At 45.1% G+C, this 72,089-nt stretch overlaps 2 protein-coding genes across 5 annotated transcripts; one reads left to right on the top strand and one right to left on the bottom strand.

Annotated features, from left to right (window-relative positions):
• The first annotated feature begins 17,709 nt into the window (after positions 1-17,709).
• Positions 17,710-47,480, top strand: LOC112223279 (serine/threonine-protein kinase SBK1-like). Of its 2 annotated transcripts, none has more exons than XM_042305591.1 (5): positions 17,710-17,950; positions 44,186-44,454; positions 44,618-44,820; positions 45,637-45,828; positions 46,024-47,480. In XM_042305591.1, exons 2-5 carry the CDS (start codon positions 44,283-44,285, stop codon positions 46,723-46,725), a joined length of 1,269 nt encoding a protein of 422 aa, XP_042161525.1. In that variant the 5' UTR covers positions 17,710-17,950; positions 44,186-44,282; the 3' UTR covers positions 46,726-47,480. The 2 variants fall into 2 exon arrangements, with proteins under 2 accessions (XP_042161525.1, XP_042161524.1); XM_042305590.1 differs by having other exon boundaries at positions 17,710-18,075.
• Positions 47,481-55,120: 7,640 nt separating this feature from the next.
• LOC112223356 (transcription factor 20) lies at positions 55,121-65,417 on the bottom strand. Of its 3 annotated transcripts, XR_006079838.1 has the most exons (8): positions 65,169-65,417; positions 63,216-63,314; positions 60,344-62,499; positions 59,933-60,026; positions 56,531-56,580; positions 56,098-56,176; positions 55,312-55,862; positions 55,121-55,260 (listed from the first exon to the last, which is right to left on the bottom strand). XR_006079838.1 is itself a non-coding variant. In XM_024386345.2 (7 exons), the coding sequence occupies exons 3-6, from the start codon at positions 62,459-62,461 to the stop codon at positions 56,129-56,131; spliced, it is 2,310 nt and encodes a 769-aa protein (XP_024242113.1). In that variant the 5' UTR covers positions 62,462-62,499; positions 63,049-63,314; positions 65,169-65,417; the 3' UTR covers positions 55,121-55,862; positions 56,098-56,128. The 3 variants fall into 3 exon arrangements, 2 of the variants coding, with proteins under 2 accessions (XP_024242113.1, XP_024242112.1); XM_024386345.2 differs by having other exon boundaries at positions 55,121-55,862; positions 63,049-63,314; XM_024386344.2 differs by having other exon boundaries at positions 55,121-55,862.
• Between the last annotated feature and the right edge of the window lie 6,672 nt (positions 65,418-72,089).

Genomic DNA, 72,089 nt, shown 5'->3' with positions numbered 1-72,089 from the left:
CAGAGGACCAGAGGAGGGGTGTGTTCTAGATGACTACCCCAGCAACGAGCCCCTCTCCCTGGTCACGGCTCAGCTGCCTACTCCTGTCCTTGTGGAGCATAGACAAACCCTGCTGGAGCTACTGGAAACCAACTTGGAACACTGGGTAACTCAGTCCTCTCCTCTGTCACACTGGAACACTGGGTAACTCAGTCCTCTCTGTCACAATGGAACACTGGGTAACTCAGTCATCGCCTCCTCTGTCACACTGGGTAACTCAGTCCTCTCTGTCACACTGGAACACTGGGTAACTCAGTCCTCTCCTCCTCTGTCACACTGGAACACTGGGTAACTCAGTCCTCTCTTCTGTCACACTGGAACACTGGGTAACTCAGTCCTCTCCTCTGTCACACTGGAACACTGGGTAACTCAGTCCTCTCCTCCTCTGTCACACTGGAACACTGGGAAACTCAGTCCTCTCCTCCTCTGTCACACTGGAACACTGGGTAACTCAGTCCTCTCTGTCACACTGGAACACTGGGTAACTCAGTCCTCTCTGTCACACTGGAACACTGGGTAACTCAGTCCTCTCCTCCTCTGTCACACTGGAACACTGGGTAACTCAGTCCTCTCCTCCTCTGTCACACTGGAACACTGGGTAACTCAGTCCTCTCTGTCACACTGGAACACTGGGTAACTCAGTCCTCTCTGTCACACTGGAACACTGTGTAACTCAGTCCTCTCCTCCTCTGTCACACTGGAACACTGGGTAACTCAGTCCTCTCTGTCACACTGGAACACTGGGTAACTCAGTCCTCTCCTCTGTCACACTGGAACACTAGGTAACTCAGTCCTCTCTCTGTCACAATGGAACACTGGGTAACTCAGTCCATTCCTCCTATGTCACACTGGAACACTGGGTAACTCAGTCCTCTCTCTTTCACACTGGAACACTGGGTAACTCAGTCCTCTCCTCCTCTGTCACACTGGGTAACTCAGTCCTCTCCTCCTCTGTCACACTGGAACACTGGGTAACTCAGTCCTCTCTGTCACACTGGAACACTGGGTAACTCAGTCCTCTCCTCCTCTGTCACACTGGAACACTGGGTAACTCAGTCCTCTCCTCTGTCACATTGGAACACTGGGTAACTCAGTCCTCTCCTCCTCTGTTACACTGGGTAACTCAGTCCTCTCCTCCTCTGTCACACTGGAACACTGGGTAACTCAGTCCTCTCCTCCTCTGTCACACTGGAACACTGGGTAACTCAGTCCTCTCCTCCTCTGTCACACTGGAACACTGGGTAACTCAGTCCTCTCTGTCACACTGGAACACTGGGTAACTCAGTCCTCTCCTCTGTCACACTGGAACACTGGGTAACTCAGTCCTCTCTCTGTCACAATAGAACACTGGGTAACTCAGTCCTCTCCTCCTCTGTCACACTGGAACACTGGGTAACTCAGTCCTCTCTGTCACACTGGAACACTGGGTAACTCAGTCCTCTCCTCTGTCACACTGGAACACTAGGTAACTCAGTCCTCTCTCTGTCACAATGGAACACTGGGTAACTCAGTCCCCTCCTCCTCTGTCACACTGGAACACTGGGTAACTCAGTCGTCTCTCTTTCACACTGGAACACTGGGTAACTCAGTCCTCTCCTCCTCTGTCACACTGGGTAACTCAGTCCTCTCCTCCTCTGTCACACTGGAACACTGGGTAACTCAGTCCTCTCTTTCACACTGGAACACTGGGTAACTCAGTCCTCTCCTCCTCTGTCACACTGGAACACCGGGTAACTCAGTCCTCTCCTCTGTCACATTGGAACACTGGGTAACTCAGTCCTCTCTCTGTCACACTGGAACACTGGGTAACTCAGTCCTCTCTCTGTCACAATGGAACACTGGGTAACTCAGTCCCCTCCTCCTCTGTCACACTGGAACACTGGGTAACTCAGTCCTCTCTCTGTCACAATAGAACACTGGGTAACTCAGTCCTCTCCTCTGTCACACTGGAACACTGGGTAACTCAGTCCTCTCCTCCTCTGTCAAACTGGAACACTGGGTAACTCAGTCCTCTCCTCTGTCACACTGGAACACTGGGTAACTCAGTCCTCTCTGTCACACTGGAACACTGGGTAACTCAGTCCTCTCCTCTGTCACACTGGAACACTGGGTAACTCAGTCCTCTCCTCCTCTGTCACACTGGAACACTGGGTAACTCAGTCCTCTCTGTCACACTGGAACACTGGGTAACTCAGTCCTCTCCTCTGTCACACTGGAACACTGGGTAACTCAGTCCTCTCCTCCTCTTTCACACTGGAACACTGGGTAACTCAGTCCTCTCCTCTGTCACAGTGGAACACTGGGTAACTCAGTCCTCTCCTCCTCTGTCACACTGGGTAACTCAGTCCTCTCTCTGTCACAATGGAACACTGGGTAACTCAGTCCTCTCCTCCTCTGTCACACTGGAACACTGGGTAACTCAGTCCTCCCTCTGTCACACTGGAACACTGGGTAACTCAGTCCTCTCCTCCTCTGTCAAACTGGAACACTGGGTAACTCAGTCCTCTCCTCCTCTGTCACACTGGGTAACTCAGTCCTCTCCTCTGTCACACTGGAACACTGGGTAACTCAGTCCTCTCCTCCTCTGTCACACTGGAACACTGGGTAACTCAGTCCTCTCCTCTGTCACACTGGAACACTGGGTAACTCAGTCCTCTCCTCCTCTGTCACACTGGGTAACTCAGTCCTCTCTCTGTCACACTGGAACACTGGGTAACTCAGTCCTCTCTCTGTCACACTGGAACACTGGGTAACTCAGTCCTCTCTCTGTCACAATAGAACACTGGGTAACTCAGTCCTCTCCTCTGTCACACTGGAACACTGGGTAACTCAGTCCTCTCCTCCTCTGTCAAACTGGAACACTGGGTAACTCAGTCCTCTCCTCTGTCACACTGGAACACTGGGTAACTCAGTCCTCTCCTCCTCTGTCACACTGGGTAACTCAGTCCTCTCCTCTGTCACACTGGAACACTGGGTAACTCAGTCCTCTCCTCCTCTGTCACACTGGAACACTGGGTAACTCAGTCCTCTCCTCCTCTGTCACACTGGAACACTGGGTAACTCAGTCCTCTCCTCCTCTGTCAAACTGGAACACTGGGTAACTCAGTCCTCTCTGTCACACTGGAACACTGGGTAACTCAGTCCTCTCTCTGTCACAATGGAACACTGGGTAACTCAGTCCCCTCCTCCTCTGTCACACTGGAACACTGGGTAACTCAGTCCTCTCTATGTCACACTGGAACACTGGGTAACTCAGTCCTCTCCTCCTCTGTCACACTGGAACACTGGGTAACTCAGTCCTCTCCTCCTCTGTCACACTGGGTAACTCAGTCCTCTCTCTGTCACAATGGAACACTGGGTAACTCAGTCCTCTCCTCTGTCACACTGGAACACTGGGTAACTCAGTCCTCTCCTCCTCTGTCACACTGGAACACTGGGTAACTCAGTCCTCTCTGTCACACTGGAACACTGGGTAACTCAGTCCTCTCTCTGTCACAATAGAACACTGGGTAACTCAGTCCTCTCCTCTGTCACACTGGAACACTGGGTAACGCAGTCCTCTCCTCCTCTGTCACTGAACCCTCTGCACTCACCCAAAGTATGACAAAACATTCACAAATGTACACACACGCACACACACACACACACACACACACACACACACACACACACACACTCCCCAGACAAATCAATGGAGACAACTCAATGGATTTACAGGCCCCCACACTCCAGGTTATAATCCCTGTGATTTTAAACTGTTTTTATGGAAGAGAATCCTATTCCCTTCAAAGTTAACTAAGTCATTGGCCCGCATGAGCACAGACATTAATCTGGCGTCATGGGACAGCCTTTTCTTCAGTTACGAATAAAACCCCCACCTTGAGAAATCATCTGCAGACCATGCGTACCTCGATTACCGAGAGGGCTAAGGTTTGAGAAGAGACCATGCATCCCTCTGTCATCTGAGGGAGCTAAGGTTGTATCGGTTGTTGAATTCCTAACCAAACCACGTGGAGCATTGGCTGGACTGGTGGAAATGGTTCAATTCTGAGACTATCGATATCGACAGAATAAGAGCAAATCTTCTATACTAATTACTAGTCTGCAGCTAGAATTGATGTCGACCTGGAATGCGAAGACCGACAATCCCCGAATACATCTCATCTATAAAAACATTTCTGAATGGCTCTCTGAAGTATCTATTCTAACCTCGAAAGACTCCAGGGACACAAAGAGATGTTCAGATGAACTTTCCAACAGAAAGACGGACGATTCCAACAGAGATCATGACGACACACTGAGCGTAAATATATATATTGATTGCAATATTTCCCGAATGAGTGAGAGTTAATGTGCAAAGGATTAGTATTTCAGTTATTATAATTATCAACTATGTAGTGACTTCTGTCTTTCACGCCCTTCTCACTTCCTTTAGTCCACCAAGCCGTCATACCGGTTTAGCCCACTAGGGCTATCCCCTATCATTTCCTTGTAATCGTTTCTACTGTTTCTTTGTTATGCATTTATGTGATTATTTAGTTAGTAAATAAATGATTAAGACAATTGATGTATGGATGAGTCATAGTGAAGGCTGGGTTTGTGCAGATAACCAACAACTTACGGCGTTTGGAATGAGACTAACGTGAGGTACAGAATGATTTATTAATTAGAAGACTAATTGGTCAGATATTAAAATATCTGAAAAGTTATATTAGGAAAATTATAACTTTGTAATCTGAAGATTTTTCTTGGTGCCCCGACTTCCTGGTTACTTGCATTTACATGATTAGTTTAATCAGTTATTATTATATATTATATATTATATATTATTTAATCAGCAATTAGTTTAATTAATTAATTAATGTAATAATAATTACAGAGAATTGATTTGAAAAAATAAGTCTTCACTTTAATGATGCCAAAGACACGACACTAAGAAGCTATGTAGGAAAGGAAACAAAACATGAAGCAGACTGAAGGAAAACCGTCTTAACGATGGAAAAAACAGGGATGAAGTCCGTGAGGCCTGTCGTAGAAATTCAGTACTGAGAGAGATTTAGTAATTTCTTCAAGCAATCATCTTTATTTAATATCAATTCATTATTGTAATAATGAGGCTGGTCGACCCACCCACCCTTGAGTGTTGGACCAAGTAACCTAACCTTTACACAAATGCAGAGTACTAAACTCAGCAAAAAAAGAAACATCCTCTCACTGTCAACTGCGTTTATTTTAAACTTAACATGTGTAAATATTTGTCTGAACATAACAAGATTCAACAACTGAAACATAAACTGAACAAATTCCACAAACATGTGACTAACAGAAATGGAATAATATGTCCCTGAACAAAGGGGGGGTCAAAATCAATAGTAACAGTCACTATCTGGTGGCCACCAGTTGCATTAAGTACTGCAGTGCATCTCCTCCTCATGGACTGCACCAGATTTAGCCCTCACCCTCCGATCCAACAGTTCCCAGACGTGCTCAATGGGATTGAGATCCGGGCTCTTCACTGGCCATGGCAGAACACTGACATTCCTGTCTTGCAGGAAATCACGTACAGAACGAGCAGTATGGCTGGTGGCATTGCCATGCTGGAGGGTCATGTGAGGGTAGGCAAAAACATCTCCACCCCGCTGATCCTCAACACTGGGGCCCCACAAGGGTGCGTTCTGAGCCCTCTCCTGTACTCCCTGTTCACCCACGACTGCGTGGCCACGCACGCCTCCAACTCAATCATCAAGTTTGCGGACGACACAACAGTGGTGGGCTTGATTACCAACAACGACGAGACGGCCTACAGGGAGGAGGTGAGGGCCCTCGGGGTGTGGTGTCAGGAAAATAACTTCACACTCAACGTCAACAAAACTAAGGAGATGATTGTGGACTTCAGGAAACAGCAGAGGGAACACCCCTATCCACATCGATGGAACAGTAGTGGAGAGGGTAGCAAGTTTTAAGTTCCTCGGCATACACATCACAGACAAACTGAATTGGTCCACTCACACAGACAGCATCGTGAAGAAGGCGCAGCAGCGCCTCTTCAACCTCAGGAGGCTGAAGAAATTCGGCTTGTCACCAAAAGCACTCACAAACTTCTACAGATGCACAATCGAGAGCATCCTGGTGGGCTGCACCACCGCCTGGTACGGCAACTGCTCCGCCCACAACCGTAAGGCTCTCCAGAGGGTAGTGAGGTCTGCACAACGTATCACCGGGGGCAAACTACCTGCCCTCCAGGACACCTACATCACCCGATGTTACAGGAAGGCCATAAAGATCATCAAGGACAACAACCACCGAGCCACTGCCTGTTCACCCCGCTATCATCCAGAAGGCGAGGTCAGTACAGGTGCATCAAAGCTGGGACCGAGAGACTGAAAAACAGCTTCTACCTCAAGGCCATCAGACTGTTAAACAGCCACCACTAACATTGAGTGGCTGCTGCCAACACACTGACTCAACTCCAGCCACTTTAATAATGGGAATTGATGGGAAATGATGTAAAATATATCACTAGCCACTTTACTAGCCACACAATGCTACCTAATATAATGTTTACATATCCTACATTATTCATCTCATATGTATACGTATATACTGTACTCTATATCATCGACTGCATCCTTATGTAATACATGTATCACTAGCCACTTTAACTATGTCACTTTATTTACATACTTATCTCATATGTATATACTGTACTCGATATCATCTACTGTATCTTGCCTATGCCGCTCTGTACCATCACTCATTCATATATCTTTATGTACATATTCTTTATCCCCTTACACTGTGTATAAGACAGTAGTTTTGGAATTGTTAGTTAGATTACTTGTTGGTTATTACTGCATTGTCGGAACTAGAAGCACAAGCATTTCGCTACACTCCATTAACATCTGCTAACCATGTGTATGTGACAAATACATTTGATTTGATTTGAGGATGAGCCTGCAGGAAGGGTACCACATGAGGGAGGAGGATGTCTTCCCTGTAACACACAGCGTTGAGATTGCCTGCAATGACAACAAGCTCAGTCCGATGATGCTGTAATACACTTCCCCAGACCATGACCATGACTGCCCCCCCCAGACCATGATGGACCCTCCACCTCCAAATCAATCCCACCGAGGCCTGTACTCGGAGCATTACACAGAGTACAGGCCTCGGTGTAACGCTCATTCCTTCGACGATGAATGTGAATCTGACCATCAGTCGTTAACCCATTTGTCAGCTCAAACCACAAGCATTTCGCTACACTCGCATTAACATCTGCTAACCATGTGTATGTGACAAATAAAATTTGATTTGATTTGATTTGACCATCTCCAGTGACCATACGCCCAGATCAGCTGCAGGGAACTAGAGTGGAGAAAACACAGACGCAGGACAGAAATGTCTTACTATTAGTTAAATATTCATTGTGAACCATTAATATCAAATAAACCAGGTAAATATGTAATTGTTCTATCACAGGCCCCGGTTCGTAAGGAGTGAGGGGGAATGTTTGGCCACAGGTGGCGAGGGTTCATCCACATCTGCGTCCACGTCTACAGTTTGCGTGTTTGACCGCCTCAGAAACCCAGAACGAGTTGAACACATTGGTTGGGCAGTTTGTGACTGAACTCGGAATAATACGCAGGGTTTTGGTTAATTTACATAATGCAATTGTTGAAAGTTTTACACAACATGAATAAAAAATCTATGCTTTGTATATTGTCTGGCATTCTGTTTCTTACCACCAAACTCTGTCTGAGCTGCCGCCACCTTCTCACTGCATCAGCCGGGGCAGGAGCTCCATTGGATGGTGGGTTAGGAGGCTCTTGGGGGTCCATTCTAATCTCTGCATCCATTTCAATACCAGGCCTCAGGGCTACGTTGTGGAGCACACCGCACGCCAGTATTATGCCTGTCAACTTTGATTGGTTGGAGGAAACCATTCATTCTTAAAACAGGCCAACATTTTATATTTAGGTTTGAAATTGCACAACCCAATGTTCTTGTCAAAGAAACTTGCACTACTAATGGGCACTATAGTTACAGAGATGTCCCCTTGAAATCTGTTCACATTTTGTTGCAATGCTAGTGGAAAAGATAGGATTCAGCTGATTCTATTCATTTACACTAGCATTGCTACAAAATGAACAAGCTTGTTCATCTCAGTGGACATCTCAGTAACTGTAGGTCCAAGTTAAAAACTGTTTTCAGCTATTTGGTCAGATCCTTTGGGTGTGCAATTTCAATATAATTGCTAAATATAAAATATTGGTATATGTTGCTTTAAGTTGATCCATTTTAAAATAAAATTCAAGTTTTGTATTTTTATTAAATGAAGTTACCTTCTCTGGCTTGTAGAGGAGTTTTCCACCTGATGCATCTTCAGCAGTCCGATGGTACGCTACACAAACTCGTGCCAAATTGTAGCGCATTTTGTCTGCTGTTCGGGGATCGGGATCGGCAAAGGGAGTGAGAAGCCACCTAATAGGGTAAAACCGTTGTGTTACATTATTTTTGCACCGGTAATAGGCTATTATGCACGGAAGAAAATAAAAACTCACAGAGAAGCCACCCGCCTCCACTCTCACCAGCTTCTAGACGCCTACTCTGCTGTGGCGCAGAATGAATGAGTCGTGCGTAGGCCCTGGCTACGTGGAGCGTACATTGAGCAGTTACATACGAGCATGATGATCTGCAGATGATCTGAACATTCAATGAATGGAAATTCTTCCTGTTAACATATACATGTTCATCTACAGACGATGCGCGCAAGGCAATTGCACCTATGACCCCTGTGAAATTAAATGAGTGGACAAACTCGGCATTGACGTGTGCCTGTTCGTCGGCTGTAAATGGGAAACTAATGTATCTCGTGGACAATAAGTGTAGAATCGCCTCGATCACTTGTAGCAAGGATGCGGCTGAATGATGGCTGTGATATACCCGACCTGTCACTCATTACCCGACCTGTCACTCATTTCCCTGTGGAATATCCCAGTAGCGAGGAATCCCAGAGTGGACAGTACTTGGACAGATACGGGTATGGCATGATAACAGAGTGTCTTCCTTTCCAGATTAGGGGCTAAATCCGAGCACAAATCTAACAGAACATTTCTTTGGAGACGATAGCGATTTATAAGCCATGGATCGTCATGAGCAAAAAAGTCATTCCAGTCCCCGAAAACTCTCTCTTTTCTAAAAGCACGGTTTTCAGTGTCTTCCAATAACACAAGACCAGCCATGGTTACTTTTACTAATTTGACACTATTTATAGAACATCGCATCCTGTTTTTAATTCAAAACACCTTGCGTCTGGCAATTAATTTCTCACACCTGTAATGATTTTTACAACGCCGATACCGATACCGATTATTGGAGGACCAAAAAAAGCCGATAACGAATCGGACGATTTTTTAAAATGTATTTGTAATAATGACAATTACAAAAATACTGAATGAACACTTATTTTAACTTAATATAATACATCAATAAAATCAATTTAGCCTCAAATAAATAATGAAACATGTTCAATTTGGTTTAAATAATGCAAACACAAAGTGTTGGAGAAGAAAGTAAAAGTGCAATATGTGCCATGTAAGAAAGCTAACATTTAAGTTCCTTGCTCAGAACATGAGAACATGTGAAAACTGGTGGTTCCTTTTAGGTTGTAGTTATTATAGGAATTATTGGACTATTTCTCTCAATACCATTTGTATTTCATTAACCTTTGACTATTGGATGTTCTTATAGGCACTTTAGTATTGACAGTGTAACAGTATAGCTTCTGTCGACAACAGCCACACATCGACAACAGCCACCCTCGAAGCAGCGTTACCCATGCAGAGCAAGGGGAACAACCACTCCAAGTCTCAGAGCGAGTGACGTTTCAATGTGACGTTTCAAACGCTATTAGCGCGCACCCCGCTAACTAGCTAGCCATTTCACATCGGTTACACCAGCCTAATCTCGGGAGTTGATAGGCTTGAAGTCATAAACAGCACAATGCTTGACGCACAACGAAGAGCCGCTGGCAAAACGCACACAGTGCTGTTTGAATGAATGTATACAAGCCTGCTGCTGCCTACCACCGCTCAGTCAGAATGCTCTAACAAATCATAGACTTAGTTATAACATAATAACACACAGAAATACGAGCCTTAGGTCATTAATATGGTAGAATCCGGAAACTATCATTTCGAAAACAAGACATTTATTCTTTCAGTGAAATACGGAACCGTTCCGTATTTTATCTAAGGGGTGGCATCCATTAGTCTAAATATTCCTGTTACATTGTACAACCTTCAATGTTATGTCATAATTACGTAAAATTCTGGCAAATTAGGTGGCCCAAACTGTTGCATATACACTGACTCTGCGTGCAATGAACGCAATGTGACACAATTTCACCTGGTTAATATTGCCTGCTAACCTGGATTTCTTTTAGCTAAATATGCAGGTTTAAAAATATATACTTCTGTGTATTGATTTTAAGAAAAACATTGATGTTCATGGTTAGGTACATATTGGAGCAACGATACGCACCGCATCAATTATATGCAACGCAGGACACGCTAAATAAATTAGTAATATCATCAACCATGTGTAGTTAACTAGTGATTATGATTGATTGATTGTTTTTTATAAGATAAGTTTAATGATAGCTAACAACTTACCTTGGCTTACTGCATTCGCGTAACAGGCAGTCTCCCCGTGGAGTGCAATGAGAGGCAGGTGGTTAGAGCGTTGGACTAGTTAACTGTAAGGTTGCAAGATTGAATCCCCCGAGCTGACAAGGTGAAAATCTGTCGTTCTGCCCCTGAACGAGGCAGTTAACCCACCGTTCCTAGGCCGTCATTGAAAATAAGAATGTGTTCTTTAACTGACTTGCCTAGTTAAATAAAGATTAAATAAAGATGTAAAACAATATTAAAAATCTGCCAAATCGGTGTCCAAAAATACCGATTTCCGATTGTTATGAAAACTTGAAACCGGCCATAATTAATTGGCCATTCCGATTAATCGGTCGACCTCTAGACACTACACATCCAAGTATGTCGGACCAAATTATGAAAGACAAGAATTGTACTTTTGAATTCCATAAAGTCATTGTGGAAGAGGTGAAACAATTATTGTTGTCTATTAACAATGACAAGCCACCGGGGTCTGACAATCTGGATGGAAAATTACTGAGGATAATAGCAGATGATATTGCCACTCCTATTTGCCACATCTTCAATTTAAGCCCACTAGAAAGTGTGTGCCCTCAGGCCTGGAGGGAAGCTAAAGTCATTCCGCTACCCAAGAATTGTAAAGCCCCCATTACTGGCTCAAATAGCTGACCAATCAGCCTGCTACCAACTCTTAGTAAACTTCTGGATTTTTTTTGACCAGATACAATGCTATTTCACAGTAAACAATGTGTCTACAGACTTTCAGCAGGCTTATAGGGAAGGACACTCAACAAGCACAGCACTTACACAAATGACTGATGATTGGCTGAGACAAATTGATGATAAAATTATTGTGGGGGCTGTCTTGTTAGACCTCAGTGTGGCTTTTTACATTATCGATCATAGACTGCTGCTGGAAAGACTTTTGTGTTATGGCTTTACACCGCCTGCTATAATGTGGAAAAAGAGTTACTTGTCTAACAGAACACAGAGGAAGCCTCTCAAACATAATCCAGGTAGAATCAGGAATTCCCCAGGGTAGCTGTTTAGGCCCCTTGCTTTTTCAATCTTTACTAGTGACATGCCATTGACTTTGAGTTAAGCCAGAGTGCCTATGTATGTGAATGACTCAACAGTATACACATCAGCTATCACAGCGACTGAAGTGACTGTAACTCTTAACAAAGAGTTGCAGTTAGTTTCAGAGTGGGTGGCAAGGAATAAATTATCCCTAAACATTTCTAAAACTAAAATCATTGTATTTGTTGCAAATCATTCACTAAACCCCTAAACCTCAACTAAATCTTGTAATAAATAATGGGGAAATTGAGCAAGTTGAGATGACTGAACTGCTTGGAGTAACCCTGGATTGTAATGGTCAAAACATACTGATACAACTGTAGCTAAGATGAGGAGAAGTCTGTCCATAATAAAGCACTGCTCTGCCTTCTTAACAACACTATCAACAAAGACGGTCCTACAGGCCCTAGTTTTGTAGCACCTTGACTGCTGATCAGTCGTGTGGTCAGGTGCCAAAAAAGGATGTAGGAAAATTGCAATTGGCTCAGAACAGGGCAGCACGGCTGGACCTTGGATGTACATAGAGGGCTAATATTAATAATATGCATGTCAATCTCTCCTGGCTCAAAGTGGAGGAGAGATTGACTTCATCACTACTTGTATTTATGAGAGGTATTGACATATTGAATGCACAGAGCTGTCTATTTGAACTACTGGCACACAGCTCAGACACCCATGCATACCCCACAATACATGCCACCAGAGGTGTCTTCACAGTCCCCAAGTCCAGAACAGACTATGGGAAGTGCACAGTACTACATAGAGCCATGACTACATGGAACTCTATTCCACAGTACTACATAGAGCCATGACTACATGGGACTCTATTCCACAGTACTACATAGAGCCCTGACTACATGGAACTCTATTCCACAGTACTACATAGAGCCATGACTACATGGAACTATATTCCACAGTACTACATAGAGCCATGACAACATGGAACTCTATTCCACAGTACTACATAGAGCCATGACTACATGGAACTCTATTCCACAGTACTACATAGAGACATGACTACATGGAACTCTATTCCACAGTACTACATAGAGCCATGACTACATGGAACTCTATTCCACAGTACTACATAGAGCCATGACTACATGGAACTCTATTCCACAGTACTACATAGAGCCATGACTACATGGAACTATATTCCACTTCAAGTAACTGCTGAAAGCAGTAAAATTTGATTTAAAAAACAGATTAAAAAAACACCTTATGGAACAGTGGTGACTGTGAAGCAACACAAACATAGACACAGACACACACACACACACACACACACACACACACACACACACACACACACACACAATAACATGTGCACTATACACACACATACACATGGATTTAGAACTGTACATGTGTGGTGGAGTAGGGGCCTGAGGGCACATAGTGTGTTGTAAAATCTGTGAATGTGGTGTAATGTTTTTTTTTAAATGGTACAAACTGCCTTAATTTTGCTGCTGATTTTTGTAACTGCTGATTTTGCTGGACTCCAGGAAGAGTAGCTGCTACCTGGGTTGCCTTGGTGTGTTTGACCAAATACAATGCTATTTCTCTGTAAACAAATTAACAACAGAATTCCAGCATGCTTATAGAGAAGGGCACTCAACATGTACTGCACTGACACAAATGACTGATGATTGGTTGAAATAAATTGATAATAAGAAGATTTTGGGAGCTGTACTGTTAGATTTCAGTGCAGCCTTGGATATGATTGACCATAACCTGTTGTTTAAAACACATATATGTTATGGCTTTTCAACCTTTGCCATGTTGTAGATTCAGAGCTATCTTATCTAATAGAACTTAAAGGATTTTCTTAAATGGAAGCGTCTCTAATGTCAAACATGTAAAGTGTGGTGTACTGCAGGGCAGCTCTAGAGGCTCTCTACTCTTTTCTATTTTTACCAATGACCTGCCACTGGCATTAAACAAAGCATGTACGTCCATGTATGCTGATGATTCAACCATATACACATCAGCAACCACAGCTAATGAAGTCACTGAAACCCTTAACAAAGAGTTGCAGTCTGTTTTGGAATGGGTGGCCAGTAATAAACTGGTCCTGAATATCTCTAAAACTAAGAGCATTGTATTTTGTACAAATCATTCCCTCAGTTCTAGACCTCAGCTGAATCTGGTAATGAATGGTGTGGCTGTTGAACAAGTTGAGGAGACTAAATTACTTGGCGTTACTTTAGATTGTAAACTGTCATGGTCAAAACATATAGATACAATGGTTGTAAAGATGGGGAGAGGTCTGGTTGTAATAAAGAGATGCTCTGCCTTTTTGACACCACACTAAAAAAAAGCAAGTTCTGCAGGCTCTAGTTTTGTCTAATCTTGATTATTGTCCAGTCGTGTGGTCCAGTGCTGCAAGGAAAGAGCTAGTTAAGCTGCAGCTGGCCCAGAACAGAGCGGCACATTTTGCTCTTAATTGTAATCAGAGGGCTGATATATGCATGCCAGTTTCTCTTGGCTAAGAGGAGAGACTGAGTGCATCACTTCTTCTTTTTATAAGAAACATTAATTTGTTGAAAATCCCAAATTGTTTGCATAGTCAACTTACACACAGCTCTGACACACTTATCCCACCAGACATGCCATCAGGGGTCTTTTCACAGTCTACAAATCCAGAACAAATTCAAGAAAGTGTACAGTATTATTTAGAGCCCTTAATTGCATGGAACTTCCTTCCATCTCATATTGCTCAAATAAACAGCAAACCTGGTTTCAAAAAACAGATAAAGCAACACCTCGTGACACAACGCCCCTCCCCTATTTTACCTAGATAGTTTGTGTGTATGTATTGATATGTAGGCTACGTGTAAAAAATAAAATAATGTATGTAGTTCTGTCCTTGAGCTGTTCTTGTCTATTGATGTTCTGTATTGTGTCATTCTGTATTATGGTTCATGTGTTGTGTTGAACCCCAGGAAGAGTAGCTGCTGCTTTTGCAACAGCTAATGGGGATCCTAATACAATTCCTAATGTATTGTGGATGTACCAATACTGTATAGATTATGTATTGTTCCTATAATATATAGATGCTGTAATGTACTAAATCAAATCTATTTTTATTTGTCACATGCCCCGAATACAACAGGTGTAGTTGACCTTACAGTGAAATGCTTGCTTACAAGCCCTTCACCAACAATGCAGTTTTAAGAAAATACCAACAAAAAAAGTAAGAGATAAGAATAACAAATTATTAGAAAAGACAGTGAATAACAAAAAATAGCAGAGCTATATACACGGGGGGTACCGGCAAATAGTCTGGGTTGTTATTTGCAAATAGTCTGGGTAGTTATTTGCAAATAGTCTGGGTAGTTATTTCAGTTCAGGAGTATTATGGCTTGGTGGTAGAAGCTGGTTAGAAGCCTCTTGGACCGAGACTTGGCGCTCCGGTACCGCTTGACGTGCTGTAGCAGAGAGAACAGTCTATGACTAGGGTGGCTGGAGTCTCTGACAATTTTCAGGGCCTTCCTCTGACACCGCCTGGTATAGATGTCCTGGATGGCAGGAATCTTGGCCCCGGTGATGTACTGGGCCGTATGCACTACCCTCTGTAGTGTCTTGCGGGTCGGTGGCCGAGCAGTTGCCATACCAGGTAATGCAGTAATGCAACCCATCAGGATGCTCTCTATGGTGCAGCTGTAAAACCTTTTGAGGATCTGAGGACCTCTGCCAAATATTTTCAGTCTCCTGAGGGGGAATAGGTTTTGTCGTGCCCTCTTCACAACTGGCTTGGTGTGCTTGGACCATGTTAGTTTGTTGGTAATGTGGACGCCAAGGAACGTGAAGCTCTCAACCTGCTGCACTACAGCCCCGTCGATAAGAACAGTGGGCGATTTAGGGGCTATTTATACATTTTTTTTTTTTATACAAGTTACACATCAAATAGTCTAACAATGAGGAAAAAATGTTGTATGCTAGAGGATAAATTCAGCCACTATTTATTGTTGAACTCAGGTCTTGTCTGGCTAATTGCCTACACAAATGGGCTGATCTATTAAGGGTACATTAAATTAGGTCTAAATCAAATTATATCAAACTTGAGACTCTGTTCTCCTGAAGTCCTCCTTTTTCGCGTGCAAATGTTTTCACCACGGCTTGTAGGTCCAGGTTGCGGGCCCAACTGTTTTCTATACTGAGTATTGCAAACACATACAGTCTTACCTGAAACATTGTGCATTATACTGTATGTCCATTGCGCTGCAAACAATTTAAACGTAGTATTGAATGATGCATGCCAAGATATACCAGAGATAAAGGACTGTTGATATTGCAACTACACAACTCAAACGCTTGTTCACCAGTTTGAACGAAAATCACAAACCGCTTTTTTTGTTCAAGCCCTCAAGAACTGTTGTCCTCTAAAAATAGGATCATCTGTTTGCATCTGCAAATGTTTGGCCTGTCCAGTATCCAGACGACCTGTCCTAGAGCTTCCTATACAGTTAATTTCTTTCCGTAACGTGTTGAAGCCGAACAATTAAGGAGAATGAGAGGCTCAAATTCGTTTTGAAGCACTCCGGCTGCCCAGTTTCCCTGACGTCGGTAATCAAGCTGTTTCTACCATCCCTGTAACTGTTGTTTCTGCGGATATCGTTTTCTAAACTAAAACTCATAAAGAACAACATTAGTCTCTCGGTCTGATAGGAGCTTTTAGACACCGGAGTAAGCTCCACTCATTGCACTGGCATGGTTGAAGCCTTGACCACAGCATTTGCTCGCTGATGTCCCCCTTATACTTTCATTACTCCTTTTCAAGGCCTGAGGCACTTTTTCGGTAACATTCTTGAAGCCCACGAAAGAAACACTTAGCTTCCTAGTACATATGGAAATTGAAAAGGTGAATGAATTAATAACTTTTTGGAAGGTTACTGTCAAAATGATTTATTACATTTAAAAAGAAATAGACATCAATCACAGGTGCTTGGGCCCCCAGAGCTATTGGGCTTGCAAAGGTGTCTGGTATGCCAGTTATGATCTCATACACAATTTTAGGCCCAGCCTTCGGGAACTTTTGGGACTTGACTGTTAGCGCTTGATGGCCTATAGCAACACCCCAAAATAATAGACTTTGGACGAGGCAGGTGAACCTGCAACCACAACACTTCAACAGCATTAGATCCTCTCTAAGCATTACAGGGATATGGCTCTGAACACCTCTCCCATAGGCAATCCGTCTCTTCCCCAGATGTTATATCCTTGTATTGCTACTGCTGTATCATCAAAGGAATTCTCTAAGTGAGTCTCAGAGATGGCCAATATACTGTATGAATGTTATGTGATTTTAGCAAGTTATTGATTTAATTAACCTTATTTACATATATTAATATGAGCATTTTATATTTATTTAGCTTTTTCATACCTCACAGCGACAGTTTAGTGCACCCGGTAGATAGTCTAAAATTGAATAGTCGCTCTCGTTTCCTTCGTCTGCAGTGTTCTGTAAGTACCGGCAAGGTGATAGCAAAGTTCTACTCTAGTGGATGACGTCCTGTTCCTGTATCAGCCTGAACTGAAATGATGGCAAAGGAGGAGAGGAAAACACCGTTTGTTACAAGACCATTGTTGTCATACATCCACTGTGCCCCCTTCCTGTAACAACGGGTGTAGTGGCAAAGCTGGCATTGCTCGAAACAGTACCAATGGTGATGCTGATCATAGCGTTAATAATAGTTTGTCGTAGTCCTAGGCTACTATAAAAATCCTATTACTAATTTTGAGATATAGCCCATCACTTTCCACGACTTGAATCCCTGTCATGCCAAAAGCCCTCCCAGTCCCTCCCAATACCTTCAACAGTCAACCAATAAATTCCCTTCTCATTCCTCCCTTTCTCTTTCCCGGTTGTCGCTAATCTGTACGGAGACAGCAAGGACAGTCGCTCCGGTCCTGGCGTGCAGGCAGGGTGCGCTTCTAGGCTTCTACCGATTCTCCACTGCTATTGGTTGAGGCGGAAAAGGGGCTGGAGCTTTGCGTTCCCCGTCTCTCCTCTCAGATCCTCTCATCCAGGAGCGATGCGGAGACAATAGGACTGGAACTGAAGAAGCCTGCGAAAGGGCTAGCGGTCGGCCGAACAAGGAGCATTTACCGCTAGACCAGGTGTCAATAGCACAAGAAGGAGAATTTGAATGCCGACGGTAAAGATACATTTTTACATCAAACCGTAAAGCTATGCGCCACTGTCATCCTCACGATTTGTTATTTTTTTATCTGTCTTGACTTGACTGACTTCAGAGCCCTTGCATGTTGGACGGATTGAATGGTGAGTAGCCTATTGCAGAATGAGCAGTGACTGATATTGAATTGTCTAAGTCTAAACAATGGAGAATTCTCCGCTGCTGTTGCCGACTGGGTTATGCGCATTTGCCTGGCAGGAGATGCGACTGCTGCTTTCAAGGCTACCGCTGCTAGGCTACTGCTGCAAGGTGTCTGTCATTTGAAACAATCCAGTAGCATTTGCATTTATGTTCTGATTATTGTGTGCATTGACGCCCTGTGACCCGGATGCAATGTCTACTGATTTATATTATGGGCCTGGGTAAATGTGTTCCGGGATCATGCCAGGGCTGTGTAGTGAATAGCTTAATTCAGTATAGCCGATTATTTCTATATATTTTGCCAATATTCACAATGGTTATCTTGATCTGTTGTAGGCTATAGACCTACACTAATGTATGGAAATTAATTCCTTCTCCCAAGTGTTTTTCTCTCTCTCTCTCTCTCTCTTTCTCTCTCTCTCTCACACACACACACACGCACGCACGCACGCACACACGCGCACTGCAAGCAATGATGTGATGCTATGTATTGGCCATTGAAGGGATTTGAAGCCACCGGACGTCCATATTGGCACTGCCCAGTGGGATAAATCCTCCATAGGAATTAATGGAATTCTCTAGTATTTCAATTAAATGTTTCAAGGACAAAATTACATGTATTTAATTATGTTTTTGTTGTGGTGGGGACAGTAACATTAGTAAAATTATACTTTAAGGAAAATGTTTTTATATATGCGTTCATTTTCAATGTTTATGTAATATAATATAATAAAATAATAAAAATTGAATAAAAATAGTGTTTGTAATAGAATAAATAATGAAAAAACAAACGTAGACATTAATACATTTATTTCTATAGCTTCTAAAATATGTTTTTTTTACACTGGTGAGGGAGTGCCAAGATGGAGGCACGGTGGCTTCAACACAGAGACCCTATTAGTCATCTAGTGTAAAATAAATCATTGACTAAAAGTCACTATCAAATCAAATTGTATTGGTCACATACACATGGTTAGCAGATGTTAATGTGAGTGTAGCGAAATGCTTGTGCTTCTAGTTCTGACAGTGCAGTAATATCTAACAAGTAATCTAAGAAATTCACAACAACTACCTTATACACATAATGTAAAGGGATGAATAAGAATATGTACATATAAATATATGGATGAGTGATGGCCGTGCGGCATAGGCAAGATGCAGTAGATGGAATAGAATACAATATATACATATGAGATGAGTAATGTAGGATATGTAAACATTATAAAAGTGGCGTTATTTAAAGTGACTAGTGATACCTTTATTAAATCCATCTATTAAATGTATTAAAGTGGCCAGAGATTTGAGTCTGCATGTTGGCAGCAGCCACTCTATGTTAGTGGTGGCTGTTTAACAGTCTGATGGCCTTGAGATAGAAGCTGTTTTTCAGTCTCTCGGTCCCAGCTTTGAAGCACCTGTACTGACCTCGCCTTCTGGATGATAGCGGGGTGAACAGGCAGTGGCTCGGGTGGTTGTTGTCCTTGATGATCTTTTTGACCTTCCTGTGACATTGGGTGGTGTAGGTGTCCTGGAGGGCAGGTAGTTTGACCCCGGTGATGCGTTGTGCAGACCTCACTACCCTCTGGAGAGCCTTACGGTTGTGGGCGGAGCAGTTGCCGTACCAGGCGGTGATAAAGCCCAACAGGGCTCTCAATTGTGCATCTTTAGAAGTTTGTGAGTGTTTTAGGTGTTAAGCCAAATTTCTACAGCCTCCTGAGGTTGAAGAGGCCTCATATGGACTGTTTTCCAGTCTCTATTTCCCCCTCTGACTCATAAGCTCTCTCTCTTTCTCTCTCTCTCTCTCTCTCTCTCTCTGCCTCATCAGCTCTCTCTCTATTTCCCCCTCTGCCTCGTAAGCTCTCTCTCTCTCTCTCTCTGCCTCATTAGCTCTCTCTCTCTCTCTCTCTCTCTCTCTCTCTGCCTCATCACCTTTCTCTCTATTTCCCCCTCTGCCTCATCAGCTCTCTCTCTATTTCCCCCTCTGCCTTGTCAGCTCTCTCTCTCTCTCTCTCTCTCTCTCTCTCTCTCTATTTCCCCCTCTGCCTCATCAGCTCTCTCTCTCTCTATTTGCCCCTCTGCCTCATCTCTCTCTCTCTGTCTCTCTCTCTCTCTCTCACATAATCTCTCTCGCTCGCTCTCTCTATTTTCCCCTCTGCCTCATCAGCTCTCTCTCTCTATTTGCCCCTCTGCCTCATCATCTCTCTCTCTCTCTCTCTCTCTCACACATCACCTCTCTCTCTCTCACATCATCTCTCTCTCTCGCTCTCTTTCTATTTACCCCTCTGTCTCATCATCTCTCTCTCTGTTGGTCACTTGCAGGTGTGGAGGACAGAGCATTCAGAACTATACAGTAGATATAGGCTCTATAACTAATAGGGACACCAGCATTGCCGCATCTGGCCAGGTTGAGGCAGTTGCTGCGGGCTGCCAAGGTGCTCAGGGTCGGTCCGTCAAGCTGTCATAAACAAACCAATCAGATCCAACCTCCGTGTCAGGGCCAGAGGGTAAGGGCAGCGTGAGGACCGAGTCGTAGGCCTGGGCTACAGCTGCACTGTGCAGAGCTCAATGTGATGCAAATGCTGCATCCATAGAAATGATAATGCCTGATATAATATGGGTGTCCTTTACACGGACCAATATGTTCTGTAGCTGGCGTCTAGCGGACACAGAGCTACACTGATTGATCCAACCGCCGGGGTGAAAGTGATAGGCTGCAGCTGTACTGTGTCAGGAGAAAGTGAAACAGTGGAAATTGAACATGTCACTCACCCACTGACTGGCTGACCGCTGGGAGGGAGTTGATTGAAGTCATCATGACATTGAAATTGAACTGTCTCTCTTGATATTTGAAGGACATAGCTCCAGAGACAGTCCAATGAATATGATATCCTCCAGAGATGGTGGACAGAAAATTATCCAATGTTCAATTTAACACCGAGTGCTACAGCTGCAATATGTAACTTTTTTGTTCAACCCGACCAAATTCACATAGAAAATATGTGTTTTAGATCTGTCATTCCCAATGAAAGCAAGTCTAAGAAGCGGTAGATCTGTTCTATGTGCACTATTTCTATGCTTCCCGTTTTACTTTTACTTTTCGTACACCAGCTTCAAACAGCTGAAAACACAATATGTTTGTTTATGGAACAGATATTTCACAACGGTTTAGACACAATGACTCTGTACACTATACTTGCTTCTTTTGTGTCACTCGCATATTTCCCAGCATGCTCTATTACAGATACAGTTTAAGAATTGTTTGTTTCATTATCTATGTTTTTGCATGTACATTGATGAATTGATCTTATGCTTCTCCAATATAAATTACATACATTTTCTAAACTAACCATTGCTGAAATGGTTGTTCCAGTTTAGATGGTCTAGATAGTCTCCTTTTTCAGTCTTTTTAACTCTGGCAGTCATTCTGATTGCAGGTTGCGGGTGAGTAAAAATTCCTGAAGTTGGATTTCCCCAGTTTGGCTGGATTTCAATCGGAATTATACATCACTTTGTAAATATGCATAATGTGAGAGGTTGCATAAATTACCCAATATGTTGAATTGTTTGGATTACCCGGAAATGGGTTAATTTGAAAATCAATTGGGATTGTATTCACTTTCATGCTGGGTTGACCAAGCAGCTGGTTGTTTTTTAACGCTATCCATAGGTTATTTTCAGGAGGTGTGGTTTGTTAGTGGCTTGGTTTTTATATTGTTATTTTTGGCCACCCGTGAGAATGTAAATCCTGTTGATCATGTCAAGTTTGTACACTGCAATGTTATATTGTCCTTGAATATTAATGCAAATTACATATTTTAATTTGATAATTTTAACATATTGCAACAAAGTGGTTACAATCCCATTTGTGGTATCACATTGGAATCTTCACACATTTTTATGGAACTAAAACATTTCTATAAGCTTCATTAAAGCTACAAAAGTGTCAGTGTTTGACCATAATATGTGACAATAATTCAAAAGAACAGATTAATGACATTTACTCTCACAGGTTGCCAGAAAGGACTGAAAGCCACACCCCTACTAAGCCAAGCCTCTACTGGTTCATATCTCAATAACCCAGCATCAACGAACCAACCTTGCTCTTTTTAAAAACAACCCAACTAAGTGACTCAATTCCTGCAACCCAGCAGTTGGGTCAGCTAAGCAACCCAGTATATTTTAGTGTAAGCCCTCAAAATAAGGACTATGAAATACATATTGTATTGTACTAAAGGTCCTAAACAGTCATTCTGAAAAGTACTTTTTCTCTCATGGCTAACTACCAGGAAGTTTGACAAGACAGACTGAGTGGGCGGGGAGCTAATATTCATGAGCTCACCTTGACTGACAGCTCTTTGAAACGCCTATGTTAAGCAACTCGGATGCAGTGAGCAGTGTTGTTGTAAAATCATCTCAAGCACATTTGGTGATAAACAAAGCAACTCAAACAGCATTGAAGTTGCATCAAATATATATACAAATAAATATAAGGTGTTCTTCTACCATATATCTTTCCTTTGGCATGTCTCTTGTGATCACAGCAGCACTGATGGATGTAATGATTTGACAACTGCGTCAGAGTTTTGAACGACTCTTTCCACCCTTTTGCTCCACGCTGGCTGAAGACACAGATGAAGACCTAGCTAGCCAGTAACTATCTAACACCAGACACAGCGGAAGACCTAGCTGGACAGTAACTAGCTAACACCAGACACAGATGAAGACCTAGCTAGCCAGTAACTAGCTAACACCAGACACATGAAGACCTAGCTAGCCAGTAACTAGCTAACACCAGACACAGATTAAGACCTAGCTAGCCAGAAACTAGCTAACAGCAGACAGAGATGAAGACCTAGCTAGCCAGACTCTATATGTTTTGACAATAATAGTTTACTATCTAAGGTAACGCCAAGTAATTTAGTCTCCTCAACTTGTTCAACAGACACACCATTCATCACCAGATTCAGCTGAGGTCTAGAATTTAGGGAATGATTTGGACCGAATACAATGCTCTTAGTTTTAGAGATGTTCAGGACCAGTTTATTACTGGCCACTGGCCACCCTGATGTGTGTATGGTTGTATCATCAGCATACATGGACACACATGCTTTTTTAATGCCAGTGGCAAGTCATTGGTATTTATTGAAAAGAGTAGAGGGCATAGGGAGCTGCCCTGTGGTACACCACACTTTACATGTTTGACATTAGAGAAGCTTCCATAAAAAAAACCTTTGGGGGGACAAAAGGGCGCCATAGAGAGGACACTGTTTCAGCGAGCTCCCGTGGCATTCGTAAATTTATATTTTTACATTAATCTCCTAGCTTGAAAAAGTGGTAGAATTGGCTAAATAAGTTATCCTACAATGAGTCTTGACGGCTATTTCTCAAAAATCTCTGAAAATCCCTGTAGATGTGCCGGAACAGCTAGCTAATGTTAGCGAAGCTAAAACCATTGCGGTACCAGGCACAATGGACCTGGTGATTCAAAAGATGACTGATAACATTACTAAAGTGATCAATGTTAAGATAAGAACGGACTTGGAAGCAATAGCAGGCCATTCAGCTGAACTACAGAGGGTTGTCAAACATGTTGATGAGGCGGAAGGAAGAATTGCTACAGTGGAAACTTCAACTACATCTATGGACACTAAGATAAAAGCACTTGAGAAACAGGTGCACGAAATGATGGAGCACATTGACGACTTGGATAATTGAGGACGCAGATGCAATATTCGTGTTGTGGGACACCCGGAAAATTCTGAAGGGACACGTTCAGTAAGTTTTTTGAGGAATGGTTCCCTGGCCACCTACAAATGGACACTAAGGCTGGTCGTGTGAAGCTGGACAGAGCCCATCGCTCTCAAGCACCGATACCCGGTCCCAATCAGCGCCCACGGCCAGTGGCTATAAAGTTCCACAACTTCACCGACAAGCAGCGCGTCATGGATGCGGCTAGAAACATCAGCTCTGATGGTAGTCAACGTAAAGGTCCAAAGGTCTCATTCTTCAATGATTATTCCACTGCGGTTGTACGAAGACGCAAAACGTTTGATGAGGCCAAGGCTCGACTCCGCACTGCTGTACCCGGCCACATTGAAGATTATGGTCAACGGATCGCCTAAAAAACTCTACACACCCGAAGAGGCTGCTGCGTTTATTGACTCTCTCGGGTAAATAACTTTAAGCTGCACCTCCGCAGCATTGGATAACTTTTTTATTTTTATTTGAATCTGATCATGAAACAGTGGTGTGAGTTCTCACGTGCTTTGGTTCAGTAATATTCGTATCTTTATATCTTTATTATTTTTCTTGCTAAAGTAACTGCCTCTATAACTCAGGCTGAGATATGTGTGAATCCATATTGGTGCCCAGGCTTGGTTTTAGGTGGAAGAGCCGCAATCTTCTTCTAATTGATTTTCATTTCCATATATATATATAAAGGATGAGGCTATTGAGTGGCAATGCGGACTTAAGAGTAACATTGGAAAGTTGAAATCCCCTGCATGTTAGCTAGTGGGAAAACCCCCTTTTGGATCTTTACATGTTTCATTTTTGCGTTTAGTATAGTTCGAGTTCAGGGTTCATATCGTTTGTTTTATGCTCGGTGAGATAGGAAAGAGTTCCACACATGGAAAAAGGTACCACCCCACTTTTACAGTTGGATTCAGTCTGGATAGTGAATGGTCAAAGTGCAATGGCAGGTAACAGACTGCGTGTATGTACATGGAACATTAGAGGGAGCCATAACCCCATTAAAAGGAAGAAGGTAGTGTATTTTTAAAAAAAGAAAGAAAATATTGATATTGCCCTGTTGCAAGAAACTCATTTGGATGATAAGGAGCATCTGAAATTACAACAAGGGGGGTTTGGTCAAGTGTTTTTCTCATCATTTACATCCAGAAGTAGAGGTGTAGCAAGGTCTTGAATTGTGTGAAAGATACATTTGGAGAACAAGAGCACCTCCTCCCAGATGCCCACTGCACTGAGGCTAGGTAACACGGTCACCACCGATAAATCCATGATTATCTAAAACTTCAACAAGCATTTCTCAACGGCTAGCCATGCCTTCCGCCTGGCTACTCCAACCTCGGCCAACAGCTCCGCCCCCCCCCGCAGCTACTCGCCCAAGCCGCTCCAGGTTCTCCTTTACCCAAATCCAGATTGCAGATGTTCTGAAAGAGCTTCAAAACCTGGACCCGTACAAATCAGCTGGGCTTGACAATCTGGACCCTCTATTTCTGAAACTATCCGCCACCATTGTCGCAACCCCTATTACCAGCCTGTTCAACCTCTCTTTCATATCGTCTGAGATCCCCAAGGATTGAAAGCTGCCGCAGTCATCCCCCTCTTCAAAGGGGGAGACACCCTGGACCCAAACTGTTACAGACCTATATCCATCCTGCCCTGCCTATCTAAGGTCTTCGAAAGCCAAGTCAACAAACAGGTTACTGACCATCTCGAATCCCACCGTACCTTCTCCGCTGTGCAATCTGGTTTCCGAGCCGGTCACGGGTGCACCTCAGCCACGCTCAAGGTACTAAACGATATCATAACCGCCATCGATAAAAGACAGTACTGTGCAGCCGTGTTCATCGACCTTGCCAAGGCTTTCGACTCTGTCATTCACCATATTCTTATCGGCAGACTCAGTAGCCTCGGTTTTTCGGATGACTGCCTTGCCTGGTTCACCAATTACTTTGCAGACAGAGTTCAGTGTGTCAAATTGGAGGGCATGCTGTCCGGTCCTCTGGCAGTCTCTATGGGGGTGCCACAGGGTTCAATCCTCGGGCCGACTCTTTTCTCTGTATATATCAATGATGTTGCTCTTGCTGCGGGCGATTCCCTGATCCATCTCTACGCAGACGACACCATTCTATATACTTCCGGCCCGTCCTTGGACACTGTGCTATCTAACCTCCAAACGAACTTCAATGCCATACAACACTCCTTCCGTGGCCTCCAACTGCTCTTAAACGCTAGTAAAACCAAATGCATGCTTTTCAACCGTTCGCTGCCTGCACCCGCATGCCTGACCAGCATCACCACCCTGGATGGTTCCGACCTTGAATATGTGGACATCTATAAGTACCTAGGTGTCTGGCTAGACTGTAAACTCTCCTTCCAGACTCATATCAAACATCTCCAATCAAAAATCAAATCAAGAGTCGGCTCTCTATTCCGCAACAAAGCCTCCTTCACTCACGCCGCCAAACTTACCCTAGTAAAACTGACTATCCTACCGATCCTCGACTTCGGCGATGTCATATACAAAATTGCTTCCAACACTCTACTCAGCAAACTGGATGCAGTTTATCACAGTGCCATCCGTTTTGTCACTAAAGCACCTTATACCACTCACCACTGCGACTTGTATGCTCTAGTCGGCTGGCCCTCGCTACATATTCGTCGCCAGACCCACTGGCTCCAGGTCATCTACAAGTCCATGCTAGGTAAAGCTCCGCCTTATCTCAGTTCACTGGTCACGATGGCAACACCCATCCGTAGCACGCGCTCCAGCAGGTGTATCTCACTGATCATCCCTAAAGCCAACACCTCATTTGGCCGCCTTTCGTTCCAGTTCTCTGCTGCCTGTGACTGAAACAAATTGCAAAAATCGCTGAAGTTGGAGACTTTTATCTCCCTCACCAACTTCAAACATCTGCTATCTGAGCAGCTAACCGATCGCTGCAGCTGTACATAGTCTATCGGTAAATAGTCCACCCATTTTTACCTACCTCATCCCCATACTGTTTTTATTTATTTACTTTTCTGCTCTTTTGCACACCAATATCTCTACCTGTACATGACCATCTGATCATTTATCACTCCAGTGTTAATCTGCAAAATTGTAATTATTCGCCTACCTCCTCATGCCTTTTGCACACAATGTATATAGACTCCCCTTTTTTTTCTACTGTGTTATTGACTTGTTAATTGTTTACTCCATGTGTAACTCTGTGTTGTCTGTTCACACTGCTATGCTTTATCTTGGCCAGGTCGCAGTTGCAAATGAGAACCTGTTCTCAACTAGCCTACCTGGTTAAATAAAGGTGAAATTAACAGAGGCAATGACAGAGGGCAAACGTTTTCTGTAAGTCTTCACAAGTTTTTCACACACTGTTGCTGGTATTTTGGCCCATTCCTCCATACAGATCTCCTCTAGAGCAGTGATGTTTTGGGGCTGTTGCTGGGCAACACAGACTTTCAACTCCCTCCAAAGATTTTCTATGGGGTTGAGATCTGGAGACTGGCTAGGCCACTCCAGGACCTTGAAATACTTCTTACGAAGCCACTCCTTCTTTGCCCGGGCGGTGTGTTTGGGATCATTGTCATGCTGAAAGACCCAGCCACGTTTCATCTTTAATGCCCTTGCTGATGGAAGGAGGTTTTCACGCAAAATCTCACGATACATGGCCCCGTTCATTCTTTCCTTTACAAGGATCAGTCGTCCTGTTCCCTTTGCAGAAAAACAGCCCCAAAGCATGATGTTTCCACCCCCATGCTTCACAGTAGGTATGGTGTTCTTTGGATGCATCTCAGCATTCTTTGTCCTCCAAACACGACGAGTTGAGTTTTTACCAAAAAGTTATATTTTGTTTTCGTCTGACCATATGACAGTCTCCCAATTCTTCTTCTGGATCATCCAAATGCTCTCTAGCAAACATCAGAGAAAGCTACGATATGGCTCTGCTCTACAATATGGCTCTGAACAATATGGCTCTGAATCTACGATATGGCTCTGAATCTACGATATGGCTCTGAATCTTCGATATTGCTCTGAATCTACGATATGGCTCTGAATCTACGATATGGCTCTGGTCTACAATATGGCTGAATCTACGATATGGCTCCTAATCTACGATATGGCTCTGAATCTACGATATGGCTCTGAATCTCGATATGGCTCTGAATCTACGATATGGCTCTGAATTTACGATATGGCTCTAATCTACGATATGGCTCTGAATCTACGATATGGCTCCTAATCTACGATATGGTTCTGAATCTACGACATGGCTCTGAATCCACGATATGGCTCTGAATCTACGATATGGCTCTGAATCCATGATATGGCTCTGAATCTACGATATGGATCTGAATCTACGATATGGCTCTGAATCTACGATATGGCTCTGAATCTACGATATGGCTCTGAATCTACGATATGGCTCTGCTACGACATGGATCTGAATCTACGATATGGCTCTGAATCTACGAAATGGATCTGAATCTACGATATGGCTCTGAATCTACGACATGGCTCTGAATCTACGATATGGCTCTGAATCTACGATATGGCTCTGAATCTACGACATGGCTCTGAATCTACGATATGGCTCTGAATCTACGACATGGCTCTGAATCTACGATATGGCTCTGAATCTACGATATGGCTCTGAATCTACGATATGGCTCTGAATCTACGACATGGATCTGAATCTACGATATGGCTCTGAATCTACGACATGGCTCCTAATCTACGATATGGATCTGAATCTACGATATGGCTCTGAATCTACGATATGGCTCTGAATCTACGACATGGCTCTGAATCTACGACATGGCTCTGAATCTACGACATGGCTCCTAATCTACGATATGGATCTGAATCTACGATATGGCTCTGAATCTACGATATGGCTCTGAATCTACGACATGGCTCTGAATCTACGATATGGCTCTGAATCTACGACATGGCTCTGAATCTACGATATGGATCTGAATCTACGACATGGCAGAGGTTGAAAAGCCATAACACATCCGTTCTTTTCAACAACAGGTTATGGTCAATAATACCAAAGGTTGCACTGAAGTCTAATAGTACCACTCCCACAATCTTATTATCAATTTCTTTCAGCCAATCATCAGTCATTTGTGTCAGTGCAGTACATGTTGAGTGCCCTTCTCTATAAGCATACTGAAAGTCTGTTATTAATTTGTTTACAGAGTAATAGCATTGTATTTGGTCAACCCCAATTTTTTCCAACAGTTTGCTAAGAGATGGCAGTAAACTTATAGGCCTGCTGTTAGAACCAGTAAAGTTTGCGTTACCACTCTTGGCTAGCAGAATGACTTTGGCTTCCCTCCAGGCCTGAGGACAAAGACTTTCCTCTAGGCTCAGATTAAAGATATGACAGATAGGAGTGGTTATAGAGTCAGCTACCATCCTCAGTAGCTTTCCATCTAAGTTGTCAATACAGTTTTTCAATTCCTCATCAATCTATGGAGCCTTAACAGTTGTAACAGTATGTTTTTTAACTGGTGCATGTTTATCAATAATCGGAAGAAGCAATTTCATCAATTTCTGCATCTGGATGCTTGACAGCTCTGGGTGGCACTTGACAGCTTTGGCTGGTTATTGGCTGAGCACCCAGGAAGTGTTGTATGAGGCAGGAAGTCTGGCATTAGCCCATCTGTCTGTCTGCGGCATCATTAAAATGATTACTGGCAGTTTTGGTTTCTACGGCAATGCCATGATAGCAACAACAGTCTATTTTGTATGTCCACTGCACCAAAGGGGCTTTACCCCCCACCTCCCTCTTCAATCTCTCTCTTTCCTACTCTCGGGAACTGGACGGCACACTGCCAATTTCCAGATTGCTGTTATGCAACAGCCAAGCCAAACCTGACATGTCTCAGTTAGCTGAGGCAAGCACACAGAAACACAATGTTATTCGTCCAACGTTATAACAACCTCATCAAGAGTACTGCTCTGCTCTGTTGCTGCTGATCTAGTTAAGCCAATAGCTCTCTAGAGTGTTACGTAAGCAGCTGTTAGAAACTAAATTAAATGTCTTTTATTGGATTGATAAGAGGTAATATTTTTCCAGTCCACCGTAATAAATTAAATCCATCAGAATTGAAGATGAAATATGTATTCAAAAGACTGGAGCGAGACAGACAGTTTGTCGTGGACAACCCTTCTGGAGAGACAGACAGTTTGTCGTGGACAACCCTTCTGGAGAGACAGACAGTTTGTCGTGGACAACCCTTCTGGAGAGACAGACAGTTTGTTGTGGACAACCCTTCTGGAGAGACAGACAGTTTGTATTGGACAAACCTTCTGGAGAGACAGGCAGTCTGTAGTGGACAACCCTTCTGGAGAGAGACAGACACTCTGTAGTGGACAACCCCTTCTGGAGAGACAGACAGTTTGTATTGGACAACCCTTCTGGAGAGACAGGCAGTTTGTATTGGACAACCCTTCTGGAGAGACAGGCAGTCTGTAGTGGACAACCCTTCTGGAGAGACAGGCAGTCTGTAGTGGACAACCCTTCTGGAGAGAGACAGGCAGTTTGTATTGGACAACCCTTCTGGAGAGACAGACAGTTTGTATTGGACAACTCTTCTGGAGAGATAGACAGTTTGTATTGGACAACCCTTCTGGAGAGACAGACAGTTTGTCATGGACAACCCTTCTGGAGAGACAGACAGTTTGTATTGGACAACCCTTCTGGAGAGACATACAGTCTGCATTGGACAACCTTTCTGGAGAGCCAGACAGTTTGTAGTGGACAACCCTTCTGGAGAGAGACAGGCAATCTGTAGTGGACAACCTTTCTGGAGAGAGACAGGCAGTCTGTATTGGACAACCCTTCTGGAGAGAGACAGACAATCTGTAGTGGATAACCCTTCTGGAGAGAGACAGGCAGTCTGTACTGGACAACCCTTCTGGAGAGACAGACAGTTTGTAGTGGACAACCCTTCTGGAGAGACAGACAGTTTGTAGTGGACAACCCTTCTGGAGAGAGACAGACCGTTTGTAGTGGACAACCCTTCTGGAGAGACAGACAGTTTGTCGTGGACAACACTTCTGGAGAGACAGACAGTTTGTCGTGGACAACCCTTCTGGAGAGACAGACAGTTTGTATTGGACAACCCTTCTGGAGAGACAGACAGTTTGTCGTGGACAACCCTTCTGGGGAGACAGACAGTCTGTAGTGGACAACCCTTCTGGAGAGACAGACAGTCTGTATTGACAACCCTTCTGGAGAGCGACAGACAGTCTGTATTGGACAACCCTTCTGGAGACACAGACAGTTTGTCATGGACAACCCTTCTGGAGAGACAGGCAGTTTGTATTGGACAACCCTTCTGGAGAGACAGACAGTCTGTTGTGGAGAACCCTTCTGTAGAGACAGACAGTCTGTAGTGGACAACCCTTCTGGAGAGACAGACAGTCTGTAGTGGACAACCCTTCTGGAGAGACAGACAGTCTGTTGTGGACAACCCTTCTGGAGAGACAGACAGTCTGTAGTGGACAACCCTTCTGGAGAGAGACAGACAGTCTGTATTGGACAACCCTTCTGGAGAGACAGACAGTTTGTCATGGACAACCCTTCTGGAGAGACAGGCAGTTTGTATTGGACAACCCTTCTGGAGAGACAGACAGTCTGTTGTGGACAACCCTTCTGTAGATACAGACAGTCTGTAGTGGACAACCCTTCTGGAGAGACAGACCGTTAGTAGTGGACAACCCTTCTGGAGAGAGACAGGCAATCTGGAGTGGACAACCTTTCTGGAGAGAGACAGGCAGTCTGTATTGGACAACCCTTCTGGAGAGAGACAGGCAGTCTGTAGTGGATAACCCTTCTGGAGAGAGATGCAGTCTGTTGTGGGCAACCCTTCTGGAGAGACAGACAGTCTGTAGTGGACAACCCTTCTGGAGAGACAGACAGTCTGTTGTGGACAACCCTTCTGGAGAGACAGACAGTCTGTAGTGGACAACCCTTCTGGAGAGACAGACAGTTTGTAGTGGACAACCCTTGTAGAAAGACAGACAGTCTGTATTGGTCAACCCTTCTGGAGAGACAGACAGTCTGTATTGGACAACCCTTCTGGAGAGACAGACAGTCTGTAGTGGACAACCCTTCTGGAGAGACAGACAGTCTGTATTGGACAACCCTTCTGGAGAGACAGGCAGTTTGTATTGGACAACCCTTCTGGAGAGACAGACAGTCTGTTGTGGACAACCCTTCTGTAGAGACAGACAGTCTGTAGTGGACAACCCTTCTGGAGAGACAGACAGTCTGTAGTGGACAACCCTTCTGGAGAGACAGACAGTCTGTAGTGGACAACCCTTCTGGAGAGACAGACAGTCTGTATTGGACAACCCTTCTGGAGAGCCAGACAGTTTGTAGTGGACAACCCTTCTGGAGAGAGACCGGCAATCTGTAGTGGACAACCTTTCTGGAGAGAGACAGGCAGTCTGTATTGGACAACCCTTCTGGAGAGAGACAGACAATCTGTAGTGGATAACCCTTCTGGAGAGACAGACAGTCTGTTGTGGACAACCCTTCTGGAGAGACAGACAGTTTGTAGTGGACAACCCTTCTGGAGAGACAGACAGTTTGTAGTGGACAACCCTTCTGGAGAGAGACAGACCGTTTGTAGTGGACAACCCTTCTGGAGAGACAGACAGTTTGTCGTGGACAACCCTTCTGGAGAGACAGACAGTTTGTCGTGGACAACCCTTCTGGAGAGACAGACAGTTTGTATTGGACAACCCTTCTGGAGAGACAGACAGTTTGTCGTGGACAACCCTTCTGGGGAGACAGACAGTCTGTAGTGGACAACCCTTCTGGAGAGACAGACAGTCTGTATTGACAACCCTTCTGGAGAGCGACAGACAGTCTGTAATGGACAACCCTTCTGGAGAGACAGACAGTTTGTCGTGGACAACCCTTCTGGAGAGACAGACAGTTTGTATTGGACAACCCTTCTGGAGAGACAGACAGTTTGTCGTGGACAACCCTTCTGGGGAGACAGACAGTCTGTTGTGGACAACCCTTCTGGAGAGACAGACAGTCTGTAGTGGACAACCCTTCTGGAGAGACAGACAGTTTGTAGTGGACAACCCTTCTAGAAAGACAGACAGTCTGTATTGGTCAACCCTTCTAGAGAGACAGACAGTCTGTATTGGACAACCCTTCTGGAGAGACAGACAGTCTGTATTGGACAACCCTTCTGGAGAGACAGACAGTCTGTTGTGGACAACCCTTCTGTAGAGACAGACAGTCTGTAGTGGACAACCCTTCTGGAGAGACAGACAGTTTGTAGTGGACAACCCTTCTAGAAAGACAGACAGTCTGTATTGGTCAACCCTTCTGGAGAGACAGACAGTCTGTATTGGACAACCCTTCTGGAGAGACAGGCAGTTTGTATTGGACAACCCTTCTGGAGAGACAGACAGTCTGTTGTGGACAACCCTTCTGTAGAGACAGACAGTCTGTAGTGGACAACCCTTCTGGAGAGACAGACAGTCTGTAGTGGACAACCCTTCTGGAGAGACAGACAGTCTGTATTGGACAACCCTTCTGGAGAGCCAGACAGTTTGTAGTGGACAACCCTTCTGGAGAGAGACAGGCAATCTGTAGTGGACAACCTTTCTGGAGAGAGACAGGCAGTCTGTATTGGACAACCCTTCTGGAGAGAGACAGACAATCTGTAGTGGATAACCCTTCTGGAGAGAGACAGGCAGTCTGTACTGGACAACCCTTCTGGAGAGACAGACAGTTTGTAGTGGACAACCCTTCTGGAGAGACAGACAGTTTGTAGTGGACAACCCTTCTGGAGAGAGACAGACCGTTTGTAGTGGACAACCCTTCTGGAGAGACAGACAGTTTGTCGTGGACAACCCTTCTGGAGAGACAGACAGTTTGTCGTGGACAACCCTTCTGGAGAGACAGACAGTTTGTATTGGACAACCCTTCTGGAGAGACAGACAGTTTGTCGTGGACAACCCTTCTGGGGAGACAGACAGTCTGTAGTGGACAACCCTTCTGGAGAGACAGACAGTCTGTATTGACAACCCTTCTGGAGAGCGACAGACAGTCTGTATTGGACAACCCTTCTGGAGACACAGAGAGTTTGTCATGGACAACCCTTCTGTAGAGACAGACAGTCTGTAGTGGACAACCCTTCTGGAGAGACAGACAGTCTGTAGTGGACAACCCTTCTGGAGAGACAGACAGTCTGTATTGGACAACCCTTCTGGAGAGACAGACAGTCTGTATTGGACAACCCTTCTGGAGAGCGACAGACAGTCTGTATTGGACAACCCTTCTGGAGAGACAGACAGTTTGTCATGGACAACCATTCTGGAGAGACAGGCAGTTTGTATTGGACAACCCTTCTGGAGAGACAGACAGTCTGTTGTGGACAACCCTTCTGTAGAGACAGACAGTCTGTAGTGGACAACCCTTCTGGAGAGACAGACCGTTAGTAGTGGACAACCCTTCTGGAGAGAGACAGGCAATCTGTAGTGGACAACCTTTCTGGAGAGAGACAGGCAGTCTGTATTGGACAACCCTTCTGGAGAGAGACAGACAGTCTGTAGTGGATAACCCTTCTGGAGAGAGAGGCAGTCTGTAGTGGACAACCCTTCTGGAGAGACAGACAGTCTGTTGTGGTCAACCCTTCTGGAGAGACAGACAGTCTGTAGTGGACAACCCTTCTGGAGAGACAGACAGTCTGTTGTGGACAACCCTTCTGGAGAGACAGACAGTCTGTAGTGGACAACCCTTCTGGAGAGACAGACAGTTTGTAGTGGACAACCCTTCTAGAAAGACAGACAGTCTGTATTGGTCAACCCTTCTGGAGAGACAGACAGTCTGTATTGGACAACCCTTCTGGAGAGACAGGCAGTTTGTATTGGACAACCCTTCTGGAGAGACAGACAGTCTGTTGTGGACAACCCTTCTAGAAAGACAGACAGTCTGTATTGGTCAACCCTTCTAGAGAGACAGACAGTCTGTATTGGACAACCCTTCTGGAGAGACAGACAGTCTGTATTGGACAACCCTTCTGGAGAGCCAGACAGTTTGTAGTGGACAACCCTTCTGGAGAGAGACAGGCAATCTGTAGTGGACAACCTTTCTGGAGAGAGACAGGCAGTCTGTATTGGACAAGCCTTCTGGAGAGAGACAGACAATCTGTAGTGGATAACCCTTCTGGAGAGAGACAGGCAGTCTGTACTGGACAACCCTTCTGGAGAGACAGACAGTTTGTAGTGGACAACCCTTCTGGAGAGAGACAGGCAGTCTGTACTGGACAACCCTTCTGGAGAGACAGACAGTTTGTAGTGGACAACCCTTCTGGAGAGACAGACAGTTTGTAGTGGACAACCCTTCTGGAGAGAGACAGACAGTTTGTAGTGGACAACCCTTCTGGAGAGACAGACAGTTTGTCGTGGACAACCCTTCTGGAGAGACAGACAGTCTGTAGTGGACAACCCTTCTGGAGAGACAGGCAGTTTGTATTGGACAACCCTTCTGGAGAGACAGACAGTCTGTAGTGGACAACCCTTCTGGAGAGACAGACAGTCTGTAGTGGACAACCCTTCTGGAGAGACAGACAGTCTGTAGTGGACAACCCTTCTGGAGAGAGAGGCAGTCTGTAGTGGACAACCCTTCTGGAGAGACAGACAGTCTGTTGTGGGCAACCCTTCTGGAGAGGCAGACAGTCTGTAGTGGACAACCCTTCTGGAGAGACAGACAGTCTGTTGTGGACAACCCTTCTGGAGAGACAGACAGTCTGTTGTGGACAACCCTTCTGGAGAGACAGACAGTCTGTAGTGGACAACCCTTCTGGAGAGACAGACAGTCTGTATTGGTCAACCCTTCTGGAGAGACAGACAGTCTGTATTGGACAACCCTTCTGGAGAGACAGGCAGTTTGTATTGGACAACCCTTCTGGAGAGACAGACAGTCTGTTGTGGACAACCCTTCTGTAGAGACAGACAGTCTGTATTGGACAACCCTTCTGGAGAGCCAGACAGTTTGTAGTGGACAACCCTTCTGGAGAGAGACAGGCAATCTGTAGTGGACAACCTTTCTGGAGAGAGACAGACAGTCTGTACTGGACAAGCCTTCTGGAGAGAGACAGACAATCTGTAGTGGATAACCCTTCTGAGAGAGACAGGCAGTCTGTACTGGACAACCCTTCTGGAGAGACAGACAGTTTGTAGTGGACAACCCTTCTGGAGAGACAGACAGTTTGTAGTGGACAACCCTTCTGGAGAGAGACAGACAGTTTGTAGTGGACAACCCTTCTGGAGAGACAGACAGTTTGTCGTGGACAACCCTTCTGGAGAGACAGACAGTTTGTCGTGGACAACCCTTCTGGAGAGACAGACAGTTTGTATTGGACAACCCTTCTGTAGAGACAGACAGTTTGTCGTGGACAACCCTTCTGGAGAGACAGACAGTCTGTATTGACAACCCTTCAGGAGAGCGACAGACAGTCTGTATTGGACAACCCTTCTGGAGAGACAGACAGTTTGTCATGGACAACCCTTCTGGAGAGACAGGCAGTTTGTATTGAACAACCCTTCTGGAGAGACAGACAGTCTGTAGTGGACAACCCTTCTGGAGAGACAGACAGTCTGTAGTGGACAACCCTTCTGGAGAGACAGGCAGTTTGTATTGGACAACCCTTCTGGAGAGACAGACAGTCTGTAGTGGACAACCCTTCTGGAGAGACAGACAGTTAGTAGTGGACAACCCTTCTGAGAGAGACAGGCAATCTGTAGTGGACAACCTTTCTGGAGAGAGACAGGCAGTCTGTATTGGACAACCCTTCTGGAGAGAGACAGACAGTCTGTAGTGGACAACCCTTCTGGAGAGACAGACAGTCTGTAGTGGACAACCCTTCTGGAGAGAGAGGCAGTCTGTAGTGGACAACCCTTCTGGAGAGACAGACAGTCTGTTGTGGGCAACCCTTCTGGAGAGACAGACAGTCTGTAGTGGACAACCCTTCTGGAGAGACAGACAGTCTGTTGTGGCCAACCCTTCTGGAGAGACAGACAGTCTGTAGTGGACAACCCTTCTGGAGAGACAGACAGTTTGTAGTGGACAACCCTTCTAGAAAGACAGACAGTCTGTATTGGTCAACCCTTCTGGAGAGACAGACAGTCTGTATTGGACAACCCTTCTGGAGAGACAGGCAGTTTGTATTGGACAACCCTTCTGGAGAGACAGACAGTCTGTTGTGGACAACCTTTCTGTAGAGACAGACAGTCTGTATTGGACAACCCTTCTGGAGAGCCAGACAGTTTGTAGTGGACAACCCTTCTGGAGAGAGACAGGCAATCTGTAGTGGACAACCTTTCTGGAGAGAGACAGGCAGTCTGTATTGGACAAGCCTTCTGGAGAGAGACAGACAATCTGTAGTGGATAACCCTTCTGGAGAGAGACAGGCAGTCTGTACTGGACAACCCTTCTGGAGAGACAGACAGTTTGTAGTGGACAACCCTTCTGGAGAGACAGACAGTTTGTCGTGGACAACCCTTCTGGAGAGACAGACAGTTTGTCGTGGACAACCCTTCTGGAGAGACAGACAGTTTGTATTGGACAACCCTTCTGTAGAGACAGACAGTTTGTCGTGGACAACCCTTCTGGGGAGAAAGACAGTCTGTAGTGGACAACCCTTCTGGAGAGACAGACAGTCTGTATTGACAACCCTTCAGGAGAGCGACAGACAGTCTGTATTGGACAACCCTTCTGGAGAGACAGACAGTTTGTCATGGACAACCCTTCTGGAGAGACAGGCAGTTTTATTGAACAACCCTTCTGGAGAGACAGACAGTCTGTAGTGGACAACCCTTCTGGAGAGACAGACAGTCTGTAGTGGACAACCCTTCTGGAGAGACAGGCAGTTTGTATTGGACAACCCTTCTGGAGAGACAGACAGTCTGTTGTGGACAACCCTTCTGTAGAGACAGACAGTCTGTAGTGGACAACCCTTCTGGAGAGACAGACAGTTAGTAGTGGACAACCCTTCTGGAGAGAGGCAGGCAATCTGTAGTGGACAACCTTTCTGGAGAGAGACAGGCAGTCTGTATTGGACAACCCTTCTGGAGAGAGACAGACAGTCTGTAGTGGATAACCCTTCTGGAGAGAGAGGCAGTCTGTAGTGGACAACCCTTCTGGAGAGACAGACAGTCTGTTGTGGGCAACCCTTCTGGAGAGACAGACAGTCTGTAGTGGACAACCCTTCTGGAGAGACAGACAGTCTGTTGTGGACAACCCTTCTGGAGAGACAGACAGTCTGTAGTGGACAACCCTTCTGGAGAGACAGACAGTTTGTAGTGGACAACCCTTCTAGAAAGACAGACAGTCTGTATTGGTCAACCCTTCTGGAGAGACAGACAGTTTGTATTGGACAACCCTTCTGGAGAGACAGACAGTCTGTTGTGGACAACCCTTCTGGAGAGACAGGCAGTCTGTAGTGGACAACCCTTCTGGAGAGACAGACAGTCTGTAGTGGACAACCCTTCTGGAGAGACAGACAGTCTGTAGTGGACAACCCTTCTGGAGAGACAGACAGTTAGTAGTGGACATCCCTTCTGGAGAGAGACAGGCAATCTGTAGTGGACAACCTTTCTGGAGAGAGACAGGCAGTCTGTATTGGACAACCCTTCTGGAGAGAGACAGACAGTCTGTAGTGGATAACCCTTCTGGAGAGAGACAGGCAGTCTGTAGTGGACAACCCTTCTGGAGAGCCAGACAGTTTGTAGTGGACAACCCTTCTGGAGAGAGACAGGCAATCTGTAGTGGACAACCTTTCTGGAGAGAGACAGGCAGTCTGTATTGGACAAGCCTTCTGGAGAGAGACAGACAATCTGTAGTGGATAACCCTTCTGGAGAGAGACAGGCAGTATGTACTGGACAACCCTTCTGGAGAGACAGACAGTTTGTAGTGGACAACCCTTCTGGAGAGACAGACAGTTTGTAGTGGACAACCCTTCTGGAGAGAGACAGACAGTTTGTAGTGGACAACCCTTCTGGAGAGACAGACAGTTTGTCGTGGACAACCCTTCTGGAGAGACAGACAGTTTGTCGTGGACAACCCTTCTGGAGAGACAGACAGTTTGTATTGGACAACCCTTCTGTAGAGACAGACAGTTTGTCGTGGACAACCCTTCTGGGGAGAAAGACAGTCTGTAGTGGACAACCCTTCTGGAGAGACAGACAGTCTGTATTGACAACCCTTCAGGAGAGCGACAGACAGTCTGTATTGGACAACCCTTCTGGAGAGACAGACAGTTTGTCATGGACAACCCTTCTGGAGAGACAGGCAGTTTGTATTGAACAACCCTTCTGGAGAGACAGACAGTCTGTAGTGGACAACCCTTCTGGAGAGACAGACAGTCTGTAGTGGACAACCCTTCTGGAGAGACAGGCAGTTTGTATTGGACAACCCTTCTGGAGAGACAGACAGTCTGTTGTGGACAACCCTTCTGTAGAGACAGACAGTCTGTAGTGGACAACCCTTCTGGAGAGACAGACAGTTAGTAGTGGACAACCCTTCTGGAGAGAGACAGGCAATCTGTAGTGGACAACCTTTCTGGAGAGAGACAGGCAGTCTGTATTGGACAACCCTTCTGGAGAGAGACAGACAGTCTGTAGTGGACAACCCTTCTGGAGAGACAGACAGTCTGTAGTGGACAACCCTTCTGGAGAGAGAGGCAGTCTGTAGTGGACAACCCTTCTGGAGAGACAGACAGTCTGTTGTGGGCAACCCTTCTGGAGAGACAGACAGTCTGTAGTGGACAACCCTTCTGGAGAGACAGACAGTCTGTTGTGGACAACCCTTCTGGAGAGACAGACAGTCTGTAGTGGACAACCCTTCTGGAGAGACAGACAGTTTGTAGTGGACAACCCTTCTAGAAAGACAGACAGTCTGTATTGGTCAACCCTTCTGGAGAGACAGACAGTCTGTATTGGACAACCCTTCTGGAGAGACAGGCAGTTTGTATTGGACAACCCTTCTGGAGAGACAGACAGTCTGTTGTGGACAACCTTTCTGTAGAGACAGACAGTCTGTATTGGACAACCCTTCTGGAGAGCCAGACAGTTTGTAGTGGACAACCCTTCTGGAGAGAGACAGGCAATCTGTAGTGGACAACCTTTCTGGAGAGAGACAGGCAGTCTGTATTGGACAAGCCTTCTGGAGAGAGACAGACAATCTGTAGTGGATAACCCTTCTGGAGAGAGACAGGCAGTCTGTAGTGGACAACCCTTCTGGAGAGACAGACAGTTTGTAGTGGACAACCCTTCTGTAGAGACAAACAGTTTGTAGTGGACAACCCTTCTGGAGAGAGACAGGCAGTCTGTAGTGGACAACCCTTCTGGAGAGACAGACAGTCTGTTGTGGGCAACCCTTCTGGAGAGACAGACAGTCTGTAGTGGACAACCCTTCTGGAGAGACAGACAGTCTGTTGTGGACAACCCTTCTGGAGAGACAGACAGTCTGTAGTGGACAACCCTTCTGGAGAGAGACAGACAGTTTGTATTGGACAACCCTTCTGGAGAGACAGACAGTTTGTATTGGACAACCCTTCTGGAGAGAGACAGGCAGTTTGTATTGGACAACCCTTCTGGAGAGAGACAGGCAGTTTGTATTGGACAACCCTTCTGGAGAGAGACAGACAGTTTGTATTGGACAACCCTTCTGGAGAGACAGGCAGTCTGTAGTGGACAACCCTTCTGGAGAGAGACAGACAGTTTGTATTGGACAACCCTTCTGGAGAGACAGGCAGTTTGTATTGAACAACCCTTCTGGAGAGACAGACAGTCTGTAGTGGACAACCCTTCTGGAGAGACAGACAGTCTGTAGTGGACAACCCTTCTGGAGAGACAGCAGTTTGTATTGGACAACCCTTCTGGAGAGACAGACAGTTTGTATTGGACAACCCTTCTGGAGAGACAGGCAGTCTGTAGTGGACAACCCTTCTGGAGAGAGACAGACAGTTTGTATTGGACAACCCTTCTGGAGAGAGACAGACAGTCTGTATTGGACAACCCTTCTGCTGGTGTTGAATACTGAAGCACAGCTCCCTCTAGTTAGATACAGGAGGACACTTTACTTTAGCAGGAGATCCTGCTGGTGTTGAATACTGAAGTAAAGGCAAGCTGTGTTCTCGTCAACATGGTGTCTGTCTGACCTATATTGTGACTCATCACGGATCTCTCTATGTGCGTGTGTCTCTGTGTGTGTGTGTGTGTGTGTGTGTCTGTGTGTGTGTGTCATCATAAGCCCCCTTTGATCAGCTGGGCTAGGCCTGATGACTCATTCAGCTATGAGGCTTCCATACAAGTACAACAGGGCAGTGATACACACACACACACACACACACACACACACACACACACACACACACACACACACACACACACACACACACACACACACACACACACACACACACACACACACACACACACACACACACACACACACACACACACGTACCTGTAAATAATTGTCCTAGCTGCCAACACAGTGCTAAGGTGAGAGTACTGTTGGATAAGTCCTCCTCCAGAGTTAAAGAGATGGTGTGTGTGTCTGTGTGTGTGAGAGAGAGAGAGAGAGAGAGAGAGTGCGAGAGAGGAGAGCGAGAGTACGAGACATAGTGATTCTGATTGGAGACTGACGTACTGATTGACCTTGTGCCAGAGAGATGACACTATTGTGATATTTTAGATGATGAGAGTCCCATCTACCTATCCCCCCCACCCCCACATACACACGCACGCACGCACGCCCGCACACACACACACACACACACACACACAGACACACAGACACACATAGACACAGAGAGACATGCACATACATGGTTGTGCAGCGCTGGCTCCCGTGGTGCTTAGTAAGCTCTTCTGATCTCTGACAGTTACTAATGGCCTTCTCACTTTACAGTTCCTGCTAAGCTCAGCTCAGATCTGTGTGTGAGAGAGAGAGAGAGAGATGAAAGAGAGCGAGAGAGAGAAAGAGAGCGAGAGAAAGAGAAAGAGAGAGATGAAAGAGAGCGCGAGAGAGAGAGAGAGGGAGAGAGATGAAAGAGAGCGAGAGAGAGATGAAAGAGAGCGAGAGAAAGAGAGAGATGAAAGAGAGCGTGAGAGAGAGAGAGAAATGAGAGAGAGAGGGAGAGAGAGAGAGAGAGCGCAAGAGAGAGAGGGGAGAGAGGAGAGAGAGATGAAAGAGAGAGATGAAAGAGAGTGTGAGAGAGAGAGGGAGAGAGAGAGAGAGAGAGGAGAGAGATGAAAGAGAGCGAGAGAGAGAGAGATGAAAGAGAGCGAGAGAGAGAGATGAGAGAGCGAGAGAGAGAGAAAGAGAGAGATGAAAGAGAGCGAGAGAAAGAGAGAGATGAAAGAAAGCGTGAGAGAGAGAGAGAGAGAGAGAGAGAAAGAGATGAAAGAGAGAGAGAGAAAGAGAGAGATGAAAGAGAGCGAAATAGAGAGGGGGCAGAGAGTCATTCATCACTTAAACAGTCTCATGTTTCATCACCTGCTGGTGACACACACACACACACACACACACACTTTCGCTTACCTTGCGTACAGGGTCTTTATTGAATAGCAAGGTTGTAGATGGATATTGCTCTGTCTTTAATTGAATAATATTCAGATTTAGTTTTTATTTTGGTGATGTAATGTATTGATGGGGAAGAGATAGTATTATAGTAACAGGGAGGGACACTGAGACAGTATTATAGGAACAGGGAGGGACACTGAGATAGTATTATAGGAACAGGGAGGGACACTGAGATAGTATTATAGTATTATAGGAACAGGGAGGGACACTGAGATAGTATTATAGTATTATAGGAACAGGGAGGGACACTGAGATAGTATTATAGTATTATAGTAACAGGGAGGGACACTGAGATAGTATTATAGGAACAGGGAGGGACACTGAGATAGTATTATAGGGACAGGGAGGGACACTGAGATAGTATTATAGTATTATGGGAACAGGGAGGGACACTGAGATAGTATTATATGAACAGGGAGGGACACTGAGAATGGATTTATATTATTATAGGAACAGGGAGGGACACTGAGATAGTATTATAGGAACAGGGAGGGACACTGAGATAGTATTATATTATCATAGGAACAGAGAGGGACACTGAGATAATAATATAATACTATAAGAACAGAGAGGGACACTGTGTATATTATTATATTATTATAGGAACAGGGAGGGACACTGAGATAATAATATGATACTATAAGAAAAGGGAGGGACACTTCAATAGCATTAGATTATTATAACACTGAGTTCTTATTGCAGCAGAATAAATCAATACAAATCAGAACAATAAATTAAGATACACTATTTGACCAAAAGTATGTGGCCACCTGCTCGTCCAACATCTCATTCCTAAATCATGGGCATTAATATGGAGTTGGTCCCCCCTTTGCTGCTATAACAGCCTCCACTCTTCTGGGAATGCTTTCCACTAGATTTTGGAACATTGCTGTGGGGACTTGCTTCCATTCAACCACAAGAGCATTAGTGAGGTTGGGTCCTGATGTTGGGAGATAAGGCCTGGCTTGCAGTCGGCCTTCCAATTCATCCCAAAGGTGTTCGATGGGGTTGAGGTCAGGGCTCTGTGCAGGCCAGTCAAGTTCTTCCATAGTGCCAATGTAAAGTTTGGTGGAGGAGGAATAATGGTTATAGAAACATCTCAGGGATGATCAATGGAAACAGGATGCACCTGAGCTCAATTTCAATTCTCATAGCAAAGAGTCTGAATACTTATGCAAACAATGTTTTTTAAAATATTTATTTGTATATAATTTCCAAAAGCCTGTTTTCTCTTTGTCATTATGGGGTATTGTGTGTAGATCGATGAAGAAAAACATCAATTTAATCCATTTTAGAATAAAGCTGTAATGCAACTGTGTGTGGAAGAAAGGGAAGGGGTCGGAATACTTTCTGAATGTACTGTAGTGTCAGTGTGTGTGTGTGTGTGTGTCTGTATCTATAGTCAAAGGAATAGGTCAGAGTGTTCTGGATCGTAAAACGCTGCAGTTTTGAAAATAACAATTTCCTCTGTGAGAATAATCACACTGCAGTAGGTTGGAGATAGGCTGCTGTGTGTTTGTTTGCGTCTGCAGCTTTTCTGTTTATTTCATATTTATTTATTACAAAAAGAGACACAAAGAAGAGTTCAGATGTTTTAGTGTTGACTGATAAATGTCTGTATGTTTTCATTTCAACTAACAAAATGTTTTCCTGTTTCTATTTCTCTCTCCTTCTCTCCAGTTACACAAGCCGTTAGCCACCACTCTTGTCCTGCCCGTGAGTCCGTCCCCTAAACCTGTCCCCCTGTTCTTGTCCGTCCCCTAACTCGGTCCCCAGTATGAGTTCGTCTCCGCTGGGTTCCCGTGGCAACATGGACATTCTGGAGGAGCTGCAGCTGATCGCAGCACAGAACCTGGAGAGGTTAGAGGTCAACAAGTATTATGAGGTCATCAGGGAGCTTGGCAAGGGCACTTACGGCAAGGTGGACCTGGTCATACACAAGATCAGAGGTGTGGAGGACACACACACACACTAGACTTGATCTTGAGGATACACACATTTAACAGGATCATTCACTGGTCCAGCTCTGCAGGATTCTCTGCTGGATTACTTGCACGTAGCATGATCAACCATTATAATCATTCATCACTCCCATGTTGTTTTCCCCCTCAGGCACCAAGATGGCCCTGAAGTTCCTGAGGAAGAAGACGACCAAGCTGAAGTCGTTCCTGAGGGAGTACAGCATCTCTCTCTACCTTTCTCCCTGTCCCTTTATCATTAACATGTTTGGGATCGCCTTCGAGACTGACGACTACTACGTGTTCGCCCAGGAGTATGCCCTGTCCGGGGACCTCTTCGACATCATCCCTCCACAGGTACACACACAGACAGAGACAGAGACAGAGAGAGAGAGAGAGAGAGAGAGAGAGAGAGAGAGAGAGAGAGAGAGAGAGAGAGAGAGAAGAGAGAGAGAGAGCTGAGAGAGAGAGAGAGAGAGCTGGAGAGAGAGAGAGCTGGAGAGAGAGAGAGAGAGAGAGAGAGAGAGAGAGCTGGAGAGGAGAGAGAGAGAGCTGAAGAGAGAGAGAGAGAGAGAGCTGGAGAGAGAGAGAGAGAGAGAGCTGAGAGAGAGAGAGAGAGAGAGAGAGAGAGAGAAGAGAGAGAGAGAGAGAGAGAGAGCTGAAGAGAGAGAGAGCTGAGAGAGAGAGCTGGAGAAAGAGAGAGAAAGAGAGAGAGAGAGAGAGAGAGAAAAGAGAGAGAGAGACTGGAGAGAGAGAGAGAGAGAGAGCTGGAAGAGAGAGAGAGAGAGAGAGAGAGAGAGAGACAGAGAGAGAGAGAGAGAGCTGGAGAGAGAGAGAGAGAGAGAGCTAGAGAGAGAGAGAGAGAGAGCTGGAGAGAGAGAGAGCTGGAGAGAGAGAGAGAGAGAGAGAGAGCTGAAGAGAGAGAGAGCTGGAGAGAGACAGAGAGAGAGACAGAGAGAGAGAGAGAGAGAGAGAGGTTCTGTTCTAATGGCTACGTAGGGTTATTTGAACTATTACGGACTCTAAATGATGTGCAATGACAGTTTATAATAGCTTATGTCACATTGCTTGTAAGGTTCCAGTGAAGAATGCTTCGTAAGCACGTTTATAGTGGTTGTCATTACAGTCTTTTAGGTTTACATTGTTTCATAATCTCCGCCCCTCACCATCCAGGTGGGTCTCCCGGAGACGGTTGCTAAGCGCTGTGTGCACCAGGTTGCCATCGCCCTGGACTACCTTCACTGTAAGAAGTTGGTGCACCGTGACGTCAAGCCCGAGAACATCCTCATCTTTGACCGCGAGTGCCGCAAGGTCAAACTGTCCGACTTCGGCATGACGCGCCGCGCTGGCTCACCGGTCAAACGGGTGAGTGGCTAGAGGTCAAATCACAAGGAGCTTTATTTAAAAAGACGAAAAGGTAGTGAACTGTATGATAAATAGGCTGTCGTTTGAGATGCAGAACCTACCAAGTATGTCATAAAAGAGACCAGACCTCATGGGAGAAAACTTTAATGAAGAATGACATCTTCCTCATCAATAAACACATATTATTTCTTCCAGGTGAGCGGTACCATCCCCTACACGGCTCCGGAGCTGTGCGACACGTCTCGCCACGAGGGCTTCTGCGTGGACTACAGCACGGATGTGTGGGCCTTTGGCGTCCTCCTCTTCTGCATGCTGACCGGTAACTTCCCCTGGGAGAAGGCCCTGCCCTCCGACTCCTTCTACCAGGAGTTCACACGCTGGCAGAGACGGCGCACGGGCACCGTGCCCTCGCAGTGGCGCCGCTTCACAGAGCAGGCCCTCCGCATGTTCCGCAGGCTCCTCTCTGTGGAGCAGGACCGACGCTGCTCCGTCAAAGAGGTGTTTGGCTACTTCAGCCACAGCTGGATGCTGGATGGAGACAGCAACGGGAACGGAGGAGGGGGCGGAGAGAGAGAGAGAGGAGGAGGAGGGGTGAGGGTGGAGGGAGATGGGAGCAGTACATCGTCCTCGTCTGGAGAAGAGGATGAGGAGATGCTGGTGGAGAGGATGAAGCAGCAGACTCTGTCTCCTCTCTCTCCTCCGGTGTCTGTGGAGAGGGGCACTGGGGGGACAAAGGCAGGGATGACAGAGTCAGGTGGAGGACACCATTTTGTGTCTGTTTCTACCACCAGCTCTGTGCCCTCGACTAACAGCTATGACCGCATGCCCAGAGACAGCAACAGCAACCAGCCCCCCGGACGCATACTGGTGGCTACGCCTATAGAGATCTGTGTCTGAGATGTGTGATGGGCCTGGGAAGGACTGAGATACTGTGTACAGTACACAGACGTGCACACAGACACCTACACTCATATACACACACATATCCATACATTCAAATCAGTGGAGGCTGCTGAGGGGAGAACGGCTCATAATAATGTCTGGAATGGAGTAAATGGACTGGTATCAACAACATGGTTTTCATGGGTTTGATACTGTTCCATTCACTCCATTCCAGACATTATTATGAGCATTTTGCAAAGTGAAAAGGGAGCAACTCAAGACATTACTGATGATTCCCGTTGGGGTCTAAAATGATCCAGTCAGAGATCTGTCATTCTACAGACACAACTAGTCTTTATAGAGACTGCAAAGACTCAATGAACTACATACTGAACGATCAGCCAACCAACCAACCAACCAACCAACCGACAGATGGACAGACCAACCAACCATGGAGAGGTTGAAAAACACATTGTGATATGAAATGCTGGTATTCAGATGAAGATATAATATATTTCCCCCTAAAAAAAGACTACAGAAGTGATGTGCGGGAACCATTTATGGCAAAAAGAGATGGAGAAAAGAGAGGGATGTTCTTTTGGTTGAAGCTGATAGAATTGCCGCCTCAATGAAAGAATATCATCAAAATTAAACAGCAGTTTTATGTTTACTGTAATGCAATGTGAACTCTGGTACAAAGTGTGTGTGTGTGTACAGTACGTGTGTAGGTGTGTGTAACAGTACGTGTGTAGGTGTGTGTGTGTGTACAGTCCGTGTGTAGGTGTGTACAGTACGTGTGTAGGTGTGTGTGTGTGTACAGTACGTGTGTAGGTGTAGGTGTGTGTGTGTACAGTACGTGTGTGTGTGTGTAAGCGTGTGTAGGTGTATGTGTGTGTACAGTACGTGTGTAGGTGTGTGTGTGTGTGTACAGTACGTGTGTAGGTGTGTATGTGTGTGTAGGTGTGTATGTGTGTGTAGGTGTGTTTAGGTGTGTGTGTGTGTGTAGGTGTGTGTGTGTGTGTGTGTAGTGTGTGTGTAGTGTGTGTAGGTGTGGTTAGGTGTAGGTGTGTGTAGGTGTGTGTGTGTGTGTAGGTGTGTGTGTGTGTGTAGGTGTGTTTAGGTGTGTGTGTGTGTGTAGGTGTGTGTGTGTGTGTGTGTGTGTGTGTGTGTAGGTGTGTTTGTGTGTGTGTGTGTTTAGGTGTGTTTGTGTGTGTGTGTGTGTGTAGGTGTGTGTGTGTGTGTGTGTGTGTGTGTAGGTGTGTTTAGGTGTGTATGTGTGTGTAGGTGTGTTTAGTGTGTGTGTGTGTGTAGGTGTGTGTGTGTGTGTGTGTGTAGGTATATCACCGTTTCATGTGTATGGATCAGAAATATGATTAGGTGGATTTTTATTTGCCTTTGGAGTTTGGACTTTATTTCTTTAAATGCTAAAAATCCAGATTACATTTTTTCTATTGATTTTGAAAATGAGCTTTTAGGTGTTTTCTGTTCGACTAAATTCAGTAAAGTTTTCTGAACACTCTAGTGCAGCTGTGTCAAACTCATTCCACGGAAGGCCGAGTGTCTGCAGGTTGTTGTTTTTTCCTTTCAATGAAGTCCTAGACAACCAGGTGAGGAGAGTTCCTTACTAATTAGAGACTTTAATTCATCAATCAAGTACGAGCGAGGAGGGGATAACCTCGCAGACACTCGGCCATCCGTGGAATGAGTTTCACACGTGCTCTAGTGCCACATTTCTACTTGGTCTCCTGCAACACTTTTTGAACAGGAAAATGAATACTGCTGCAACAGCTGAATCTGGTAAAATCACTGAGTTTATGGAGGTATGCTCTCTACAGTTTATAATTTAGATTTAGTCCGATGATGTGCTACACATTAATATCGGATCATTCAAAGCCACTAGATTGAGAAGAGTAAGACATTCATTTAGATCCATTTTTTACAGAGAATTATATTCTGCCGTTGACAGCAAGCCCAGATGTTCCAGAGCCTCCTGTCTGGAAACAGACAGATAGCTGTTAATGATGTCCAACACTTTATCACTGACCCCTTAACACAGGGTTTCAGATAGCTGTTAATGATGTCCAACACTTTATCACTGACCCCTTAACACAGGGTTTCAGATAGCTGTAAATGATGTCCAACACTTTATCACTGACCCCTTAACACAGGGTTTCAGATAGCTGTTAATGATGTCCAACACTTTATCACTGACCCCTTAACACAGGGTTTCAGATAGCTGTTAAATGATGTCCAACACTTTATCACTGACCCCTTAACACAGGGTTTCAGATAGCTGTTAATGATGTCCAACACTTTATCACTGACCCCTTAACACAGGGTTTCAGATAGCTGTTAATGATGTCCAACACTTTATCACTGACCCCTTAACACAGGGTTTCAGATAGCTGTAAATGATGTCCAACACTTTATCACTGACCCCTTAACACAGGGTTTCAGATAGCTGTTAATGATGTCCAACACTTTATCACTGACCCCTTAACACAGGGTTTCAGATAGCTGTTAATGACGTCCAACACTTTATCACTGACCCCTTAACACAGGGTTTCAGATAGCTGTTAATGACGTCCAACACTTTATCACTGACCCCTTAACACAGGGTTTCAGATAGCTGTTAATGTCCAACACTTTATCACTGACCCCTTAACACAGAGTTTCAGATAGCTGTTAATGATGTCCAACACGTTATCACTGACCCCTTAACACAGGGTTTCAGATAGCTGTAAATGATGTCCAACACTTTATCACTGACCCCTTAACACAGGGTTTCAGATAGCTGTTAATGTCCAACACTTTATCACTGACCCCTTAACACAGGGTTTCAGATAGCTGTTAATGACGTCCAACACTTTATCACTGACCCCTTAACACAGGGTTTCAGATAGCTGTTAATGACGTCCAACACTATCACTGACCCACAGGGTTTCCAAAACGCGGTCCTGGATTTTGCCCTAGCACTCCAGGATCGGGTTTGGAAAACCCTGCCTTAACAGACACGTATCTACTTCATGACAGAAAAATATATTTTTTACCTTATTTTAGTCCATTTATTTGATTGTTTTACATTTCTAAATGTTGACGAATGGGGTATTGTTTGGAGATTTGATTATTATTTCACATTTTAAATTCAAGCAGAAAAATACATTGAATATTTACATTTTTTAAAATTTTAAATTGCATGACAAGTAACTAAAACATATCTTCATGGAAAATTTGAACTGGCTTTACAAAAAGTTACGTCAAGATTGTTGTGATGTGGAATTTTGCTGTACCGCAATTTCTTGCGCTATATCCCGAAGTCAATATCGTTGTGACCTCTCGAGATGTCTTAGGGCTAGAAACCAGACTGAACTATAATAACGGCTAGTTTTGGTTCAATGTGTTGTGTTTGTAGGCTGTCGATGCTCTGTTTCCATCTCACCGATCAGATTTAGGATCCAGAGCTACTGATCTACAGTATGTATTGCATTACATACTGTAGATTGCATTACATACTGTAGATTAGAGATGCATCTGGAATCCTATGGAGACTTTCTGGAATAGATAGTTCAAACTAATGCATTTTTGATCACAGTAAGCTCCTAAATTCCCAGGTCTTAAGAAGTTACAAGAGAAACCTGGGGAGGATTGGTTTTAGTATCACTTCGTTGCCAAGCAAAACGTCACAAGAAAGAGTAATGAATTAGTCATTATAAAGACAGAAAAAAAAGATGAGAAAAAAAAACAAAAAAAACCCTGTTGTGTGTTGCGATTTCCAGACATATTTGCATGAATCTGTATGTGCTGGAAAACAATTGTGGAAAACCTATTTTCTGTTTTGCCCTCACAGCTGTAGTATTCTGTTGTTCACACTTGGGTGTATGAATGTTGAATGACAGTCAGTAAAGTTACTTTCCTCTTTTCATCTGGCAACTTCCAATAATGAACTGTTCAGTACGGGTTGTAGCCAGTTGTGGTATTGTTGAATTCAACCATGCTCCAGGCAGAAGTTACCATTTAAATCCTCACCTCATCCAAGGGTGAAACCCTCCCAACTAACCTTAGATCAGTGTCTGGGGGGAGGGGGAATTACATCTTGTGACAACCTATGACCTTGTGTTCACCAACCCTGGACCTGAGGACCAACTGGGTGTTCACAGGCTTTTGTTCTAGCCCAGCACTAACTTGATTAAAGTAATCATCAAGACCGAAGGCTGGAACCACTGCTGTAGGTAATATATGAGTTGGACACGGAGGTCTGAGCGAAGTGAAACTGACGTAATGTGTTGGAAGTCGTTTTTGAGGTCTTTTTGTTTTTCTGTCCAGTGACCTATTTTCACACGGCATCATGATTTTTGTGGCGTTTTAGTGAGTAGGGGAACACAGCTCTAGAACTTGTGTCCGATTCGGTCTTTGCAATACAACGGTCTTCCCTGTAAGCTCCGATTAGTCGACAATAAAATTACAAATCTTGTTGGAATGAATGCTGGTGTGAGTTTGTTCCCTGTGTAACAGTATAACTTTAGACAGTCCCCTCGCCCATACCCGGGCGCGAACCAGGGACCCTCTGCACAACAGTCACCCCTCGAAGCATCGTTACCCATCGCTCCACAAAAGCCGCAGCCCTTGCAGAGCAAGGGGAACCACTACTTCAAGGTCTCAGAGCAAGTGACGTCACCGATTGAAACGCTATTTAGCGCGTACCACCGCTAACTAAGCTAGCCGTTTCACATCCGTTACACCAGTACCACCGCTAACTAAGCTAGCCGTTTCACATCCGTTACACCAGTACCACCGCTAACTAAGCTAGCCGTTTCACATCCGTTACACCTGGACTCAGAGATGTGCTCTGCAGGAGATACGGACTTGGGTAGAGTCTAAAGACGATGAGAAGCTTGATCTATTTAACGTTACTATTAAAATCAGGACTTACACAAAAAGTTTTTTTTTACAAAATATTTATTTAAGTTACATTTACCTCTGTTACGCTGAGGTAAGCCACAAAGTACAAAATAGCATCTGTATTGTTGCCTTAAAATAAAAGGAGAGATGAGAAGTGACATTCGCGTTGGCAGTCCTTGTCAAAACGTCAGTCAGTGGTGTTTTGGTTGACAACACAGATAGTCATTGGAACTGTGAGGGAAAAGGTTTTTAACCAGTAGACCGTACACGGAGTACACAAAACATTAAGAACACCTGCTCTTTCCCTGACAGAATGACCAGGTAAATACAGGTGAAAGCTATAAATCCCTTAAATGTCAGTGTGTTAAATCAACTTCAAATCAGTGTAGATGAAGGGGATGAGACCGGTTAAAGGATTTTTAAGCCTCGAGACAATAGAAGAGACATGAATTGTGTTTGTGAGCCATTCAGAGGGTGACTGGGCAAGAGGCAAGATTGAAGTGCCTTTGAACGGGGGTGTGGTAGTAGGTGCACCGGGTTTGTGTCAAGAACTGCAACGCCACTGGGTTTTTCCACACTCAGTTTCCTGTTTATCAATAATGGTCCACCAGCCAAAGGACATCCAGTCAACTTGACACAACAGTGGGGCACAATGGAGTCAACATGGGGGTGGGGGGGGGTGCAACTCAATATTAACATTGCTCCAGTCGGTCAATATGTGATAAATAATATCATTAGAATAATTAGAGAGAGACTCAGCCCTGAGATTTAGACACGGAAACAACATTACAAACCAAAACACATTTCACAACCATGAAAATAATAGTTCAAAAGTCATATTTGGTACAACGCATCGGTTTGATTAAAAGCAGCAACATCAGCAATTAAGGAAAGTGGCTTGGCGATCATTTAGCTCAGTATTGAAAACAAATCTGTTTCCCTGCAGCACAGAGAACAAAAAACAGAGAGAGAAAAAGACAGCCGTGTTGCTAGGTAGAATAGTTTCTGATGTGTAGCTATACTAGAATACCACTTAGAACACATACCCAATACATTGCTTTATTCTAGGTGCTATATAAGTGTGGATATTGGAACACACACACACACACACACACACACGTATCTCCTGCTGTGTAGGGAATCTTCTCCCAGGGAGTGGGCCTGCGGTAAAATTCACCATCACTGCTGTTCTGGGCTCCCTGTACACAGACAGACTGACTTCACAGGACTCGGACAGAAACACAATGGAAAAGCACAAACAGAGACAACGACCACCAGACGACCACAGTGACATCTCCTAAATGTACAGGTCTATCAGACCTGCTGTTGACATCTACAGCAGAAAGAGCAGGGTAGCTGCCCTGGTTAGTTGTGTTGATGCAACAGAAGACAACATCATGAACACTGACTGACTGATTTGTCCCTGCACCAAAGCTGGTGAGGAGAAAGACAGTAGTTTAGAAGAGAACAGGTGAGAGAGAGAGAGGAGTTCAGCCAGACAGATGAAAAGGAGAAGGTTGAACACGACCATGCTAACCAAAATCAACTGCTACCCGGTAAAGGATCATGTAAACCCAAACATGTGGTAGACAGTTAGAAACTAGAGACTGACTGTAGCACTACGGGTCTATACTTAGTGGAATTCTACAGACGTAGAGCTGATCTAAAATCAAGTCAGTTTACATCAATTGACGTACATAAAAACAAAACAAAATAAAAAGTGCCCTTGTTTAAACATATGATGCATGTGTAAGGTATTGTGGGTAATGGAAGTGTTGGCTTGAACTACTATCTTTGTAAATGTAATTCAAGAAAATAAAGAAACTCAAATGTAATGAGTCCCAGTAAAAACAGCCGAGGAAAGTTCAGAGCACATGACTGGTAATGAAGATGTGTGGACCAATCACTTTAGTCTCTGACCGCTGCATCAGCGAGATAGATAAAGCCATGGTGTCAATGAAACAAGTTCTCTGTACTGATGATACTAACGACTACAGTGCATTCAGAAAGTATTCAGACCCCTTGACTTTATCCACATTACAGCCTTATTCGAAAATGTCATAAATAATTCCCAATCTACACACAATAACCCATTATGACAAAGAAACAGGTTTTTAGAAATGTTTACAAACGTATTAAAAATTAAAAACAGAAATACCTTTTTTACATACGTATTCAAACCCTTTGCTATGAGACCCAAACAGGTGCTTCCTGTTTCCATCGATCATCCTTGAGATGTTTCTACAACTTGATTGGAATCCACCTGTGGTAAACTCAATTGAGCGCCGAGACAGGATTGTGTCGAGGTACAGATCTGGGTAAAGGTACCAAAAAAATGTCTGCAGCACTGAAGGTCCCCAAGAACACAGTGGCCTCCATCATTCTTAAATGGAAGAAGTTTGGAACCACCAAGCCTCTTCCTAAAGCTGCCACCCAGCCAAACTGAGAAATCAGGGGAGAAGGGCCTTGGTCAGGGAGGTGACCAAAAACCTGATGGTCACTGACAGAGCTCCAGAGTTCCTCTGTAGAGATGGGAGGGCCATCCAGAAGGACAACCATCTCTGCAGCACTCCACCAATTAGGCCTTTATGGTAGAGTGGCCAGATGGAAGCCACTCCTCAGTAAAAAAGCACATGACAGCCCACTTGGGAGTTTACCAAAAGGCACCTAAAAACTCAAGACCATGAGAAACAAGATTCTCTGGTCTGATGAAACCAAGATTTAACTATTTGGCCTGAATGCCAAGTGTCACGTCCGGAGGAAACCTGGCACAATCCCTACGGTGAAGCATGGGGGTAGCATCACGATGTGGGGAAATGTAACATTTCAGTTCATTTTTAATACATTCGTAAAAATGTCTAAACACCTGTTTTTGGTTTGTCATTACGGGGTATTGTGTGTAGATTGGTGAGGGGGATTTTTTGGGGGAATCAATTTTAGAATAATGTAACAAAATGTGGGAAAAAAAGTCAAGGGGTCTGAATACTTCCTGAATGCTGTGGGGGCGAGTCGTGGATTAGATGCTACAGGCCAGGGTGAGTCCACTTTGGTGAGGGTTATGCATACATGCCTTAACTTTATATGATTTAACAGTTCCATACATTAAAGTGCCACTCCAAAGTGCTTTCAGCAACATCCCTCAGTAGAGGAAGTACATTCACAAAATGAATATACGATACAGGTAAGAAACAGTTAACCCTCAATTATTTATATCACCATCAAATGAGAAAAAAAAGGGCAAGTAAAATCAGTTGAAATGGCTCGTCACACCCTCAGAACTAAAATCAGATGAATCTGGCATTATTTTTCATCCCATGTAGTAAAGTATGGTCTTTATGAATAGATCTCAGGTACCTGTATTGTAATCAGATATGGTTCTGTCGATAAACCATTCTGCACCAGTCTCCACACCACCGCTATACGACCACCAGCTCCTCTACCAAGTGCAGTCTTCAGCGTTGAGGTTCTCACTCATAACTTTGATGCATACAAACACACCTCCGCTATACGACCACCAGCTCCTCTACCAAGTGCAGTCTACAAACACACCTCCACTATACGACCACCAGCTCCTCTACCAAGTGCAGTCTACAAACACACCTCCACTATACGACCACCAGCTTCTCTACCAAGTGCAGTCTACAAACACACCTCCACTATACGACCACCAGCTTCTCTACCAAGTGCAGTCTACAAACACACCTCCGGGTCAATGGCAAAGTAAAAAACTAAAGCCACAAGATCCCCCCAAAATAAATAAGCCAAATATAAATTACATACTTTAAAAAGCTTTATAAAATTAAATATCTCCAATTATTTTATCAACATTTTAATTTTTTAAAAAGGGAGAGAATCCTTTTTCCTAATAAATAATTAAAGCGATAGCACGTGTTTAGCCATAAGCCATAAGCCATAAGCTAAACACGTGCCATCTTCAATCAAATGGTGGCATTGGGCCCTGTTCCCAACTCTTCTGTTAAGTCATTCTACAACCCACCGCTGGCAGTCAGTCCAGAACCAGGAGAGGTGGCAGAACATTAGGACAGCCTTGGTCTCCTGCTTAGTCTTCGCAGTACTTTATGTGGTGAAGATAACAGGAAAGGTAGCAGAGGTGCAGAAAGCCAGTTTAAGGTTTGTGGGTGTTTGCATTCCGCCCCCAGCCCAGCTGTCAATCCAGAGGACAGTTACAGCGTTGCCACAGTTACCGGGTTCACAGGAGAAACCCCCCTCGTAACGCCACAGATGAACGACGCCTGGAATGGAAGAAAAAATATATACATATTGTTTTCAAACAAAGACATAACATTTAGCAATTTGGATATAAAACAGAAATATCCTATTACCATCATTGTGATCAAAGAAGACTGTTAGAATATGTAAAAACACTAACAGATGTGACTAACACGCAGGCCAGTAACGCTGAAATAAAGTGGACAACAACCAGAAAAGAGATGGTGTTGTCATGTATAAATGTGAAAGAGAACTAACCATGTGTAATCAAGTCTATCTTCTGGTTGTGTCACCGGTTGTCTCTTCTGCTCCCAGGAAGGCCTTGGAACGACTTGTTCTAGGTGGGAAGAGACAAAAAATCCCAGTAACACACAGCAAAACCAAAAGGGAACAGTGTACTATGCACTACAATACATCACAGTGGTTGAGTGCTGGAGAAATTCAATCCCGACTTCCATTCTGATTTTCTAGGACTGTTAACATCATGCAGTAGGGCTGTGTAGTCAGCCTCAGCATGAAGCAACTTCATCTTAGCGATGCACAATAAATCATAAAAACGGATGGCTAAATTGTCAGTTCCATGTCAAGCAAACGCTTTCACAAAAAGACTTTGTACAGTGAGACAGAAAACACTGACAGCAACTGAGTGAGTGAATAGCAGCCACTTCATTTAAAAATCCACCGTCCATACCTTGTGTTTGGTGCATTTCATGGAGAAGTTCTCTTCATTGAGGACACAGTCTGTGGGGAGAAAAATGCTTGGATCAATGAAGGAGACTGATCAAGAGCAAAACAGCAGCTGAACCAGCCTACACACACACACACACACACACACCAACCGGCTACAGATAGAGCCTCCACACACACACACACACACACCTGGGGTGGCATTACCATTTTACAAACACAGTACTAGTGTTATAATATAGGGAGGGGGAGGTTAGTGTTAGGACACAGACAAACACACGATCCAGGATACACTTCACACTCCATCCCACAGGGGGCATTAACTGGGTCTAGCACATCCGCTGCTGCCAATTACAGCCAGTCAGTGTCCCAGCTGGCAAGCCGTGAGGCTGCTGTTTGTGTTTGATGGCCCGAAGGCCTTTCCTTTTGTTTTCACTCTTTCGTTTGGGATTAAATTACCCTTTATGTACATATTTATGTTTGAACAAATAATCCTGGACTGGCCGACCTAGAGGTCAAGAGAAACAGAGCTGGCCCTGGACCAAGGTAAAGTTGCTCTCTCCCTGGGTACATGTATATTCAACACCTGGTCGCATGATTTCTCACATAAATGCACATTCATTCAGGTTACAGACCGGTTAGCTGGGTCGCAGATCCCTAGACATAACGAGTCAGGTTACAGACCGGTTAGCTGGGTCGCAGATCCCTAGACATAACGAGTCAGGTTACAGACCGGTTAGCTGGGTCGCAGATCCCTAGACATAACGAGTCAGGTTACAGACCGGTTAGCTGGGTCGCAGATCCCTAGACATAACGAGTCAGGTTACAGACCGGTTAGCTGGGTCGCAGATCCCTAGACATAACGAGTCAGGTTACAGACCGGTTAGCTGGGTCGCAGATCCCTAGACATAACGAGTCAGGTTACAGACCGGTTAGCTGGGTCGCAGATCCCTAGACATAACGAGTCAGGTTACAGACCGGTTAGCTGGGTCGCAGATCCCTAGACATAACGAGTCAGGTTACAGACCGGTTAGCTGGGTCGCAGATCCCTAGACATAACGAGTCAGGTTACAGACCGGTTAGCTGGGTCGCAGATCCCTAGACATAACGAGTCAGGTTACAGACCGGTTAGCTGGGTCGCAGATCCCTAGACATAACGAGTCAGGTTACAGACCGGTTAGCTGGGTCGCAGATCCCTAGACATAACGAGTCAGGTTACAGACCGGTTAGCTGGGTCGCAGATCCCTAGACATAACGAGTCAGGTTACAGACCGGTTAGCTGGGTCGCAGATCCCTAGACATAACGAGTCAGGTTACAGACCGGTTAGCTGGGTCGCAGATCCCTAGACATAACGAGTCAGGTTACAGACCGGTTAGCTGGGTCGCAGATCCCTAGACATAACGAGTCAGGTTACAGACCGGTTAGCTGGGTCGCAGATCCCTAGACATAACGAGTCAGGTTACAGACCGGTTAGCTGGGTCGCAGATCCCTAGACATAACGAGTCAGGTTACAGACCGGTTAGCTGGGTCGCAGATCCCTAGACATAACGAGTCAGGTTACAGACCGGTTAGCTGGGTCGCAGATCCCTAGACATAACGAGTCAGGTTACAGACCGGTTAGCTGGGTCGCAGATCCCTAGACATAACGAGTCAGGTTACAGACCGGTTAGCTGGGTCGCAGATCCCTAGACATAACGAGTCAGGTTACAGACCGGTTAGCTGGGTCGCAGATCCCTAGACATAACGAGTCAGGTTACAGACCGGTTAGCTGGGTCGCAGATCCCTAGACATAACGAGTCAGGTTACAGACCGGTTAGCTGGGTCGCAGATCCCTAGACATAACGAGTCAGGTTACAGACCGGTTAGCTGGGTCGCAGATCCCTAGACATAACGAGTCAGGTTACAGACCGGTTAGCTGGGTCGCAGATCCCTAGACATAACGAGTCAGGTTACAGACCGGTTAGCTGGGTCGCAGATCCCTAGACATAACGAGTCAGGTTACAGACCGGTTAGCTGGGTCGCAGATCCCTAGACATAACGAGTCAGGTTACAGACCGGTTAGCTGGGTCGCAGATCCCTAGACATAACGAGTCAGGTTACAGACCGGTTAGCTGGGTCGCAGATCCCTAGACATAACGAGTCAGGTTACAGACCGGTTAGCTGGGTCGCAGATCCCTAGACATAACGAGTCAGGTTACAGACCAGTTAGCTGGGTCGCAGATCCCTAGACATAACGAGTCAGGTCACAGACCAGTTAGCTGGGTCGCAGATCCCTAGACATAACGAGTCAGGTTACAGACCAGTTAGCTGGGTCGCAGATCCCTAGACATAACGAGTCAGGTCACAGACCAGTTAGCTGGGTCGCAGATCCCACGTGTAACCACGTGTAACCACGCCAGCCCAGGACCTCCAGATCAGACTTCTTCACCTATGGGATGGTCTGAGACCAGCGACCTAGACAGCTGATGAAACTGAAGAGTATTCGTGGATGTAATAAACACAAAATATTTTGTGTGGAAAAACTAATTCTGATTGGCTGGGCCTGTATCCCCAGTGGGTGGGCCTATGACCTCCCAGGCCCACCCATGGCTGCCATGTGAAATCCATAGATTAGGGTCTAATTAATTCATTTCAATTGACTGATTTGCTTACATGAAACTGTAACTCACTGAAATCATTGACATTGTTGCACGTCGCGTTTATAGATTTTTGTTCAGTATAGATTGCTTATGAATAATCACCATTAATAAATGGAACAATGATTATGTTATTCAATGTACTGACTCCAAAGTGCGGCACGCAGGCCACGGAGCCTATTTCAATGCACACATGCTCCTATTATGCACAACAAAAATATATACTTTTTTTATTTTTTTATTTTTTTATTTTTACATAGGCCGTAACAAAAGGTCAGTAGGCCTGTGCTAGTAACGGTGTCTTGACGCCCCATTGCTGGTGAGCTTGCAAAGCAAATAGTTCATATTATTGATCACCAACATTTTTTGGAGCCGGACATTTATTACGGCAATCCTCTCTCTCCCTACAATTTCACATTTGCACTGTACCCAATAGCTGTACAACAAATCAGCAATCTGTTCTCTGGCGCACTGGACCTTCGTTGATCGACAGCTTGCTGGTCCAATCAGAGGTCAGAGTGTGCATTTCATAAGCCAATCTGTTGCTCTTTTTATTCTAAGGGCAATGCTGTGGCTACTGCCTCTGGCTGCGTGGAGAGTTATCCACAGAGACTGTGCCACAAAATACGTCCAGAGTCTTGACGCTCCGAAGTCAAGTCTCAAATAATGACATTTTCTATCAAATCGAGCCTCAAGACACATCTGTGAGACAAGGAGACTCACCCAATGGTCCCGGAAGGGGACAGGGATAAGGACAGAGGAGACTCACCTGACTGTAGAGAACACCTGTAGTGATACTTGTTGGGGCATCCTTTGATGAAGCAGCCCAACGTGGCACCTGGTTTATGGCATCGAGAACACGTCTGAAAACATGAAATACAATGAATTGGTTTTCTCGTGTTGCGGGCCAAGACCAAAGACAAGCTGCTGTAGTAGTTTACATTGCGGGTACATTTCGCTACACCTGCAATAACATCTGCTAAACACGCGTTTGTGACCAATAAAACTTGATTTGACATTGTTTGACAGAGTTGTAGCACTGTTACATATGAACTAAATGTAAAAATAGTAAAAAGACAGTTACAACAACAGACATAGTCCCCATGGAAGATCACTATATATTCACCCCAAATCATACATCAATAAAGACAAGTTTTTATCCTGCAGGATTTACACTTACAGTCTCCTGAGCCACCTTGACTACCTCTTCCAGGCCGTAGACCCTTCCCTTCACCAGGAACACACCTGCAGACCAGATGCTGCAGTCCTCGTGGAGCCAGTACTCACACTGGTCCAGAGGCACCACCGGGGGAATGTACCAGTCATCCACTGCAGCCCTGGACCCAGATGTTACCGAAGGCCCAGCCTCAACCCTGACCCTCTTAGCTCCAGGGCTGCCTGAGGGGTCGCTGTCACTGGTCCACCTCCCCAGCAGGCCCTCCCGTTTCAGCCGGGGGTCAGGTTTGTGGGGCCAGGGGACCCCCGGGGGCCGAGCACACTTTCTACCCCGGCCTCTCACGCTGCAGAATGAGTCAGAGTCACTGAGATCCTCCTCTTCTTTGAGGCCTGGTTTGCTAGCTGGGGCTTCAGTGCTGGGTCTGTATCCCTCAGGGTAGTATGGCCCGTGGAGGTCCCCAAGGTCCATGGCGTTAGCCGAGCCTCCACACAGGCAGCAAACCAGGGAGCTGTGGTGCTGGCTGTGGGTGGAGATGCGGCCCAGCTGGAGGCAGGAAGTGGAGGGTACAGCCCCTGGGATGAAACCCCTGGATACTGAACTTCCAGCCTGCTGTTGCCCCTGGCCATTCTGCCTGGGCTTCTCCTCCTCTGGGTAGTTGATGACAGTACAGTTGGCGGGGGAGGTCTTATGCTCTATGTGGATGAAAGGAGAGAACGTGTCCACCCTCATGTCCCTCTTCTCCTCCTTGTAGTTGATGCATTTCAGTTTGATCTCAGGCTCCCGAGGGGAGAATATTGAGGACTGATCCAGTCTGGGTTTCTTCCTTTTCTTCTTGGGAGCAGGGGTCACCTTCCTTGTTTTGGCTGTGGGAGCAGCTGCTTCGCTGCTTGTAGTTTCAGCTTTATGCTTCCCGGGTTTCTTTGGAGATGTTTTAAGTGACGGCGATACAGTCGGTAAATTCACCTCAGAGGGCTCGGGACCTGACTCTCTGTGTTCCGACTCCTTCTCTAAATCTTTGTCTGGAGCAAAGGGCAGACTGGAGGTTATCGGAGATGTGCGGTGGTTGTGTGGGTATTTCGAAAAACGGGCATGTTCCGGATCTGAGGTAGACTCTATGCAACGGCCTGTGTTTGTGTAAATGTTATCCATATGACCGGTCAGTGAGGCTGCCGCCTGTACTTTAGTCTCTTCCTCACAGCTAGACTCTGCTTTATTCTGGACCTTCTTCTTCACTACAAACGAGGTCTGTTCGTTAGGACTAACACCGGCTTTAGATGGACTGCTCTGGGTCAGGGGATTCGTCTGAGACTTGGGCTTCTTAGTAGATACTTTATACCAGTTAGGGTTTATATTCATCACTATGGCCTCTAGCCTGGTTCCCCTGCCAGAGCGAGGGGGAAGTTGTTTCCTCTCAGAAGCCCTCTGCTCTACCTTGACATTACCATTCAGGTGAGTAGCAGCTGTCTGCTTGGGTTTCTTTTCTGAAACCTCTGGCACAGTGCTCTCGTCTTCTGTCAAATCAACAATAGGCTCCAAAGCTGCCTTGGGTTTATGTCCTGGCTGCTGGAAGTCCTTGCTGTAATCTAACCTTGGTGTATTCTCACCATTAGACCTTGTCCCCTGTACTGCAGACAGCCCAGGTCCTCCTTTCCCCAGCTCATCCCAGCAGGTATCAGCCGTGTCGTCTGGTGAATAATTGTATGCACAGGGTGAGCAGGAGGGCTGAGGCAGAATGAGCCCATCCTCTACGTCGTCCAGTGAGACAGAGGGAGAGACCGGGTCCTCCAGAGGACTGATATAGTCCCTATTCAGAGAACACAGGTCCCTGGGACTCCTGCTGTCCTGCATCAGGACTGGCTCCTCTGTTCTAGAGATGAGAAAGAGAACCTCTGAAGCCCTCTGACCATCCTCCATGTCTGTAGTGAGAGACTCTGGGGAGGAATCGATACAGATGGCAGAGTTGGACCAGGTGCTACTACCCTGGCCATTCTGCAATCCTTTGTTGACTGTGTCCTGAGAAAGAGTGTGTTTCATTGAACTCCCTCTCTGTTGAGGCTTGTATTTCTCCACTCCTCCGTTACTGGCAACTCGATGGCCATTGATTTCATGAGACTGCTGCATCAGACACACCCCTGCGACATTCTCACCCACCACCTGGGCTGGAGGGATAGAGTCAAACATTTCCAACCGAGGTGCTAAGCACAGAGGCCTGTCCACCTGCTGCAGGTAGCCATCCATTGTTGAGAACCTGCTGATCGACGGGACACCGTAGAGAGAGGAATGCTGCTGGGAGAGAGAGGGATGCTGCTGGGAGAGAGAGGGATGCTGCTGGGAGAGAGAGGGATGCTGCTGGGAGAGAGAGGGATGCTGCTGGGAGAGAGAGGGATGCTGCTGGGAGAGAGAGGGATGCTGCTGGGAGAGAGAGGGATGCTGCTGGGAGAGAGAGGGATGCTGCTGGGAGAGAGAGGGATGCTGCTGGGAGAGAGAGGGATGCTGCTGGGAGAGAGAGGGATGCTGCTGGGGGAGAGAGGGATGCTGCTGGGGAGAGAGGGATGCTGCTGGGAGAGAGAGGGATGCTGCTGGGAGAGAGAGGGATGCTGCTGGGAGAGAGAGGGATGCTGCTGGGAGAGAGAGGGATGCTGCTGGGAGAGAGAGGGATGCTGCTGGGAGACAGAGGGATGCTGGGAGAAGACATGAGACCGGCTCACATATGAGAGAGTGACTGTCGTGTTGGAGAAGGCATTGTCTGGCTGGATCTGGTCTACTGGTTGAAGCCTGTGGTCGTGGTCAGTCTCAGGGAAGTTTGGGTACCAGCTGGGAGGCTTGACCACCTGTAGGACGTCCATGGAGTTGGCTTTCAAGAGGCATTCCTCACCTGTTCTGGTCAGGTCCATCACAGCGGGAAGGCTGTGGGTGGAGGAGAGGTCCTGTGGCTCTAAATCATCAGAGTCCCCCAGCGGTTGCTCCATAGCAACTGAAATTGCGCAGAAATACAGAAAGGTTAGATATATACATGGAATTGAAATGATCTTGATGACCTCAAGTGAGAACATGACTGGATATAGGACAAGATTGGGTTCCATCATCACCAAGCACATTGGTCAACAGTGGATTGCAATTTTATCTAGCTAGAGTACAGACAACAAGCTGCTAGCGATAATGCACATCACAGATAGCTAAATATCGAAATAGCTAACTAGAAAGCAAACAAGTCAGAACTAAATGCTAAACGTGCCTCTAACGCTGTTTTCGTTGGCTGTCAGCGTTCACTTAGTTTTCCATTACTACTGTTCAAAGTAATGTAACGTTAGTTGCAGATTCATTAAGTGGCAGGTCAACAAACGAGTAAACAAACAAAGTATCGCGTTTGTACTTGCGGCTACAGTATCAAGCAGACTCGGGAAAAGTGGCCAAATCAGAAGTATATAAATTACTGGAAATCCACCAAAATAGATGCGATAAGAAAAGAAACTAACAAAAGTTACCAACTGGCTTCGAATCTCTAACTTCTCACAAACAAATAAATTTAGCCAACTACATTTATGTTTAGCCAACTACATTTGTTTATTTATGTTTAGCCAACTACATTTGTTTATTTATGTTTAGCCAACTACATTTGTTTATTTATGTTTAGCCAACTACATTTGTTTATTTATGTTTAGCCAACTACATTTGTTTATTTATGTTTAGCCAACTACATTTGTTTATTTATGTTTAGCCAACTACATTTGTTTATTTATGTTTAGCCAACTACATTTGTGTTTAGCCAACTACATTTGTGTTTAGCCAACTACATTTGTTTATTTATGTTTAGCCAACTACATTTATGTTTAGCCAACTACATTTGTGTTTAGCCAACTACATTTGTGTTTAGCCAACTACATTTGTGTTTAGCCAACTACATTTGTGTTTAGCCAACTACATTTGTGTTTAGCCAACTACATTTGTGTTTAGCCAACTACATTTGTGTTTAGCCAACTACATTTGTGTTTAGCCAACTACATTTGTGTTTAGCCAACTACATTTGTGTTTAGCCAACTACAGCTAACTTTCTGTAACCTGGAATGACAGCTGACTGTCCCAATCCAGCTCCCTTTAAAAAAGAAAGATCCTCAGTCAAATGGGTTTTGACTAAGAAGTACAGCTACGACCGGAGGGGACTTTTTCCTAGCAGGTTAGAAGAAGTTACACTGCAGGTTAGGAGACTTTAGTCAAGGTTGGGGAAAGGGTTAAGATGATCTCAAATGATCTCCTAACCAGTTACGAAACGTCACTTCCGGTCTTAGTTGTACTCCATCAAGTCCAGCCACAACTAGTCAAATGTGAAGGATGATTCGTGCGACAACAAGAGTTACAGTAACATTACCTCAGTTAGGTTAATCTGATAACTAACTATGTAAATAGGATACGTGTTTTGATTAGGTTTGTTAATGTAACCAGTTCACGATGTACTAAACTAGATGTAGTTAGACGCTTACCACAAAACAATGTCCCTTGTAAAAGTTGCACCTCTCTAATACTCTTCTAAACTAACCAATGAATCTGTAGTTTATAGGATAAGGTCAATTTATTGTGAAATAAAAGGTGACTGGCTGTTGGCTATAATAATACAATCCTTGAATATTTGCTGGTTATTGCCATTCAGCGTTGGGGATTGATTTCCCGCAGACCACGGAGGGGTGGAGTGATGCATTTATTAGATACAGCTAACTAGCAATCAACTTTGATTTATTTATGGTTTCCTAGCTAGCTTGCTAAGCTAATTTGCTAGGCCCTTCGTATGAAACAAAAAAGCGAGCATATTGCGCTGCCGGAGACTGAAACTTACCCAAACAGGAAGGAGTGTGGGGATTTTACAAACGTCCAATTCAACAGTGAGTCCCACCCAGCATCTTGGTCAAGAGCCAATCTAACTCTTGTACCCTAAAACCCCGAACTAGATGTGTGTCAGTAAACAGGATCAAATATCCCTGCACTTTCCCAAACACGCGTAAACTGCGCAACATTTCAAGAACAGCATTTGTCAGCTCTCAGCCTGGCAATCACAGTGAAGCATTATGGGAAGTTGGGAAACAACGAAACTTCATATACTGTCTGTCATTGGGACGAAAGCTGGCGGAGTTGCTTTTCATCGGCAGGTATTCTTGTCCTGGTCCTTAATTTATAAGCATAATTTTTCTCCACACAGATATTATTTGGAATAATCGGAACATATTGTATAAAAATACTTATTTGGTTTTAGGATATTGGTTACCGAAATAATATCCTATTGGTGAGCCAACTTGTAAATGCAGAGGGTCTTTTACTTAATCATAAGGAATTGTTATCACTTTACAAGATCCCTGTAACACCTAAAGATTTTGCAAGACTAGATGCCATTCCCTCCGGTATTGCTTTATTATTCAGGAACGTGTCAAGACTTGACCCTCAGAACATACGATTATCCCGGGTGACTCATCAGTAGGAAAGATTCGTTTTTTTTGTTGGTCCATTCAACAGTAGAGCTATACAAGTCTTGTTTCAACAGGATGTTGTATCTATACAGTGGGGCAAAAAAAAAAATTTAATCAGCCACCAATTGTGCAAGTTCTCCCACTTAAAAAGATGAGGCCTGTAATTTTCATCATAGATACACTTCAACTATGACAGACAAAATGAGGGGGAAAAAATCCAGAAAATCACATTGTAGGATTTTTAATGAATTTATTTGCAAATTATGGTGGAAAATAAGTATTTGGTCACCTACAAACAAGCAAGATTTCTGGCTCTCACAGACCTGTCCTCCACTCGTTACCTGTATTAATGGCACCTGTTTGAACTTATCAGTATAAAAGACACCTGTCCACAACCTCAAACAGTCACACTCCAAACTCCACTATGGCCAAGACCAAAGAGCTGTCAAAGGACACCAGAAACAAAATTGTAGACCTGCACCAGGCTGGGAAGACTGAATCTGCAATAGGTAAGCAGCTTGGTTTGAAGAAATCAACTGTGGGAGCAATTATTAGGAAATGGAAGACATACAAGACCGCTGATAATCTCCCTCAATCTGGGGCTCCACGCAAGATCTCACCCCATGGGGTCAAAATGATCACAAGAACGGTGAGCAAAAATCCCAGAACCACATGGGGGACCTAGTGAATGACCTGCAGAGAGCTGGGACCAAAGTAACAAAGCCTACCATCAGTAACACACTACGCCGCCAGGGACTCAAATCCTGCAGTGCCAGACGTGTCCCCCTGCTTAAGCCAGTACATGTCCAGGCCTGTCTGAAGTTTGCTAGAGAGCATTTGGATGATCCAGAAGAAGATTGGGAGAATGTCATATGGTCAGATGAAACCAAAATATAACTTTTTGGTAAAAACTCAACTCGTCGTGTTTGGAGGACAAAGAATGCTGAGTTTTATCCAAAGAACACCATACCTACTGTGAAGCATGGGGGTGGAAACATCATGCTTTGGGGCTGTTTTTCTGCAAAGGGACCAGGACGACTGATCCGTGTAAAGGAAAGAATGAATGAGGCCGTGTATTGTGAGATTTTGAGTGAAAACCTCCTTCCATCAGCAAGGGCATTGAAGATGAAACGTGGCTGGGTCTTTCAGCATGACAAGGATCCCAAACACACCGCCCGGGCAACAAAAGAGTGGCTTCGTAAGAAGCATTTCAAGGTCCTGGAGTGGCCTAGCCAGTCTCCAGATCTCAACCCCATAGAAAATCTTTGGAGGGAGTTGAACGTCTGTGTTGCCCAGCAACAGCCCCAAAACATCACTGCTCTAGTGGAGATCTGCATGGAGGAATGGGCCAAAATCCAGCAACAGTGTGTGAATACCTTGTGAAGACTTACAGAAAACGTTTGACCTCTGTCATTGCCAACAAAGGGTATATAACAAAGTATTGAGATAAACTTTTGTTATTGACCAAATACTTATTTTCCACCATAATTTGCAAATAAATTCATTAAAAATCCTACAATGTGATTTTTCTGGATTTTTTTTCTTCTCATTTTGTCTGTCATAGTTGAAGTGTACCTATGCTGGAAATACAGGCCTCTCTCATCTTTTTAAGTGGGAGAACTTGCACAATTGGTGGCTGACTAAATACTTTTTTGCCCCACTGTATACCAGGGATCATAAACTAGATTCAGCTGAGGGTCGATTTTTTTTGTTGTTGCGTGGATGGTGGGGGCCGGACCCAAATGACAAATAATTTGTAGGCTGCAAATTGACCGCAAGAAGCCCAAACACATATTTGTCTAAAACAATAATTTCAAACCTTTCTTACATTTGTATCAGGTGTATCAGAATAATTTTGCATGCCCAATTTTTCAGTTTTTGATTTGTTAAAAAAGTTTGAAATATCCAATAAATGTCGTTCCACTTCATGATTGTGTCCCACTTGTTGTTGATTCTTTACGAAAAAATACAGTTTTATATCTTTATGTTTGAAGCCTGAAATGTGGCAAAAGGTCGCAAAGTTCAAGGGGGCCGAATACTTTCGCAAGGCACTGTACCTACTTATTAACAAAATGAAGGAAGTTTCTTTTTAAATTATTCATAAATATTATCCTGCCAACCATTATATGAAGAAGTTTAAAAAAACATACATTCAAATTGTACATTTTGTAATGACCATCCAGAAACGGTTTTGCATCTTATTTATATTCATGTAAGGAATCTGTGTCAAGACATCTGTAGATTGTAATTGAACACATTTATTAAGATTTTTACACTATTCTGGAGAGATGTACTGCCTGGATTCTTTACTTAAGATAAAATTGTTTCAACTTATTTCTATGTAATTAATTTATTATTGTTTTGGACAAATTTCATATTCACAAATGTGCATTTACAAACAAAACACCACATTTTTCTTACCTTACAAAAATATTTAAATACTCTGCCAACAAAAAAGCTGTTAGAATGATAAACGTGTGTTTGCCACTTAAGGTCCTGTGTAATGTGATATTGTACCCCCTAGCCCCGCCCCTAGACCATTGTCCTTTGTATATTCCTTATGACCTGTTGTCATGACGTTGGCCTGGGGGTAGGTTTATGATAGTCATAAATACATATTCCCCCCCCTTTTCCTCTCTTTACCCTACTGATGTTACTTTTGCAAACACCTTGGTTAACATAGAGATTCTAGGAACATCAGAAGGTGGGGGGAAATGAACAATATTCTGGTAAACCGACCAATTGAACATATGCGGTGGTACTTAATGAATATGATGTCAGTTCGGTTGTCATCTGAGACATTCTCATCAATGATAAGATGACAAACTACAGTGGAAAGTCTACACATCAGAGTTATCGGATTCACATGGAATTGTTGTTCAATTTAAATGTTTGAATATGAAATTATTCGTGATGGGATGAAATGTGATTTTAGCTTCTAAAATGTGAGATTTGGGTTTTCATAAGGTTAGGGCTCTGCTCAATCAGTGGCCCGCCCCTGTGAAGGGACATGGGCTACAAAACGTTTCAAACACGCCCTCCTCTCCCTTCCTATATAAAGCCTTGACGACAACATAACCTCCTGTTCCGAGGATGTGAGGACGATGGTCCGATGTCAGAATGGTTCAGATAATAACTACAGAACGAAGCCAACATCAGCGTGAGCTTTGGTTGCGAATGGTATGAACTTTGAACTCTTATTCACTACAGAAGTGATACCTCCTAGCCGTTGAGTTAGCAACAGTAGCTGCAAACGAGTGTTAGGAAGGAACAGACAGAGTATCCCGTCTATCACACAACAACGTTACTACAACGTATCCAATTGACCACCAGAGACATTCTTCAAAGGACAAAGGACTCGGTTTGGCAACACGGTCTTCCATCTACCACCAACCTACTGAAGCGCAGCTCAGAGTAAATATTTATTGCATTTTACTTTTCCAAATGGGCAGTAATTTAGAATGCAGAAGATACTGTATTTACGATAGCACAGCTTCGCCCTTTGGTCCTCAGTCTTCCCACTCTTTCACTCAAACCCAGACCCTTTTCTTTTGTGTAACAAGCTGTCATATCTGTCCCGCCCGCTAGGGACATTTTCCTTTATGACATAATTTGTAATCAAGTTATAATTAATTATGTGTATGTGTAATTCTGTGTGATTAGTTAGGTATTTTGTAAATAAATATTTAAACCAATTTTGTATTGCTGATTCAACTTGTTAGCCAGGGTTCGTGAAGATAACCAAGAATTTACAACTTTCAGATGACACTGAAATAAGGTGACAATTAATATTGACTGCTATTGATGTAAAATATTACTAGGTCTTTAAGAGTTTATTTAAGAGTTTATTCGGAAGATAACAGACCTATAAATATTATTTCGTGGTGCCCCGACTCTCTAGTTAATTACATTTACATGATTTAGCTCAATCAGTTAAGAACCAATTCTTATTTTCAATGACGGCCTAGGAACAGTGGGTTAACTGTCTCGTTCAGGGGCAGAACGACAGATTTGTACCTTGTCAGCTCGGGGGTTTGAAATTGCAACCTTCCGGTTACTATTCCAACGCTCTAACCGCTAGGCTACCCTGCCGCCCCAGATTATTTGGGTTGAATGCTGTAACACAGAATAAAACAATGAATAAAAGTCCCATGATGGTAGTGAATTCCCATTACTGCTTGTCCCTTATTAACAATTTATTCACACTACTTTAATAAAAATATTTCAGTTATGTATTTTACAGTTTTATTTGAGCATTTTATTATTTAATTTCAAGTCATCATCTCACAGTGGCATGTATTCATGGATGCCAAGGGAATCCCGTCTTCCCCAAAAAATGACCAAGGAAAAAAGTATAAAAGAAAATATATCTTTCATCTCTCTATGTTTCATAATTTTCCTTCAATTCGCAAGAGGCTGAATGTACAGTACTTCACTTTAGAAAGCACCGGAGCGAGCCAAACAGCACCCCTCTGTCTCTGTATGCCAGCGAGCCAAACAGCACCCCTCTGTCTCTGTAGGCCAGCGAGCCAAACAGCACCCCTCTGTCTCTGTAGGCCAGCGAGCCAAACAGCACCCCTCTGTCTCTGTAGGCCAGCGAGCCAAACAGCACCCCTCTGTCTCTGTAGGCCAGCGAGCCAAACAGCACCCCTCTGTCTCTGTAGGCCAGCGAGCCAAACAGCACCCCTCTGTCTCTGTAGGCCAGCGAGCCAAACAGCACCCCTCTGTCTCTGTAGGCCAGCGAGCCAGCGAGCCAAACAGCACCCCTCTGTCTCTGTATGCCAGCGAGCCAAACAGCACCCCTCTGTCTCTGTAGGCCAGCGAGCCAAACAGCACCCCTCTGTCTCTGTAGGCCAGCGAGCCAAACAGCACCCCTCTGTCTCTGTATGCCAGCGAGCCAAACAGCACCCCTCTGTCTCTGTAGGCCAGCGAGCCAAACAGCACCCCTCTGTCTCTGTATGCCAGCGAGCCAAACAGCACCCCTCTGTCTCTGTAGGCCAGCGAGCCAAACAGCACCCCTCTGTCTCTGTAGGCCAGTGCCAAACAGCACCCCTCTGTCTCTGTATGCCAGCGAGCCAAACAGCACCCCTCTGTCTCTGTAGGCCAGCGAGCCAAACAGCACCCCTCTGTCTCTGTAGGCCAGCGAGCCAAACAGCACCCCTCTGTCTCTGTAGGCCAGCGAGCCAAACAGCACCCCTCTGTCTCTGTAGGCCAGCGAGCCAAACAGCACCCCTCTGTCTCTGTAGGCCAGCGAGCCAAACAGCACCCCTCTGTCTCTGTAGGCCAGCGAGCCAAACAGCACCCCTCTGTCTCTGTAGGCCAGCGAGCCAAACAGCACCCCTCTGTCTCTGTATGCCAGCGAGCCAAACAGCACCCCTCTGTCTCTGTAGGCCAGCGAGCCAAACAGCACCCCTCTGTCTCTGTAGGCCAGCGAGCCAAACAGCACCCCTCTGTCTCTGTAGGCCAGCGAGCCAAACAGCACCCCTCTGTCTCTGTAGGCCAGCGAGCCAAACAGCACCCCTCTGTCTCTGTAGGCCAGCGAGCCAAACAGCACCCCTCTGTCTCTGTAGGCCAGCGAGCCAAACAGCACCCCTCTGTCTCTGTCTCTGTATGCCAGCGAGCCAAACAGCACCCCTCTGTCTCTGTAGGCCAGCGAGCCAAACAGCACCCCTCTGTCTCTGTAGGCCAGCGAGCCAAACAGCACCCCTCTGTCTCTGTAGGCCAGCGAGCCAAACAGCACCCCCCTCTGTCTCTGTAGGCCAGCGAGCCAAACAGCACCCCTCTGTCTCTGTAGGCCAGCGAGCCAAACAGCACCCCTCTGTCTCTGTAGGCCAGCGAGCCAAACAGCACCCCTCTGTCTCTGTAGGCCAGCGAGCCAAACAGCACCCCTCTGTCTCTGTAGGCCAGCGAGCCAAACAGCACCCCTCTGTCTCTGTAGGCCAGCGAGCCAAACAGCACCCCTCTGTCTCTGTAGGCCAGCGAGCCAAACAGCACCCCTCTGTCTCTGTATGCCAGCGAGCCAAACAGCACCCCTCTGTCTCTGTAGGCCAGCGAGCCAAACAGCACCCCTCTGTCTCTGTAGGCCAGTGAGCCAAACAGCACCCCTCTGTCTCTGTATGCCAGCGAGCCAAACAGCACCCCTCTGTCTCTGTAGGCCAGCGAGCCAAACAGCACCCCTCTGTCTCTGTATGCCAGCGAGCCAAACAGCACCCCTCTGTCTCTGTATGCCAGCGAGCCAAACAGCACCCCTCTGTCTCTGTAGGCCAGCGAGCCAAACAGCACCCCTCTGTCTCTGT

Source organism: Oncorhynchus tshawytscha, linkage group LG24, assembly GCF_018296145.1.
Source record: "Oncorhynchus tshawytscha isolate Ot180627B linkage group LG24, Otsh_v2.0, whole genome shotgun sequence".
Taxonomy (NCBI): Eukaryota; Metazoa; Chordata; class Actinopteri; order Salmoniformes; family Salmonidae; genus Oncorhynchus; species Oncorhynchus tshawytscha.
This window is presented reverse-complemented; position numbering and strand designations above follow the sequence as displayed.

What these genes read in the sequence shown, in the direction of transcription:
- LOC112223279 (XM_042305591.1), top strand. Translation starts at nt 44,283, where the DNA reads ATGAGTTCGTCTCCGCTGGGTTCCCGTGGCAACATGGACATTCTGGAG. An exon ending in GGTCATACACAAGATCAGAG is followed by an intron (nt 44,455 to 44,617) that starts GTGTGGAGGACA and finishes TTTCCCCCTCAG; the next exon opens with GCACCAAGATGGCCCTGAAG. An exon ending in CTGGCTCACCGGTCAAACGG is followed by an intron (nt 45,829 to 46,023) that starts GTGAGTGGCTAG and finishes TATTTCTTCCAG; the next exon opens with GTGAGCGGTACCATCCCCTA.
- LOC112223356 (XM_024386344.2), bottom strand. Translation starts at nt 63,309, where the DNA reads ATGGAGCAACCGCTGGGGGACTCTGATGATTTAGAGCCACAGGACCTC. An exon ending in GATGGACCTGACCAGAACAG is followed by an intron (nt 62,500 to 63,215) that starts GTGAGGAATGCC and finishes CTATCCCTCCAG; the next exon opens with CCCAGGTGGTGGGTGAGAAT. An exon ending in TGAAATGCACCAAACACAAG is followed by an intron (nt 56,177 to 56,530) that starts GTATGGACGGTG and finishes CTTCCCACCTAG; the next exon opens with AACAAGTCGTTCCAAGGCCT.